Genomic DNA, 72,089 nt, shown 5'->3' on the forward strand with positions numbered 1-72,089 from the left:
TACTTGGACTGAGTTAGTTCATCTGAGCGGCAGCATTTACAGAAATGTATGTTGAAATGCTTCCAGCAGAGATTTTGTCTCTGAAAGAAGGAAACCTCTGTAGAGTTTTCTGGGCTGGCTGCTTGGAAGCTGTGGCCTTTTGGCAGGGGAGTGGTTGTGCCACATCACAGGGTGCTTGTACCAGGGGAGGGAGAGACCATTACACGAGTGCCTTCCTCTCGTGTTTGTGGTGAGGCATGAGCTTAGCATGTGTTCCTGATCTCTTTTTAATCTGAATGTAACTGAATTCACAGCACTGTACTGTTCTACAGCTAACTGCTGTTACTCCTGCTGCATGGCAAGGGAAGGAGTCCAGTCCTGAAGGAGATGGAATTTGTCACTACATTGATTTACAGTCACTATACCAGAAGGTAAACTGTACTTTATTGCAGATGCTCTCTGGCTGCTATTGTTTGCAGAGTACCACAACTCTCATACACAATGTTTATTTTAACTGCTTTTAATTTTATACAGTGGCAATAGAGCATTAAATACAAAACTTGAAACCAAAACTAACTAACTTTAAAAAGGTGTTTTAAAGGCATTTAAAAGAACACAAAGGTTTAATGGCCTGGTGGTAACACCGATAGCAGAGTGTTTTGGAAGGGAAGTACACTGCGTACATAATAAAACCATTTCAAGTTTCATACCATAAAACATCCTCCCCTCAATGGCACAATCTACCTTCCAGTTACAAGCAGCAAAGCTTCAAGTCATCTTCAGGAACCAACCTCGTCAAAGCCATTCAGCTGCCTTTAAGAAGTTGCTGCTTTTTCCTTTTCCCAAAAAACAGATGCTCTATGAGGCACCTGTCCTTGTTCCAGATCAGCATGGAACACCGACATACCCAGACTCATCTTCTTCTCACACTTAGTGTCAGATACCTTGGTTTTGTTCAAGCGTACAGCTTGGCTGTAGCTCTCCAGTTCATGAACAGGTTTTTTTCCAGCCTAACTTCTACTTTTAGCTTGAGCCCTTCCCACATCTGTGGCTGGAGCCACGAGCACCGGTGGTCGGTTAATGAACTAGTGCTGTATGGGTCTGCCAGCAAACTCCTGCTGTAGGAAGTCTCCGAAAGGGTTTCCCCTGGAAAACAGGTTCTGTGCAATGGCTTGCACTGTATCTTCCCTGCAAATCAGATCACGGAGGCTCGTGCAGTCCCCAGGTGCAAGAAACCCATTTAAGGGCCTAAGACAGCTGGGGACAAAAGGGTGTCCATGAACATCTCTTGGCACAGCTGAGATGAGCAATATACTTTTGGCAACTTGCACTTAACTAGTGTGTCAGTAGTGTAAATAATACATACTCTGACATTAGTTTACTCTGCTACTACCTACTGGTTATTTCAAATTCATTTGGTTTCCACAGTGAGATTTACTTGTGCTTGTCAGGCATTGGCCACAGGGTGATACAAGGAGGCTTTTGCTCTCTCACCCTTGCAAGCTCATTTGAAACAAAAAGAAAAAACCTGCACAAAAATGTGCTACTACCTAAAATGTCTCATACCAGGTGACCTCTGCAGCAGATTCAAGTTTTTGTTGTCTTTCAGTAAGCAGCAGAAGGCATTCAGGTTTTCTTTGGGCTAAAACATTTGCTAAAATTAAGTTTAAGAGAAAGACTTTGATACGAAAACTCAGTATCAAACTATACACTGTAGTGCAAGTTACAGCTAGAGCTCAAATAACTGGTATTAATTTAAGGATGTATCACTATCATTATAACATGTACACAAGTGTTTAAGGTGGTCAGTTATGCACAAAGGATGCTGTATATATAACTTAGTGTTAATAACCTAAAACCACCACATAAGTCTGAGTAGAAAGCCAGGTTTGGATACAAAATTAATACCTGAGTATAACAGTCAAATTTATTCACCTTGATAAATTACATACAAACATGTTTAGTGCCTCCATTCTACATTTCACATTAGGTTTTTTCCTGTGTTGTAAGAGACGACTCCGTACTCGTGCTTTCTGCAACATAAAAGATTCCAGACAAAACTGCTTAACAGTCTGTTGTGTAGTGATCTTAATATGTTAAGATTCTTCAATTAAAGTCTTCATTTTTCCTGTAGACTTCAGCATGTGCGGTCCAAACTGAGAAGGAAACCAGAAACACGTTCAGATTGCTTTCAGCAGAAGCCTAGCTGAACTGTTAGCCACCCAAGCTGTATGTGAAACTGGAACTTGGACAGAGGCAATTTCTTTTATCAGCCTGCTTCTCTGCATGTGGATTTCACCCACTTCATAGCCACAGAGTAAAGGGAAATGTGTCAGCAACGAGCTGAAATTGCTCAGATGGGGCAGCCAGAGCACCTCTGGCTAGAGATAGTTCACTTTACCATAGCAAAATACAAAGACAGACACAGTTATGTTTAAAAGTTGACAACCAGTTGCTCTGTCAGCAGTTTAACAGTATTTCTGTTCTTACTCTATCCTGTGTTTTTGTGCAAGTCCGTTTAAAAACTGTATCATACAAGGATACCATATGAGGACTGACCTAGCAAAGAAGTTATGTATTGGTAAGCAACTGCAACTAAGGACAGATGTTTATTAGCTCATTATGGATCAACTTTCATTTAACAAGTTAAAACCTTTGATTTTCTTAGCCTTTGAGGGCTTGATGATATATTCCAAATTGGAAAGTCACAAAACATTGCCAACTGCTGTTCTTTTCCTTAAAGCCCCAGAGATGCTGGGGAAAAGAAATGACTGATTCTCGGGGAATATCCAGACTTTCTGTTATGAAGAACAGCCTGGTTGTTACAGGAAAAATACTTAAAGCCTAACCCAGAAGGCAAGTCAGTCAGCATTAATAAACTGAAGTACTCAGAAGTCAAGATTTGTGGCTTGGGAATCTTATTTTCCTCAGAACTTAATTTAGAATGCAGCCAGCTTTTGGAATTTTTTGTGCCTTTTTTCAAATGCTAAAAGGGAAAAATTACTCTTCCTCTCTGGTTCTATAGCACAAGGCTTCAGGGACTGCTTATTAATGAAACTGACCTACACAAGCCTGGTTAAGTACCTACTGCTAGAAACTTGCATCTTGAACATTCATTGCTTAAAAAGCCCTTTGGTTTTGTGTCAATCTGAAATAAACTAGAAGCCACTAACTTGTATGTGATGTGAATTTTAAATATAATTTCATTTTAAAGTGCTTACACTATAAAGAAACTGCTCTTATTTACTCAGCATTTCCAGTTACTAGAAGAAACTCCCTATACCACCATCCAGCAGGCATTCTGAACAATTTGCTTTCTGCATTTCTAGGAATGGTTGATATGTTTCAGGATCTTGCTTCAAAACTTCACATGTACTGTCTGAATGGTTAAGGTTGGTAGCAACAGGCAAACTCAGTTTAGATTTGATTCTGGTGTGAGCCCTTAGGAATTGAGTTTTCAGACTAGAGCAGGTTTGTGGCAACAGAAAATATTTTTGTTGAAAAAAAGGTAAGAAAACTGCAACAGGGCTTTTTAAACCTAGGGCCAAAAGAGTACACAACCTTATGACTTGATACTGAACCATGTGATTGCCGCAAATCCTGGTGTAGCAGCAGTACTTCATAGGGCTTTGCAGAGAGGGATGCTAACTCACAGGTGTTTGCGTATGGTGGCAGAGACACACATTAGCTTTCACGACAACTAGGATTTAGTCCAAGCATGTGTTCAGAATCCAAATACTCACCAGCACTCCCTCAGTCTTTGTCTCAGTCTTTGGTATCACTTTTTCTGTTTCACTTTGGCTGTCGCTTCGGTATCGATAAGCAAATTTCTTTTTGAGCGCTTCTGCAATCAATGCTGCAGGATCTGTGGGGTCAGCTGCTTTAGATCTTGTATCCTCTGAAGATCTAGGAAAGCAAATGAGAAGCACTAACACAGTCCAAAACAAAGCTTTAAAAGTTGTGAATGCATTTGCATCCTGTTTGTCAGATGTTACAGGTGTTACATCAGCATCTGCCTCACCTTGAAATAGTTCTAAGTCATAAAAACAATTAATGCAAATATTAATACATTGGTATTTATTTGTATTTTTTACCTTTTCACAGCACGTAGCTTCACCCTGTTCATGTCTTTGAGGATTTCTAGCATGTTCGGTACTTTAGAGTTCTTTGGCCCATTTTCTGTCAGATTCTGTCCAGAGTTTGTTTTTTTGTTTTTCCTTTCTTTAATGAGCTCAATTGCAGACATACTCTGTGGTACACCTGGGGGAGGGAGTGGTGGTGGAGGAGGAGGAGGAGGTGGTGGTGGTGCTGGTGGAGGCACAGCAGAGACAGCAGCTGAAGCAACTGGACTTGTCCCAACTACAAATAAGACACACGTTACATGTCAGTTTACTTGTAAATGCCCTTTATCTCTCACAACTGCTCAGTTAAGAATGACTATAATAGCTTCAATGGCCAGCCCTCTGCCTTCTTTAGATCATCACATAACTTCTTCATTCCCAAGCCACCTAAGTAGACTCAGCTGAAAAGCCTGAGTCTACTCAGGCTTTTAAAAAATCCTTCAGGCTACATAAAAGTCCTTCTCAAAGTGAGAAGCATTCCTTGGATTTCCAGTTCAAATTCTAAGTGCATATATTTACTGCAATGGGATGGACACCATAATGCCTTTTTAGTTATGTTCTGCTTCTAATATTACCAGTATTTCACCTTGAGGCAGGTATGGAGCCAGAAGTCACACACCACCTGCCATACGAGCAGTGTTTCTTCCTACTTGTCATCACAAATGAGAAGTTACCACACAAGATTTTTAGATGTAAACTTCAGAGCTCAAATAGTGCTTAAAGAGAAGCTTATTCCAGCTCTCCGATTTTTAGGCCAACTAATCATTTGTCTGAAGGTAAGAGATTCTCATGATAAGCTTAATTTCAAGTTCCCTGTACTCTTTAGATAAAAATTGATGTTAGAAATATCATAGCACTGATTGATAACTTGACAAAGAAATGAAGAAACCTCTACTCAAACGCATCTTTAAAGAAATCAGGAAAACCAATGCAAATCAGAGTTTTGAGGACAGGAGTATTTAGTGTGTAAAGGTATGTATACAGATAAGAGAGAGGAGTCTGTACACGTGTAGGCATTCACACAGAGTCATTACCATATTCCACCAGAAGAGGGAGGTAAAGATGATAAAATCAAATAAAAATTTACTTTTCCTAATAAACGAGGGGAGGACAATGAAAAATAAGTTATTAGTTATTTCACACCCCCCCCCCCAATAATTACAATTCAAGAGTGAAACCATGTGATCCTTAAAACTATTTCATGGGTTTTGAATATGAACAGTTGAGGAAAAATAAAGTAACTGCTATTACTTCACAGACAAAAACTAAACCAAAGCATCTGAAGAATCAGAATATGATTTTATACTTAAGCATAGGCAAAACTGTACTTGCTAAGTGACCTTAGGAGAGAGTGAAAACTAAACGTCTGTCATCTGCACTCAACAAGGGCCATCTCCCACTGCTCTTTGGATTTTGCATCGTTTTTTCTTTTTTTACTCAGTACTGGAAGGCAGTCAGAGGCGAGGGAAAGAGCAGAAAGGAACTCAAGGGAAGAATTACCCTGTTTACTACCAGAAACAGTGCATTACTTTTGGTTCTAACTGGACAATGTGTCTGATCCCAGAAATTATTCCAGTAAACTATCTCCTTTTCTGTTATTTATTTCATCACCTTGAGATGTACATGTTCCAAAAGCATTATTAACATCTTGCACGACTACTTTATAGCATCAGAAAGCCTACTTCATTATTGGATGGGAAGACTTCAGTGTTAGTAATTAAGTTACAATCTTTTAGTTTGGTTTGAGCCATCATGTTTATCATGAACTTTGCTCTGAAAGCTGTTTAATGCTTCTGTAGTCATCCACAGATTCAGAATTCTGGCAGACTTTCATACAAACACGAAGACTTTTGGAATAGTAGAAAATGCAGGAAGTCTGTCAGGTCTCTTGCCTTCAAGCCCTGTACTGTGTCCCTTGGTTAGTATGCTACGTCTGTCTACCAAACAAACAAAAAACAATATGGAGAAGTGTTCAATGTTACAGTATCTCACCAAAATGAATTATTAAAGGGACAAATTCAGTAACTATTTTTTGCTAAGAGTACAGCAACTTTAATACCTGCTGTCAAGTTCTGCTGTTCTTGCAAGATTACAATTTTGGCTATTTGTGCTCTTAAAGTGGCTAGTTCATTTTCTAGAGCACTGATCTTCTGCAGAGCTTCTTCATTTGCAGTCACTATGCTCCTGGACACTGGTTCCTCTTCCAACGGGCTTTGTAAGGACATCTGTCTGCATGGGGACTTTCTAGAATGATGTACTTCACCTGGTAGAGGCTGGGTTGGTTTAGACCAAACTTCTGACCTATAACGAAAATATCACAAGATTCCTTTTTTAAAGTTTTTGTAATAGATATTACATCCAAACCAGCATTTGTATTACATACAAACGGCATTACATAAAAACCAGGAACAGAGGCTGAAGGTCTGACTTCACAACAAATCACTTCCACCAAGACATTATACAGCTTCAAGTAAGAAAGAGCTTCACACCCTTTCTGTTTGCATCACTAGCTGTATTTCTTGCCTTCCCCGTCCCACCTTTTTGTGGAATCCTTGATTTCAGGGGAAGAAGGAATACCACCCCCAATCTATTTCTGTCTCATACCTACTGTATTTTTTGTTGGAATTAATATTTAATTCCCCCCCCCCAATGCTACCATTTTTCCCCCCATGGGCTATAAATAGCCACTCATAGTGGATTCATTTGAAGAAGAAAGAAGTGTTTCTTAGTTTATACTTTTTGGATTTATGAAGGGACAGTCCTCTGTTTTAGCAGTGTTGGGACTATAGAGTATGTGAAACAGATTAGTGATGCAGAGGCTGCTTACCAGTAAATGGGAAAGGGTCTTCTATGTAGTTTTCTAACACAACAAATGCAACAATAGAGGAGAAACTTCACACCGTTTTAAAGAGCTTCCCTCCTCTTTCTCACAAGAGCAAGAAAATTCAACTGTTGCCTTCCATTACTAAGCACCAAAGCTCAAGCTAGGTTAAACACTGAGGCATTACTGAGCATATGTAGTCAAATAAGCACTTAGCAAAGGTTATATTCTCTAAGACACCAACATTTGAGTTGCTGAGAGAAACAAACAGTTTCTCTCAAGTATCTGAGCAACCTGATCTAGTTGAAGATGTCCCTGCTCATTGCAGGGAGTTTGGACTAGATGACTTGTAAAGGCACCTTCCAACCCAAACTATCCTATGATTCTGTTTAGTAGGATTGATAAGGATTAATGACAACAGATTATCATAAACTGCAAACTATGACCACATACTTAACTCCTCAACCCTCTTTAACTTTAGTCCCTAAACTTCTCAGGCACTTCAGGATTTCGCTATTTATTCAGACATGAGAGTAAAACCAGCGGCTAGTGATAGGACTTTTCAGAATGCGCAGAATGGCTCCAGATTAACACAGTTTAAGAGCCACATCACTCTGGATCCATGAGCTAAGATGCTCTGGATGTGCATCATGTTAGATCTGCAGTTGTGCTAATTTTAAAGCAAGAACCAAGATTTATGTCTAGAACAAGCCCTGTGCTCTGACCACTTCAATCTGGGATGAAATACACATTTGAGTCTTCCATGATGCTGACAGAAAACATCAGCACAACTTGCAGAAATTTGATCAAGCAGGATAGAATATTATTGAGGACGTTAAAATTTAGGTGTTATCTAGATAGGAATAGAGACTAACACTGAGAAGGAAATACTTCCTATAGCAGCCAGCTCCCTGCTCTCCCTGAATAAGTAGGGTGGAAGGAGCCAGTGGTCACTTCACTCTTTAAAACCTGCCTTCTAGAAACTCTGTAAACAAGCAGAATAGCTAAACAACAAAGGCTATCTTCCACTCAGAGCATAATAGGGTTTTAAGGACATGTCTTGATTGGAATGTAACACCACGGAAAAATATTATGCCTGAATTGTCACTACTGCTCTGAGTAGGGGTAGGGGAAAAATGATTTGTCATTTAGTTGCTTCCTCTATAAAACTGCATTCGCAGAAAACACCCCTATGTCTGCAAGAGTGTTTACTGAATTATACAGTGAACAAATATTTAACAGTAACACCTATGTGATCTTGACGAAACAGAGAATTTCAGCTGCCTGGAAAACACCTAATGCATATGAGCTCCACTACATAATAGTGTGCACAGACGTAATAAACAGTGCACATTGAAATACTCATATTTGCTAAGTAATTCACTTACCATGCTCCATTATAAGCTGTTTGCCTTAAGGTCACTATATATCTGCAGGATTATTTTAGTCCCATCCCACATCCATCTGTCCCCCTTCCCCCCTTCACATGCAGATGTCTCAGCAAATATGCAAGTCCTACATCTTTCATAATAGGTTCTTTGAAGCACCAAAGAGCTACTCTCCCTGTTGTCTCCATTAAACATAATAGCTTTACAGTTCAATCCCCAAACAAAGTGTTTCTGTGCAAACAAAAGTAGTATTGGCCGGTCAATTTCCTTCACATCAAATAGACTTTACAAACAGCATTTCCCAAACAAACGTTGATTTCTGTGACTCCCCTCTGAGTTTGTGAAATTAATGTGGCAGTGCCAAAACGTTTGTTATGCAAAGCTTCACTGTGGCAAGTCATGTTAGAGGGCATCTAGGTCATTACTAACCTATTTTGTGCTGTTAAATTAAGAAAGTATCCTGCAGTAATCTCTGAAGCCAACAGTGTGATTTTCTCTGGAAGGTTAGTTTGTTTAGAAGAAAAACTTGCTCTGCACTGCAGAACTGGACCTTTGCTTCTGGCTAGTCAGAGCAGCAATTTGGGTAGGCTGGAATAGAGAACTTCATCATTTCAGCCAACCTGTTTCATGCAGTTACAGTGCTATGTAGTACTGCTGGCCCAACACTACAGTACCTAGCCCATGGTTCTGGACACAGGTGCTCAAACGCTTCCCTGCCAGTTTTCCTTATAAAGATTAAAGATGAAACATATACTGTAATTTTGGAATTGTCTTTAGCAGACTGCAGAGCCTTAACCAGAAAGGTGAAAAACAACGTGCCAGTTACTGGATGTCAGAATGACCACTGCTGCTCATTAGGAAGCTGAACAGTACATCACCCCATATTAATGAAAACCTCAGGAGAATTGGAGCAGCAGTGTTAGCAAACGTGCCATACGACAGCAGACATTTTTGTGGGGACAAGGCTGCTTGAAGCTGTCACATGCAATTCTTCACAATAAATAAGTAAATAAAAACCACAGTCTTCCTTGTACAAAACAAATCTCCTCTATAGTCTCAAGCCAGTCTTTCATTCATAATCATGTTAGTCTAACCTCTACTACTTCTTTTCCAGATCCTACCTTTCCTATCACTCTTCCCTCTCTCCCAGCAATCAAGTGCTCTCCATTAATTGCAATGCACAGTAGGTTCTCACTGGAGAGAAGTTAGATGTCCTCCTCTCAGTTCAGAAGTTCCAAGAGAAGATTTAAGGAGCATACCTGAGCCTTGTAGAGAGTTCACCTTCTTCTTGAGCAACCCATCCCACATCTGCAAAGGAGGCCACTGCATCTTCTCTAGGCTGATGAGAATGGTTTCCTTCTATGGCATGAGGAGTAAGCTAAATTTTAAAGAAAAGATTGAAGGTTTTAGAGTCGCTATTCACAGCATAAGTCAGTCATTTTACCTAGTGCTTTTAGTGAGGCTACGTGTAACTATTAACACATACATGCACAAAACACATATGTAGACTCTGCACATTTATTTCTGTCCTGGGCTTGGTCCAGAACCACTGACTTAAAACTACTCAATTTAGTCTGCTGAACACTTCACAGAGGTTCACAGCTAACTACTTATACTATCACATGACAATACTGAAAATCCAGTGCAAATGGTTACCTTAAGCACAAACAAACATCAACATTCTCAAGTAGGTTGCTGTATTAACTCAATTATATTCATGTCCACCAGTTAAAAAAGATATTAGGGCTACTGGTACTTTTGAAGACTTTTGCTCTGATTCAGTATTACTTTGAAAGTGAAATGCTGTTGAAGTGTGTTTCCCTTCCCCTACAACTCCCAGAATTTCTGTACAAGAATAAAGGTGTGTACGTTACATGGGGGAAAATAAGAAGCAAAAAAAAAAGGCAAAAAGCTATTTCTACTAGCTCAGTAATCACAAAGACGTTGAGTGAGAGGTAGGATGCAATCATAACAGAACACACTATTTGCTAGCAATCTTATTTATAGCATGCTGAAGAAATTGACCATTTTCCAGCATAGTTCTGCCACTAGCTTTAGAGCCATGTGAAGCCAAAGGTGAGCAAGGCTCCAGAGACTGGAACCTTTCTTGGATTTACAGTTAAGTGGCCTGAACGGAGATTTGAAAAATTCTTTGCACTATCAATACATGCTCCATAGCTCCAACTATACAAAATAGTTTCAAATCTACTTTGAAATACTAGCTGCTTCCCTGGATCAAACAAGGGCATGTGTACCCGGTCACTGGACACAGTATCTTGGCAGATAAAACTGGTAAGAAGAAGAAACATCTTTCAGTAATTTCTCCTGCCCAGTCTGTCACCTGGAGTTACTTATCTCCGACACAATTATGCCACGTCTTTTGCTTTCCTTACATACAATCCACAGGCCAAACTTGCACACGAGCCATTGCAGCGGTTCAAGTGCTGCCTGCTGCTGGTAGTGGCCAAGAAGCTGCTAATACTGACAAAGATGGTGGGAGTATGTACCAGCCAGTCTGTGAAGACAGCTTGGATCCAACCTGTCGGCACTTAGGTTAATTTTCAAGGCAACTCACCTCTGTAAGAGAAAACTTTTATTTAGCAGCAACTGTAAAATGTTAGCATTAATCTGAATTTCTAGCAGAGCTATCACAGTAGGACTGCAGTCTGGATGAGATGAAACCATTTCTGAAGAACATTCACAGATATTTTGGTTGTAGCCTTTGATACACAAGTCCCAGGAACATACAATTTGTGGGCTTGGGGTTGTTTTTTCCCCAGGAATTGTTACGAACAGCTTTGGAAATTAAGATTACTCATCTTCACCTCACACTCTCACAACTTGTATGTGTGCCTTTATGACAGCTCCCAGGAGTGTGCATTGGCACCACCAGATCATTTGGAAACAACAGGGTTTTTTCCAGGTAGCATCAGCACAGATGGTAATATGTTTATCACATTAACAGTTGTGCCTAATACTATCACAGTCTGCCTCTCTTTAAAACAGTCTAGAGAATACTATACTGCATGTTAGGGTTGTCATTGTTTGAGGTTTCCTTGGCTTTTTTCTTTTTTAAAAGGAAAAGAAATTTTCATGACCACAGCATCTGTACTCATGTTAATGGCAATGGAAAATAGCCACAAGACATTAACCACTTCTTGCAGGTGATACAGATTTTCCTGATGGCAATGGCCACATGAGGAACTATTACCATGGAAAGATTGAAGCCACATTAAAATAAAGGCACTACGCATACTTGCATCAAAAATAATTTATAAATCAACAGTAAGGAATGCATTTATCACTGCCAGGTTTCCTGCACTCTGAGATAAATAACTTCTAATCCAGCATTTAGTAGCAAACCTTCTGTTATATTGTGATGCAAGGTTCTTCTTACTTTTTTATTCATATTTATATGTAAACAGAATCTGCTTGTTACTCCATATACAGATGTTTCTTTTCTCTATGCCTAAAGACAAGGCCTTCCACAGCAGTGGATTTTTAATTTCAAGTTAATGCAAGATTTTTACTTTGATTTAAAGGTTAAAAAGCTAACACCCATCTCTTAAAACCTTCGCCTGTCTGTCGAATGATGCTTAAACAACTCTGACTACCCTATTCCTCCAGCCAATCTCAGCTGAAGAAAACCTGGACAACTGCTTTGCCAGCACCGGAAAAGGAGAATAGAGAATTGAAAACAGTGGCCAAGTCTACTGGATGGCAGGAACTGAATGAAATAGTGAAATTAGCCTCCTTTTCTTTCTCTGGAAACTATGTAGTTGCTTCCCCTGCTTCTTCCTTCATGGGCTTTTTTGCCTACCTTAGTGTGCATGTGTGCTGCACCCACACATGCGGGTTTCAGTTACAAATTTCTGAAGAAAAGACTACACATACTGTACTGTTTTAGCTGATGTTGTACAACATCTCAAGCTGGAAGGGGCACATAAAGAACCATCAAGTCCAACTCCCACTGAAAGAGTCAGCCTCACCAATGTTTCTGCCCAGTTTTGACCCCAGGACCTTTTGTGTGTTAGGTGAATGTGATAACCACTACACTACAGAAACACTACTTAGGAGGCTGCCGAGGCAGGGTGCCTACTTTTTGTTTGCGCTAGGAAGCAGAAAGTAGAACAAACATTTTTATACATTTAAGGATAGAATAAAAGCTCTAATTTCAAATTACTGATACAGTTAGACATTAAACATTTGGAAATACTTCAAGACAAACTTGCTATGATTTTTAAAATTAGCCCAGTAAATTCTGATGTTTGTTACATGCCCACCAATTCCTTAGGAGCTGTAGCCGAAGGATACTATCTTGAGTGACAGTATTGTATGTTTGGTTGAATTTACCTAAGCTGTATTAGTAGGTTTATTTTCTCCTACAGACTACAGATAAACCTAAAAAACACAACATACAAAAACATATGAGCCATTTTCATTTGTTCATGCCATGTAGAATACAGAAGGCAAGCTCTGTCAGTGCTTACTGAATACATAAGCAGCATTTAGCAGTTAATTTAAATGTTGACTGGCAAAATCCATAGAGATAGATACTACAACAGTCAATAGAACTCAAAAAATCAAAATGTTAGGCCACTATCCTTTTTTCTTCTTTTTTTTTCAGACTAGCTGAACAAAAAGCATTCCAGAAGAGAAGAAAGAATGAATGTAACAGAGATATTCTTTCAATATCTCTTATCCATTTATCATGAAGAAAATGAAGATGTGTGAGAAGTTTGTTGCTCTCAGATAAAATTAGAAACACTGACTATAGACATGCACCCTCAGATGAGGCAAGTAAGATTTGCTTTGGTTTTTAAATAAAATGACTTACAGCAATGTTCAGTGCATGGTCCTTTCATAATATAGTTACAGCTGGCAAGAAAGAAAGAAAGAGGAAGAGACAGCTATAGGAAAGCATCAGTTGCAACAGCATAAAAACCATCGAGACCAGTATTAAATTTCACTATAGAATCTTAATGCTGAGATAAAAACACAAAGAACAGATGTTAGCATCACACCTGTACATGTTCAACAGTTTATATATTAAAATAGTTTAAAGCCTGCATAAACCATATGAATTTTAGTGTGTTTCAAGGCTCAAATTTTGAAATTCATATTTCTAATTCAGTCAAGCCTGACAACTGTACTTCTATTTTTGGGATCTTTTAATCTAATAGAAGATTTATGTTTATACTTCGTGTGCATAAAATCTATGCAAAGCTGACCAAATGTCTCTTCAAGAGGAAAAAAGGCAAATATTTTATTTATTCAAACACAGAATTCAGATGAAAACATACACACATTTTTATTTCAACACTAAAGATATGCAGGAACAGATTCCTCAGATGTATCTTACAGCTCTTCGCAAGAAAATTAACCAGAAATGTCTTCTTTTATGTGCCATATTAAAAGAACACAGCGTTTGGCTAACTATCTGCAAATGAGCATCATCTTCCCTTGTATGACCTCTACAATACAGAAAATCAGACACGCTACAGGAGGACTTCACTTCTTTTCAAATCTGAGGCACATGGAGCCTTATTGCAGGCATAACTACTATTAATCATACATCCAAAAGTTTAAATCCAGCATGTCATTTTGTTGTCCTTCTCACCTGCACAAACACTCACCCCCACAATATATATGTTTATGTTCTCAGTTTCACCAAGCCACTAGTAGTGGGAGGTGGTTGCCCTCCTAGTTTCTCAATGTGATTATTTCAGAGAGGCAAAACATTAGCATGGCTCTTACTGTCACACCAAAAAGGCTTCTATGGTAATCTGAACTATCTGATTTTGCTACTATAATTTCAAGTCTAAGTATTGTTCATGTATTTCATATAGGATAAAGAAATTAAACAGTGAAAAATTTGGCTGCAAGAAAACCACCTTGTCTTAGTGTAGGTGATGATTCCCTCCATCCATCTTTATGTTGCCCTCCCTCGTTTGACCCAAGAAACATTCTTCTCTCAGTTCAAGTTTCAAACACTAAATTTCTCCAATTCTATAGCCGCCCCCTGTTCCTAACACACACAGAGTTGAAGAGATATGTGTAACAGCTTCCACTTTCCCATCTGTTCCTGAAAGACTTGTTAAAAAAAGCAAGGGTTTTCTCCTCCTTAAGCTTTTACCCTCACTCTTTACCCTCCCACTAAATGTAGCTGAAGTTAAAAGCAAACAAGTCGGAAAGCTGCACAGAATTGATGTTCCCCTTTCACCTATACAATATGAGCCTTGTATCTGCAACAAAAGCAAACACAGTGCTCTTGTTACTAATTTTTTGCTTTCTGATAAAGTTGTTTATTTTCCTCAAATATTTAAGTAACACTGTTCATCTTTACATGCCTCTTAAGCCTAAGTTATAAGTACTTATAAGTACTTTTGATACAAATGTTTCAAACATTTTTCTCTTTTATTAATATATTTTTCCCAATAATAACTTTTTAATACTGTACTGCCTCATTTTAGAAGTTCCAATTTTCTCAAGGGAAAAAAAATTAGTTTAAAGCTTCATTATGTGTGTTACAGCAACATGGATTCAGGTTTTAGGCAGTACAGAAATTGAAGAATCCATTATTCGGAAAAAATCTGAACTGAAGTGGGAAGAACTGAAGTAAGCTAATTCATCTCTGTACCTGGTTTATTGTAGTGTGCTTTTACAAACCCTCTAGCAATTTACTTCAATGAACTGCATTTGACACAAGAGCAAATCCTTTTATCAGTATACTGAAACATGTATTCTAAACCTCAGAGAACGCTTACCTGAAACTGAACCCTTGGACACTGTATTAGAGAGAGGTTCGTACCGATTTTTCTTACGATACTTCGAGACGAACCATAAGGCTTGCTTGACCAAAGCACCTGGATGGAAAGTCAAAAAAAAGCCAGTTGTTAGGGAACTGATTTTTATGTCATATTGGAACAGTCTTCTCTTATCCTTCCATAGTATGTTTGTGCTAAACATATTTAAAGTTATTCCCTTCATGCTAGTGTAGTATAGAATCATAGAATCACAGAATGGTTTGGGTTGGAAAGGACCTTAAGATCATCTAGTTCCAACCCCCCTCCCATGGGCAGGAACACCTCACTCTAGACCATGTCGCCCAAGGCTCTGTCCAACCTGGCCTTGAACATTGCCAGGGATGGAGCATTCACAACTTCCTTGGGCAACCTATTCCAGTGCCTCACCACCCTCACTGTAAAGAGCTTCTTCCTTATATCTAACCTGAACTTCTCCTGTTTAAGTTTAAACCCATTACCCCTTGTGCTATTGCTACAGTCCCCGTTGAAGAACCCTCTCCAGAATCTTTATGCGGTCTCCACGCAGCCTTCTCTTCTCCAGGCTGAACAGCCCCAACTCTCTCAGCCTGTCTTCATACGGGAGGTGCTCCAGCCCCCTTATCATCCTCATGGCCCTCCTCTGGACTTGCTCCAACAGCTCCATGTCCTTCTTATACAATATATATACGCTGGAATTTGCATCAGTGAACTCCTTACATACTATACCTGAACTGGCACAAAATTTTGTTTTGTCATCACAACATGACTATGGCTGTCCAAGTTCAAGACAGCCTTTGCATTAAGTTTAAATTCAAAGCAATAAATTAGGTAACAGAGAAGGATTCAAGAGTTGGAAGCATTTGTCCATCTTCGAGACAATACAGAATCTGCATTGGGTCAGACACCCCTTTTTAAGGGGTTTCAAGAAAAGCCACTCAATCATGAAAAATCATAAAGTTTACATTTCCCAAATGATCTTTTTTCTTTTTTAATTGAGAGCTCTTCTAACACAAGAATAGTGTCTCCCAGGCTTAATAAAAATGACTACCAGCTAACATAAGCATGAAAATGTAACTGTGAAATTAAAAAACAAAGGAAAGTAAAAGGGGGAAAATAAATATATAAGAATGAAGCTTTGTCCTAAAAACCATACACACCTAGAGAAAATTGCCCACAACACCTCAACACACCTGGCTTCATCAGAACTTTTTTAACTGCAATTCAGATTTCTTCTGTATTATTTCAATAGGGATTGAATTTGCTTTCTTTTGTTGTACTGAATGATGGCAATGTTTGGTCTACTATTTACCATAGTTGTATGAAATAAAAACAGACTTTAATCCTAGGAGAATACTATAAAATGAGCCAGAAAAGAAGCAAAATAAAAGAACCCACAACCAACAAAACCAACCAAACAAACAAAACAAAAAACCAAAACCAAACAACAAACCCAAAACAAAAGAGAGAGAAGTGGGAAAGATTTCAGCACAGGGAAAGGCAACATAAACAATACAAAGAAAAAGAATAGCAGGAAAACTCTAACAGAGGATGTTGTTAGTAAACAATTAGAACATTGTATAGTAATTAAAAAAAATTGGCCAGTGTTTACTTAAGGCTGTAGATATGAACTTACTCCTCAGACCTCAGTTTTTAAAGGCTCATAGCTTTAAGCAAATTCAAGATCTTGTTAGAAGGTTGCCCAACAAAGAAAAATCCAGGTTATTCATGCTGAAACAACCCTCATCTGGCATGGCAATATTGCCTGTGTAGTGCAGTGCAGCTGTGGGAGTTTCACAATACGCAGCAGAATAGCATTTTGAAGATCACTCTTAAATTTTGAAGGTTCTTTTGAAAAGGAAAGATCTATGCTTTATGGTATTTACCCACAGATTATGTTAACTCAGAAACGTCACACAAACTTTTTGCCTATTTCTAAACAAGTATCTTTAATTGGAATGTATAAATTTTGACAAAACATGCACTGCACAATATGCTGTGCTAGGTCTTCATATCAGAGCTGCAACTTTGCCATTAATCCACTCTGACCCATTTTTCCATTCTGTGAAACATACATTCTCTTGCTTAATATGCTGCTTTGAACACAATTTATTTCAATGCAGCGTATTCTACTGATTCTATATTCTGGATGCCTCAAAGACAGACCTCACATTTGTGACTGTGACATGACTGTTTTGTCGGTATGTCTGAGCAAATAGCAGGTAGATCAGTAGCCTTCAAGAAAAAGTCACAGACAAAGAGTACTGCAGTAATGAAGCCTCACTATTTACAACAGATTCTCATGTTAGAAGCAGAACTGTTGGTGATAGCCTCAAAGGGATGTTGCATTGGAAAAAAATAATTCTAGTCAAGGGAAGGCTTAATTAATTACAGAAGTACTTCCACAACAGCAAAAGAGCCTACACTACATGCTTTATTACCAACATAAGTGCAGTGCATTTTAAGAAGTGGCAAAACTTGTTTAGAGATTGCTCAGACCACAGACAAGATGTTACTAGCATACAGGTCCTCAAAAATATTTGGTGGCCAAATGCCCTTGAGGTTGTTCAACAACAGTGGTTTCGTGCACCAAAACTTTTAATGACTCGGTTTTAGTAATTCAAGATATGCTGCGACAATGTTTTCAGAAAACTGCATGCAGGCTGTGCCACAAGGTACACAAATAAAGTCAGCACACTGCTCAGCTGAGCTAGTAAGTCTCAGCACTGCTCTACCCAAGTTCACAAAACCTCTTGTTGACTTGAAGCACTGGCAGAGCAAGTCTGCAAAATACTACTTAGTCATACCCTCTTATTGCATCAGTGTTCTGCTGTTGTCCAGAGCAGCTGACATTTACAAATGCAATTGCATTATCACAAGCTTGATACATATAGAAAATAGGGGGAAACGGATCTAAAGTTGGCCTTTCGGCACCTCATTTGGGCTGAAAGATGTTGCTGACAATGACCACACCACCACTCGTGGTAGTCCAGCATATTCTCATACTTTGAATTTTCAAAGTTCCACTGCATGAAAACTCAGATCGAAGTTTGAACAAAATCCTAAACCACCTATTTTATAATAACCTATAAAATAACCTATTGGTAATTTTAATTTACAATGTATAAACATTTTGCTCTCCATAGATTCCCAAGACTGATAAAAGGTTCTACCACAGTAATCCAGAGTAAGAACTGCCTTTCTAAGTACTGCATATGGATGTTAAGGATTTCCCAACTGTTAAAATATTTCAACAACTTACAGGGATTACTGCACTGAGGTCAATACTTGTACTCAAAATAAAGGTTCCAGTGACAAAGGAGTTGATGTGTAGCAGATCTCTCTCCCTATCTCTCTCTGCTAAGCATTCAAAGAAAACGCAATATATGCTTTCCTCCAAGAGGAGAGTTATGCATGCACATTCCTCTGTCTCACCATTTTCATATCTCCAAGGTAAGAGCAAAGACAGAAGATCATTTCAGAATTAACATCACTGTTAAAAATCAGTTGAAGATTTTCCTTCAGCTTCAAAATACACATAGAAGTCCAGCATGAAAAGCAGTGTTTACAAAGTAAACAGTTTGCTATAAGAGCTGGAAGGAACTGCATGGTATCTTTAACACATATTTTACTCAATACTTCAGTGTCCAAGTAGTAAACTTCATACTTTTTCAGCAATGTAGAATCATACAAGTGTTGAGCATACTGAAAGCGTTCTGTTGGAACAGATACTCATGGACTAAAATACATGAAGTGCTTTTTATACTTGATTTTCTGAAAACATAAAGCAAGTTTGAAACACTTACTGAGTCCATGTTTAATCCAACTTGTTCAAAAGCCATCCTAATTAAGCGCTTAAGCCAGCAAATCATCTGGAATGGAAAAAGCCTTTCCAAACTTGGATTTAAGCCTTCCAAACCTACAGGGCTGCAGAGGTTCCATAGTACTTCTGAAATGAGAAACAGAAGAACTTTAGATGCATGTTGTGGAGCATATACAGAAGTAAATTGCTACATGTGTTCCTAAAAAAGCAAGCTTTAGAAACAGTTGCTAATAACAAGACACCTTAGGTGACTGCAGTTCCTAGTACTGCAAAGCAAAGGCATTCAGAAGGCACTTAATACGGGTGACAAAGATTTTTAGTAGTGTCATTTTTAAGAAATCAAAGCTAATGCAGTGTTAATGATTAAAAAGCTGGGAAAATGATTGCTCACTTGAGCTTGGACAGATGATCGTGTTCAACAACTCTAAGTGAGCACCGAACCCTATGAGCACCAAGATTAAAGGACTGTACTCCTATCTAAAACCACTTCTATGCAGGAACAAGCTACAGAATCTGATCACCTCTCTTCATACATGTCCTCTGACAATTTTGTTGTTCCCTCCTTTTTCCCACTAGTGAGGAGAAAACGAAAACATGGAAAAAATGACTAATGCAAGAAAGTGACAGGAAATAGTGTAGATGTGGGACCTGAAAATATTCAAGCAATTTATAAAGTTGGACAGATTTCAAATTCTATCTATTTATATGTGCTACCATTCACTTAACTCAAGATGTTTTTATTGCTCCTCTAGTGAAAATAGTGTAGGTTTTCTTTAACTGTTCTACACCAGTCATAACTTGGATGCCCCTGAGAAATGTATGCCACCAAAACCTAAAAGGAACCCACAGATTTAGGTTTACATTTGTTTTGTGTATCAGGCTAGAAACAACACTCTGGTAAACCACCCTGAGCAACATATTTGTAGTATGAACAACAGTGTTGCTGAAGCTACTATTTACATATATATATAGACAGTGATGACTAAAGCAAGGTAGCAGCAAGGAACCGGAACTCAGGAAGTTTGAAAGTCAGGAGATGGAAAAGCTATCCTGTTTGAAAGGGCCCACAAGCATTACAGTTAAACCATCACTGTTTCCATTACAAATGTTTTTTTCAACAGTTGACGGTTCCTTAGTAATAACCTGCTTCTTGTGGAAACTTGGCAGGAACAGAGCAACTCTACAGTTATCTTTTTTTAGACAGGCTTAAAAAAAAAAAAAGTTGATATTAGTTTCTCATCACCACATAAAGTGAAAGACATTTCCAAACAGGACTTTCTTTTATTTTTGAATAAAATACAAAGAAACTACTAATCTATCTGCTAAATGAGGACTAGATGGAACTAGTTGGAACTAGATGATCTTAAGGTCCTTTCCAACCCTTACGATTTTATGATTCTATGACTAATGAAAATATAAGATAATAATAATAATTAATAATAATAAAAAAACCTACTAAATTAACCAACCACCATGATTAGAATGGAAACTGCAACTGTTATAAGAACAACAGTAGGGAAGAGTAATGGGCTACCTACCAAACAGGCATGAATGTAAGCTACAGTTGTACACAATAAATAAGTCATGGACTTCTTTATGGAAAGCTGGAAAAGTCTGTTAGGGAAGCATTACCATCTACTTGATCTATTCTTCCTTTAGACATGGGTTTTCTTTTCTTAGACAAACTACTGTATGCAACTTTGACAACGTTACAGCTGCTGTGTTTTTAAAACAGGAAGAATACAAGTCTTTCTACATGCTCCGTATTAGATTTGGCATTATATCTGGCACTGTAAGCATGCAGGGGTATAAGAGAGACAGGAATGCTCCTTTAAAAACAGGGAAACCTGTTACTAAAGGGTGATGCATGTGATGCACTCCGCCTCATTCCAAAGTTCAGACTCGTTGAACGTGTAGTGTGGAAATCAAACAGAAGAAAAACGAAAGCCGTGTCAAGACATTCAAACAAAAGAGGAATAAAGGTAGAGCTGTATTGCTGAGCAATCACAAGGACAGGGCTGGCTGGTAAAGGTGAGTGATAGGACTATAGAGGGATAATTGTATCCTGATACATTGCACTCTTCCAACAAATTGCCAGCTTGTGAGCTTAAAAATCCCCAGACATAGCCAGTCATGTTTTGTTTCAGGAAGTGAAGAAAAGGTATTATTTTGTTTCTGATCAGCTGGGAGGACTGAGTCTTTAATAACAGAGACAATTTGGACAGACTTGAAAAGAGAGTGTTTAGAACTACCTCTGAGGAAATGAAAGCAGCTCTAGAAAGTTTCCATAAGAGGCAAGAGGTAAAGGAATGACACATAAAACTGACAGGATAACCAAGTAAAGGCACAAATGAAGATGCAGGAAACAAAAAAAAAAAAACAAAACAAAAAAGCATAATACTGGGTTGACAGAATCGTATAAATATGAAGTTAAAAAAGGCTATGGTACAAAATGGGTTCCAACTTAGAAGCATGAATGAAAAAATCCTACACATATATTAGGAGTAAGCAGGAGACAAGAGATACAACCACCATGTAACAGCAGAGGAAAGAAAACAATGAGTGATACAATCAGTATGTTCTGTTTTCACTTGAAGATGGTAGAAAAGGCAGACAGAGGTTAGAACAGATTATAGACAACTCTGAAAAGTTATAAGCGTCTGGGACAACAGTGTCTAATGAAATTCACCTTGAAGAGCTCAGAAATTAGCCAAAATGATTTCTGAAATATTACTGATTACTTTTAGAAACTTGTTCAACAAGATCCAAGAGAGCCAGAAAGAAAAGGAGCATGATGACACAAAGCACCGGCAATAGTCCAAAATACTTATCCTGCCCTAAAACATTTAGGTTACTTTTTACAATTCTAGGTTCCAAGGCTTTGATGACTGAACCCAAAAAAGCATTCATCCACAAAACAACTACTTTGATAAAATGATTATTTATAGCTCACATCATAAATCATTGTTTCTTCTCTAGCCTAGAGTACCTAAGACTGGGGTCATCAACTCCCTGCTCTTGTCAGTGACCTGCTCTCTGCTTTTGCAGAAGAAAGGGGCGAAGTCAATGTGTAAGAGTGCAGAGTACCACCCCATTCCTGGATTAGCCTCCTTAGTGACTGGTACTAATGAAAACCACCATGTTTTAACAACCTCCAGCTAATTTGTTACCTAAAAGGAGGCCAAAGAAGAAAATTCTTCCAAGTATATCAATATTTTTATGAATCTATTAGTTTTTCAGAATTATCCCTAGACAAACTTCACACTCATTTCTTCCAGACTATATTTCACTATACTATACCTTTCTTCATAAATCTCAACTTATTTCACAATTATTTTACGTGCCAAGAACAGAAAGGGTTCATTCCAAAAGAAACTCCTGGATGGCAAGAAAGAAAACATTAGCAACTTTTTCTCTCATGTTCTGTATACATGCCAATTTCAGCAGCAGGAGTAATGTGTTTATTGCTTTTAGTAAACTAGAATAATACCTCTTTTAAAATAATGATTGTTTTATTTATCCTATCTTCTTTATGCTACCTAAACTAAAAAATAGTAGTACTTTATTTCCTCTAACGTTTCCACAACTCAATTACTACAGTAGAATGCCCTGAGTGATGGTAATACTACTACAAAACATGGTCCTTCTGCTGTCCTTAAGCAAAACTCTTATAAAGGTAAGCAGTAGTCACAGGCAAGATTACCAAAAGAGGTCAGAAGAGTAATCACACAAAGAATTACATTTTACAACATAAGGCCTGGGGTGGGGGGGGGGGTCGGAATTTGATGGGTTTTTCATTTATAAAACTCTACTTACATAGAAATTAGCAATGCTGAAGAACTTTCTGATACAGAAGCATGTAGGAATTCCTTGGTTCAGAAATGAGGAGGTCTGTATTTCTGAGTGTAGGGATTCCCACTTCAGCCCCCTTGAACTACCTTATGCCCCTACTTTTCCCAATCACTTTTGCAGATTTCATTCAATACTGCCATATCAAATATCAGTCTACAAAGCTGAGAGATAATACTGCTTATAAATTACAAAATGTTCAGTAAATAAATACAAAGGCTTTGGAGACTGTATACACAAGGCTTATCACTCAGATAATATGAAATGGAGCCCTATGCTAGGCTTTCTTGTGAGTCCTACACATGAAAGATGAAAAGAAAGAAAGATCAGATGCAACTGCTTTCAAATGGAAATTCTTGTATGAGTACTTTCCAATGTTGTATTTGTCCCTTTCAAATTACAAGTTCTTGCCCTTAAAAAGAAAAATTATATTCATATTTCTTCTTACTGAAGGAAGTTTCTCTCATTCATGTAAGGTCCACACAAAAATAAAAGAGAATGACTTGATGGGCTTGATGCAGCAATGCATAAACAAATGCAAGAAATCCAAAACCCGAAAGGTCTGGTCTCTAAATTGAAAAGGCAAGTATAACAAAGAAGTACAAAACTTTCAAAGCAGCATGTTTTCAAAAGAATATCGACCACATCAAAAATCACACACACAAAAAAGAGAGCAGGTTCCTCCTTATTTTAGCAGGAAACTAGGGCATGCATATCTTCACAGTCTAAGACTCACATATGACCCAAACTCATCTCATGAAATTATATCCATAATGAAACATATTAAAGAAGTACTAAAGAAAGATAAAACAAACAAAAAGTTATCACAGCAACAGCAAGCCAAACAGGCAGGAAGAATCTTCTGATAAAGGACTAGGCCCTCTCCCAAATCAACACCCACCATTTATAAGTAACTAAGTTTTTGGCAGAGGTCACACAGACACATACAGAGGTCTATTTTCTTGCTTGGAAGCCACAAATAAGGAAGTGCCCTACTACCTTCAGAAACACCTTTTTGGAAAGATGCGCAAAGAGTCAGTGAACACTACAGAGACAACCAAGGGCTTATCTAAACTGCTGTCAGCATGAAATCTAAATCATCTAGTGACCTCTATGAATTCAAAATAATACATACTTGCAATAGCAGTTGCCAAAGCTTTCTTTAATATGTAGCCCAATCATATACACCTCGAAGTGCAAAACCATATTCATCACATCTTACCCATGTACCATATCTTGCCAACTAAGGATAGAGAACAAAAAAATCCATTTTTCAACACTAGTTTAATCAAAAGCTTTTGCTTAGCAGAGATTATACCTATATGGTGCAATGATACCACAAAGAGGTTAAGTGAAATCCTTCAACGTCTCTAAACCATGCGGTATTATACTATACAGGCATAATCATACACCTACACTTTCCTGCCAGACATAAGAGACCTCTCTAGTCATTGCTGTGAATGCAAATCCTTCTGCTACATCTTTGAGAAATAAGAGCATGCAAATTTTATTAACAAAATGGTATATTTGTTGAAAAAGCATTTAAAATGTTTGATTCCACCCCCCCAAAATCTCTCTTTGTAATGTGTTTCTCCACACAATGACTGTGACCTCTCTGAAAAATATTTTGATTCAGCGACAGTTAACTGGAACTGCTATAGCTGATGTGTGGAAAACTCAGTTCTCTTCTTTTTTTCCTTTACCATGTAGAAAGCAGTGAATATCAGAAGACTGAATTACTTATTATTTAGTCTTCGTAAGTCTTGCCTTCACAAGAGCTACAGAGAACTATGGCTGTGTGAGGACAGCACGTAAAAGTCTTGCTGACGCTATTACACAGAGATCAATGCACTACGGTCAATGCCAGCATTCAAACTCTACCCAGACTCAGTGTTTGGAATTTTGACAGCTTCTTAAACAAAATAAAACCAAGCATCTAGCAAGTTACTTATTTATGACAACTGCAGAAGAATCTGAGCACAGCAGCAGCATCACTAAAGGTATACAAAGTAAGCATCATAAGTTTACAGAACAGGAAAATAAGCACCCCCTTAAGACTAGGCTCTTTCCCTCTCTATATTCTACCTCTGTGTTTTAAAGCCTCCTTAAAAAACTCCTCAAACTTCTCCAAATTATCTCTGGATTATCTTTTATTTACATGATTCCCGTGACCTGTCACTCCTATCAAAGCAACGTAAGAGGGTTCTGGTTTCAGTCGGCTTGCCCGCAGAAACGTCAGCTTCGACCCCAACACCTCACGCCGTTTCCACGCTGCTCTGCTCTTCTGGGAAGGCAGCTCCACCCCGGCACCTTCGCCAGGCCGCTGCCCGCTCGGGACCTGCCCTGCCCAGCATGGGCCTTGGGCGCTGCCACGCTCGCAGTGAGTCGGCGGCTCCATCCCGCCGCCCTGCCCCAGGACAGCAGCCACCAACGGGGCCGCCCCAAGCAGCCTGTACCCACCTCCTGCCGAGCAGCACCCTACCTCCCCCCGGCGCCGACTCGGGGGCTCCTGAGGGCAGACCCCACATGAGGACACCCCATCAACACCCCCCTCCACTCCCCCAGGGCTGAGGAGGCCCGGCTGAGCGGGAGGAGCGGAGCGGGCGCTGCTAAACGCTACAGCCTGCGGGCCCAGGTCGCGCTCCTCCTCACGCCACGCCCCGCCCCGCACTCCGGATCGGGCGCCACGACAGGGGGCTGCCCGGGAGGGAGGGGAGGCCCACGGGCCGCCGCGCCGCTACCGCCTCACCTGCCGTCCAGCCGCGGCCGCGCTCTCTCACCCGCTTCTTCCACCGCGGCTCGCGACCCCCCCCTGCCCGCCCCCGGCAGCCAATCCACGGCCGCCTTGGCACCGCCCCGACCAATGATCGCCGCCGCCGCGGGAGGCGGGACCTCGAGCTGCCCTTCGCAAGGCTGCGGCGCGACGACCTACCCGGCAGGCACCGGGCCCGGAGGAGGTGGGAGGGATCGCTCCGCCCCCCGCGCCGCCGGGACACGGGGCGGGCCCCTCCAATAAGATGGCTCCCGGGGGGTTGCTGTTGCTCTCCCGGTGGTGGAGGCTTGGGCCCGCGGTCGCTGGGAAGCGGCCCCGGCTCTCACCTCACCGGCGGCGGTGTGCCTGCCTGTAGTCGGCTCTTCTGAAGCGCGGGAGGTGCGGGTGTCGGGAGCGCTCAGGGACTGGCCGGGAAAGGGGGGAGGTTCCCCAGAGTTGCTCCGGAGCCCCAGCGCTAACTAACGGTGCTGTGGGGCGCGGGTGTCGGCTGCGGCACCGCCGGAGTCTCTGCGGGTCTGGTTACAAGGTGCGAGCGGGGCGACAGTTGGTGTCGGGAAAAGCTTCCCCCGCGCTGCAGTTGGGTTTGTGGGTTGTTGAGGAGGCGTTTCCCGCTTCAGCGGCTTTGCTGGGAACTTCATCGCGGCGTTTCAAACTCAAACGGCTGAGCCGCTATGAGTGGGGTGGAAGAATGGGGAAATGGATAAACCTTTGCAGCTGGGGGGGGGGGGGCGCCAACCCTTCAGTTTGGATCCAGATGTGCTTCTGTTAAATAAACTGAGCTGTTCGGGCCCTGTAATGTGGATGATGCCTGCTTCCGGTGTCAAACGGGGGGTGGATGCTGTGTCCGCATGCAGCATCGGGTTTACTTTACACTGTATGGCTTTACCGTACGCTTTATTTATTACTGTTTTACTTCACACTCGAGCAGTATGAATTTCCGGTGGTGATCGAGAATAAATTACCTGAACTAAAGCGATTTAAGGGGCCGCGATCCCGCCGCCGCCTCGCAGGCGCGCCGCAGCAGCCCGCTCTGAACTACAAGTCCCGGCGTGCACGGCGGCGCCCCTACTGGTGTTCGTCAGTAACAAAGCGCGCCACGAGTGGCGGAGGGGTGCGGGTGGGTCTACCAATCGGGTTGCGGGGTGGTGGGTGGTGCTGGGGTCAGAGCGGGCCTCGGTGGAGGTGTGTGCGCGGCGGGCCCTGCTGCCTCCCGCCGCAGGCCGTGCCGCCCCGCGGGCAATGAGGCCACGGGGCTGAGCTGCTCGGCCGGGAACCTCTTCTGCGGCGGTACGGGGCTGGGGAGGGAGCGCGCCGGCGGGCGAGAGCGGGGGGCGCTGGGGAAGAAGGGCGGGATGGTCCTGAGAGGGGGGGGCGGCGAGGCCGGCGGGGGTGCCTCCTGCTCTCCCTAACCGCGTCCCGGAGCTCTGCTCAGCCAGCTGGGCCTTCGCCGGGCGAGAGGCCCGGCAGCGGAGCCCCGGGGCCTTGTCGCAGCTGGGCTGTCAGCTCTGCCGCTTAGGGAAGGCTCAGCGTGACAGCGGAGGTGCGGGGCTCTGGCGGCTCGTCTCTCGGGCCTCCCCCCGGGCGACGCGGGGCGGAGGGGGAGGATGACAGAGAGGTCTGCGGTGCCTTTGTTGAGCTTTGATTTTAAAGCTGCAAGGAAAGAGCAGAAAAGAGCCAGTACGTGGCTAGTTTCTCTTTTAGGCCCCAAATTCTAGATAACTTCTTAAAACTTTTAAAAAGAGTGTAATTTGAGGTTTTTTGGGGTTGTTTGGTTTTTCCATGAAAAATGCCGGGAGTTCTTTTCATAAAATTAATCGTAGGTGTTGGAGAAGGGAAAGGACATTTTCTCCTCAGTTGTGGCTGAGGAGAGAGGGAGAAGGGTCTGGGGAGGACATGAGTGTGGCCTAACGGGATAGGAGGGGCATAAAATTTGGCTTCAAGCTTTTTCAGGAGTTTAGAAGGAAAAAGGCAAAAGATGGTCAGGGTGAAGAGACTCTGAATGGTCTGGTGCTTGCGTCGCAGAGCTGGAAGTCAGAGACTTTGGTTAGCGTCAGCTCCACAAGTGCCTTGATTTTAAAGTTTTACATAAGTTCCTTTGCTAACTATGGAAAGTAATAATATTTAACAGAGGTTTGGTTTTCATTTTAATTGAGTGTTGTCTGCTTTGGAAATATAAATTATTGGTGGAGCTGCTGTATCTCACATTTGATCTCTTTTGAACTTGTGATAGTCAAGAAAAATGGCCTGGAGACTAATGGTTGGTGTGTACTCCGCATTAGCACTCCCTTTCCTGAAGGAAGGAGATTAACAGCATCTTTTTTGTGTGAAAATGTCAGAAATTATCATAACCAAGATGCATATTTGTGGTTCATTGTTTTTTGACAAGTGTGATTAGTTTGTGTTGCTCGAAGGCCTACCTTCAGTCAGAAAACTTTGTACAATAGTATTTGTTTGGGAAGTGATGCTAAAAGAATGTAACCACTCACATATGTAATTATTTTATTTTTATGCAGGGGAAATATGGGAAAAAACGAATTAATACATATTTACTCATGCGTTTGTGCCTTAAGGAAAGTTAATGGCATGAGTTGGTACTGGCAACACCAGAACCGCAATTAGCATTTAGTAGTTTCAGAGGTACATAATTGGTCTTTTGCAGGAAACTAGGTTTTTGCACCATGATGTAACATTTTCTCTGAGTAAACTTAGGCTTTTGTTGCCTCTGAAGTAGTTTAAATTCCTTAATTTAAATTCCTAGTTTTAATTCCTTACTGAACAACTCTGGAATATGATACTCTCAAGCTAACGCGTCTCCTTTGAAATTGGTCTGGTGACTTGGACTTCGGCTGAAGCAAGGCGTGACTTGCTTGCTTTCTCGTTGTTGAGAGAGTACTAGTGAAAAGGCAAAACCACCCCAAACCCAGCCTCTGAAACCCTTTTGGCTTTTGAATGAATGTGGCGTTTGATATATAAATCCAAATTAAAACTTACTGTTCTTGACACAGTGTTCATCTTTTGCTGGATTTTCTGGTTTATTTTTGTGTGAAATTTGATTATTGCTAAAGGTACTCTGAAAATCCATGTTATGATTTTACACATGCTTATACAGAAGGGTGTTTATAGACTTTTAAGGTGCCTTGTGTGAAAACTATGGATTTATTGGAAATATTTTAAGTAGTGTAAAAATCCCCACACAAACATACTGCAGTAAAAGCTGACTGGTCTGAAATTATACATAGGAAACAAATTAAAGTATTATTAACCAAACCTAGCTGTTCTCTGCATAGGAAGTTTAGATTTCCACTTTACAAATGTCAAGGTCCACATCCTTATCTCATCCATGTTCCATGAATTCTAGTCCTTGGGGTTTTTTTACACTCCTATGCTTATAACAAATCAGTGCCTTTGTGCTTTTGTCTTATCTGTTTGAATTGATGATAAATGTCGTGGTATTAGTAATACAGAGGGTTTTTGTTTTTTTTCCCAGCAGGTATTTTGTATGCATGGTGCAGGAAAAATGAATTCTACTATGAGTGAGGAGCCTGATGCACTCTCTGTAGTTAACCAACTCCGAGATCTAGCAGCTGACCCATTGAACAGACGGGCTATTGTTCAGGATCAAGGATGCCTGCCAGGTCTTATTCTGTTTCTGGACCATCCCAACCCTCCAGTTGTTCATTCAGCTTTGCTGGTAAGTATTCTGGAGATAAGTTTGTATGTCAGTAGGATGTTTTTTAATTTAGTTAATATGTTTTTAAACAAGTAATAATGTAAAAAATAAAACGTCGTTTTACGTTACATTGATGTACGTTATACATGTTTTTTAAAAACCATGCATTTAAAAAATTGTTTAGCAGTGACACATTATTCCAGGGGAATTTATGGGGTTTTTTGGAAGAGATTAATTTACTTTGAATTTTTTCGCTAATACAGCTATTTCACTTTTTCTGTGGAGGGAGGTAAGCACCCTTAGTTCTCCTTCTTAAGATGAAGCCATGGAGCTTTGTAAATACACACCCTAATAAGACTTTCATATTGTAAAAAGATATAGGATAAGTTAGGTTTGAGATGACCTCCAGAGGTGAGGTAGTCCAATCCTGTGCTCAAATTAAGGGTACTCAGACCATGGCTCAGGGCTGTGTTCACTTGGTTCTTGAACACCTTGAAGGATGGAGATTCCATTACCTCTCTGGCACTTGGTTCCAGCATTTGATGACCTTCATGGTATTAAAAACCAAGCAAACAACATCCCTCTCCCTCCTCCTGCCAAAACCAACCCAAAACTTATTAATATCTAATACAGCTTGTTCCAGCTTTTGTCCATTTCTTTTTGTTCTAAATCGTAAATGCTAAAGTCCTGATTTCTCATCCTGAATCTAAATATTAATTTTAAAAACTGTATTTTTTGCTTAGAAACAGGACAAACAAAAGTCAAAATTTTGATAGCAGTCTAATTCAATTCTAGTAAGATTTTAAGTTACTAAAATTTGCAGTGTTCTTTTTTCCATTTTTTTGTCATTACTGAGTTCTAAACAGTGTGAAACTAAAGAATAAAGAGCTCTGGCTTTACATACAAGTATGCATTATTTATACAATTAAGACCAGTCTGGGTCATAATTCTGTATTTTTCATTTGTTTTACTTTCATACTAGATATTAGTGGACTTCTTGGAATGACTTTAGTGTCTCTGATACCTTTCTGGGCTCTTGAAATAAGGACCCATAATCCAGGAGACCTGTGTCCTGCTAACTGCTTTGTAGGTTAGTCTTGCCAAAGCATTTACCAGACTATAATGTTCTTCACTGGAAGAGCTTTCAGTTGACTTTACAGTTGCATTGCTTTTCTTCCCAGTGTGGTTTCCTTAGGTTGTGGTCTTAAAAGAGGATCTTGTTTGGATGTCTCACTTTTTCTTATTTTTCTCCTTCGGGCTGCATTCTCACTGCCTGCACGAGATTCAGTAATCAAGTCTGTGATCATGTTACAAAATAAGCTCTACATGAAAAGGACTGACTTCATCAGATTGCTGAGGGCTAATGCAGTTTGCAGTGTGGTTCCAGAGCCCCAGATGTTACTCAAGTTGTGTTGTAGGGCTATCTTGTTGGGTGGGAATGGGAGACAGCTGTGTTGTTTAGTGGTAACCTGCAGTTAGAGTGGATGAAATTACTTGCGAGCTTAAAGTTAACGTAGAGAAGTGTTTTGCTGAACAGAGGCTGAGTCAAAGTCCATAATAGCAACGTTTCTTATGGCTTCAATGGACATAATACACATAAATAAGTGATCTAATAAGCATAAATGATCTCACTTCTGTGAAGGTGCAGATGTTTTGGCTCCCATGGAGGGCAGGGGAAATGGGTCATCATAGTGCTGAAAAGTCAGGTCGCTTAAGTTGTTCTGATAACTTTGCCTTTGGTCTTATTTTAGTGGAAGTTACATTTGTGTGTAAAGAATTTCTAACAGATGGAAAAGAGACTGCCTAAATTTCGACTCAAATATTTGGCTGTTAAGATAATGTGGTTTTTCTTTGTCTGACAACATTACACCCTTACTAAATTGCTAGAACAGAGACTAATAAAAATGAGAAACTTTTTCCACCAGTAGGGATGCATTTCTTGACATGAAAGTTAGTAGTTAAGAGCTATCATTCAGGTATTTCCCCATAGTTGGAAAGTAAGAAAATAAATGCATATACAACATCTATAAACTGCAGTTGTTGATACTAATCCATGTCAGGAAATAGCAAAAATATCATTTAGAGGTTTTATCATGGCAGACAGCAGCCAGGCTTTCTCAAAATGCAATAAAATGGTCTTGAATTTTACCTAGCATGTGCTGAAGATGATTTGGAAAAAAACCCAGGTAATTAGTTCTCTATCTCTGAAGGGATTAAGGATCACGTTACTTTAGAAGCAGCTATTAAGCAGCATAGCTGTTATATGACTATATTGAAGGAATTGGTGCACTTCTAAACCTTGCTAAAAAAAGCCTATTTTATAAACCATTGTATTTGTGTATTGCAGGATTTTTCAAGTGCAGTTCTTATACCTACATACCTACATCAATAAAACACTGACCAAAGAACAATGCACAGTACATCTTCGGGTGTTCCTTCTAAGAAAGCTTTGTCTGTCAGCACTAACAATAGAGAGATGTCTCATGAAAAGGAGGACTGACATTTTAACCAGAAGAGTATTCATGTTAGGAGCATCATGCAAATAAACAGTTGCTGACTGGGGTCAACAATGTGAAGCTGTTTAAAGAGTCTACCTTGAAAGGCAAAGAAACAAAACTTGTGCAACAAATAAGTATAAATTCCCAGTTTAGGTAACAGTAACCTAAGCAGCTTCCTGCTGCTTGTATTCTTATTTCTGCATGGAGTTATGAGTATTGCAGTTAGTCTTCAGAAGCTTATAAATGCGGTAGACCTCTTTCTGTGGACAGTAGAAACTTGGTGATGGATTTTCTAGTACTGGGGAAGCCTATAGAATGGATGGAAATTATGCTAGAAGCATAATGTATAAAAATTGCTTTAGATCTCTGATCACATAAATGTTTGGTGGAAGGGACTTCTGGAAGTCATTCACTTCAGCTTCCTGCTTGAATTGGGACTGTCACCGACACTCAATCAGGTCAGTTGTAGCTTTGTCTCCTTGATTCTGCAGTGCCACTAGGTCATCTGTTTCAGTGTTGAACAACCTTCAGAGTGAAAAATCTTCTTGTAGTATCTGATTTGAACTTTCCAAGCTGCAGTTTGTAGCTGCTCCCCATTGTTACATTGTCTGCTGCTGTAGAGGAAAGTTTGGCTTAATCGTCTTTGTAAAGGCTTTTTGAGTAGTTGTAGACAGCTGTTACATTGTCCCTTAGATTCTCTTAGTCAGTACAAATAAACCCAGTCTCTCAACCTTTTCTCATAGATTAGATATTCTATGCTTTCTGTGCATTTATAAGAACACCTCCCCCCCTTTTTTTTTTTAATGTTCACAGTAGGTGATACTACTTTTATCTTGTTACTAGAGCTCACATTGTGAATGTTTTGGAGATGTGCACTAATAAAAATGAATTATAATGTACTGGACATCTTTTTGATTTGCTGTGGTTCTTTCTTTTAGGCTCTCCGCTATTTGGCAGAGTGCCGTGCCAACAGAGAAAAGATGAAAAGTGAACTGGGTATGATGCTCAGCTTACAGAATGTAATACAAAAGTAAGTGTACGTTGGGTTGTTGGATCCAAAGACAGTGTGAATGTAACATTCTGATGCAAAGTGAAACTTTGACTATTAATTTGTATAGCAAATTTTTAATACTGCATTCTTCCATGTTGAAGTTATGTGCTACAAGCAATTAATGGTTTCTGTTTTTCAGTATAGCAAAGTAATTAGACCATAGTCTACAAGAAAAATTCATTTGAAAGGAATTTGCCAAACAGATTTCTTGCCCTTGTTACAGAAAACTAATTTTGTCTCTTCCCTTTAGGTCCACTTTTAATCCTCATCATTGTATATGTGTGCCTTGCACTAGTGCATTAATGAAATTGGTTGACATCTGCTACATTTATTCTCTGAATCCCACTTCTGGGAAGAGAAATTGTATATGCAATATATTTGTTTCAGTGTATTTTTGAAAGTATGTATCTGCACTTCTGTGTTGAGGAAGCATCTTGCAGGCAGAGTAGAAGTCAGTGAGGTTTGTAGTGGTTTCTTAATTTCTTGGTAGACTGGGTCAACTGGGTTATGTTTCAAAATTTGCCACTGTTAGATTTTGTCAAGATTGTTAACTGTTGAGTCTTGAACACTGGAAGATGTGTGGGTACATGCACACTGGAGAAGATGCACATGTGCACTTATCAATAGAAATTAATATAATGAACTAAGATGACATTATTAACAAAAAGAACTCCAGCCTCCTTCAAAGATTAGTCTGACATAGCAAGAATTAATTTGCCATCAAGTTACTAAGAGGTACTTATTTTATACACAGTTTGATAGCACTTTAGTTAACTGGACTTTTCAGATATGAGAGACTGTTCCATGAGGGAGGAGAGAAGTCATATTGCTGCACAGAGATAAATGCTTAAAACTATTATTTAGAAAAGGATGGAACACAAGTAAAATTGGGTATTAAAGATTCAAGTGGAAAGCTTTTGAATCTTTTATATGCTAGCTGAATCTCTAACGTATCACTTGTGGTATAAGTTACAAGTTTCTTTTAGAAAAAACCCCAGGCTAGACTTTGCTAGTTCCTTCATCCCATAGCCCCTCTGGTTTTGGCGGTGTATCTTTTGTTATTCTCTCTTTCTAACATTGCTTATCTAAAGGTATGAACCTGAAGAATTGGAGGGGAAATTCTGGTCGGTTCACAAATCCTATGTGATATGTGATCTAAAGGAGATTAAAACTGTTTACCTTTGAGTACTTCATTAATTCTGCTGAAACTAACAATATCACCCATTGGCATGAAATTCAGCATTGTGCCTAAATATCATCTTGTTATTCACCGGTTACCCGAAACACAAGGATTTAAAACATGTCTTAAGTGGGGCAATGAACTAAATTACTAGAATTCAGAAGAGGATAGTTCTTACTTTTTTTGAGTAATGCAATAATAAAACTTTTTTTAATGGTAGGTGTTTTTAATAGGATGTATGGGGGGAAAATGGAGTTAAGTCTTACAGTAGTCACCTTTTCTTAAGGACAAGCATAGTTAAGGTAAAGTATTCCAAAGTCTTTGCTACTTTTTTAATAACAATAAACACTGAAATAATTAGGTAGCAACAGAAGCATATATTTCATAAGAACTTTCTTTTAGTACAGATTATATGTCTGTTTAGAGCACGGAGTTGCTCTAAACAACTCTAAACTTAATCCTTAAGCTGCTGAAAGGGGAATGTTAGTTCATTATCAGTCTCTGCAGCTTACAAATATTACTTAGGGAACAGTCATAATTAAAATTTCTGTTTAAAGAATTTTATAGAAATCTCTTCGACAGCATTTTTTTTCTGTGTTTCAATTTCAAGGACTGAAAGAGTGTGAAGTTCAGAAACGTGCAGAAAAGGAGGGATAAGTCAGTAAAAACTGGAAATGTTGTAGGTGTTCTTTTTTTCTAGAAGGATCGTTGGCAACAGTAAGAACATACATTTGATTTGTATGCTTGTAACATTTGGAAAGTGTGATATCATGAAAATTTAAATACATAGCATCTTCAAATACAAGACTTTGTCATGTGCTTGTCAGGATTTTAGGCTTTCACGTTGACAGGAAATGCTGAAGCTAAGTTTTGTGTTGCCTGCAGAAATACGGAGAAAGATGGTAGAAAAGTGCTGAGAAGATAAATGTAGAATTATTTTTGTCACAAGAAACCAATGTTTTGGGATGGTGGTCTTTTGTTAGAAGGTCTGTAGAGGAGAAAACAAGGTATTTACCTTCTTGTGATTTGCTTCACAAAATGCGGATACTAGCTTTTAATGTGATTTCAGTTTACCAGAAGATGTTGTAGTCCTTTGAACTGAAATGAAACATTAATAAATGCAGTAATAAATATTTTGGTCTTAATGACTTCATTGTCTACTTTTCAGAATTTGTGTGTGTATCTAGCTCATCGCTCTGTCTAGTCTAAAATCTTCTTATTGTTTCCACAATTTGGGGGTTAGATTTTATTTTTTTTTTTTGGTGATATGTTATAAAATTGTGAACGAACCATATGAAGAGATACGAACTTCTGTCAGTATTCTGCTTTTCCAATTATTCTACAGTTCTTTGAAGCGAGACAGAACCCACCATGTTCTGGATCAGAAGTCGTAGTCACTGGCGTTTTGCTCTTGACAGGTTAAGCACATCCTGTGGTCTGAATCTTTTCCTTTCATCAAGGATTTTGTAACTGTCACTGTTCACTTTCTTTGACTTCTCACTTAACTGAATAATATTCAGTGGCTTTCCCTGTTCTGTATTGAATCGTGACAAACTGTATTCTGCCACTGATAAAGCTGTCTTATGTCTTTTCGAGCAATGAAATGAAGCTTGTGTGCATAGAGGCAAGTTGCAAACAGAATATTTGTCATATTTCATACTAAAGTTGATGTTTAGCAGTGCTGAACTGACACTGTGCTTAGAAAGTCAAGAGTTTTAGAATTCCAGTTCTTTTTTGCTTTCAGTTATGTAAATCCTGAAATTTAGGGCTTTTCTTGTCATGTGAGTGTCTCTTTATAAGCCTTGGAGGTCTCTGTATTGCAGACCTCAAGTTCAGGTGTGGAATTTCTTGCCATAATCTGCCTACAGATAGCCAGTCTTAACAGATCTTCAAATGGTTGATGCCATTAACTGGAAAGTAGTTGGACTTGGTTTGCTACTTATGACTTCTTGTAATAGTACATGGGAACCTCAGGCATGGGCCAAAACCCTTTTGTTGCAAGTAACACACAAATAGTGGAAGAAGAATATAGCACTTATTTAAACTCATTATCTTGAAGGTAAAGTACTAGTTCCTTCGTAAGACTATTGAGCTTGAGAGTTTAAATTGAGTGCCACCTGTTTATCTAATGATAAGCAGTAAATTATATTCCGTACTGTACCATGGAAAATGGGTAGGAAATATTTGAGAGACATTCAAGTTTAATTGTAGTTCTTTGAGGTACGTTCATGTTTGATTTCATGACTTATCAGTTGCCTAGAATTATCTGATCAGCTTTTTGGTATTTTCTTATAATAAGCATTATAGCTCATTTGTGAAAATCATTTTGCTGCTAAAAGGAATGTTCATCTGACTCCTTAGTTGATACTACATTTCACTTAAGGAACAAAGGATAAGTTTGAGGTTCACTGTGACAGTGATTCTCAAGACGTATGAGCACTAGGTTTTGGTGACAGAAGAGTAACAGATTTTAGATGTAGAGACTGAAGCCTATAGACTCTAGAACAGAAATACGAAATGTCAGCTCTGAGGAGTACAGAATAAAAATCTGAAGGCAGTGAGATGCTTACATATTTAGGATTTTTTTTTTCAGGCTGAACTTGATTTGGAACATGTATATGACTTTCTGAGATACTTCATAGGAAAAGCTTTATACAGTTCCACGTTTTCTAGGACATGTGAGGAGCTGTTCAAGTTTCATGGAATACTTGAAAACATTTTTCAAATATAAAAAATTCTTTTGCCCTATTCTGCATTTGCTGGGGTTTTTTTCTTCTTAACGGGACATTTTTCTGTTCATTTACGTCTGCTTATTTTTAAGTGAAGCTTGATCCATCTTTCCATGTTATAAGCTAGGAATGGTAACAATGTTGGAGAGAAATCAGACCTTTAAAATTCCGACCTGCAGGTTTCCAAATTTTTCTTTTTCTTTTGTTTTTTGCTTTGTATGGTTCATACTGCTTTATTACAGTCACAAAAATGTTTCACTCCCTTGCCAGGTGACTGAGTACTTGGAAATGTATGTGTAGAAGTGTATGAGCAAATAGGTAAAAAGGAGAAATTGAGGCTCATTGGAGAATGATGTTGCATTGTATTCCAGCAGTCAACAGTTATTTAATACTGAAAACTGGTTTAGTTGCTGGCTTTATGAATTGTATGGAGGACTTAATGTGTCCGTATGGACTTTATAAAATGTTATTAGCAGCTTCTAGAATTAAAATTAATTAGGATTTATAGCCTACAAGGAAATATACTAATTTGTGTTCAGAGTGAAAGTGACTTTTGATGGACAGTAAAGGTCAAAGTTCATAATTTTTCATAATCTTTATGAGCAGCATAATGGTACTGTTTAAATATAAATAACATGTATTTAAAAAAAAAAACCTGATGAAGAGTCAATATACTAAATAGCTCTTATTATGGAACAGCAAATTACTGAGAGTGAAATTCCAATTACTTAGCTAAAAGAGCTTTTCAAGATAGTCTTCCTTTGCCGGGGTGTCAGATTTAACAAGCTGAACTAAATCCAGTGCATTAATCAGCTCTTCCAATTTATTACTTGCCTAAGAAGATTAGGGCAATTAATATGTGTTTAATTAGAGTCCCTTGCAGATCTAGTAGAATACATGCAGCCTATAATTGCTGACTTCTTACTCAATTTTAATTTTTGGTAGCCTTAATTACCTGTACTTTTTGAAAATTTAATTATTCGTTGAAACCAGCAAAGTTTAAATTTATTATGTCTCACCAAACAAATGAAAAATAAAGCCAAATATTTCAGGTAGTGTTAGCTGAAATGCAAATGTTAGGGATGCAACATCACAGTAGTTTTATATTGTGTGACATACTACTTTTTCTCTCTTTTTTTTTTCCTATTTTTTTGTGAGAAAAGAGGGTTGGTTGGAGAAAGATGGGGCAAAGGCCATATATTAATTAGCAAGAAAGTGAACTACATCATTAAAGGGATATCTGATGATGAAAGGGATATTGCTGTATCAGAACTGTCTTCAAGATAATACTTCATGAGAAATCATAGCTAAAAAATTTTGTAGACTTTTCACATTTACTGAACTTGTACATTTATGCTATCGATTGGAGTACTTAAACTCTGGTCTTCAGAGGAGAAGGAAATAGCTTTTTACAGACTAGAGATTTTGTTTTTCTATATCTGAATCACTTAGTAATGTTATTTGAGATGTTAGATACTCCTTGGTATGTGGGGCTTTTTTACACATCAAAATTGAGAAATAGTTGAGATTGGGTAATGGGATTCTGTTGCAAGATTATTTTTGGAAACTACCACGCTTGTGATTCTGTACTGAGAAGTTGTGTTTTTGGAGAAATCATGGTTATCCTATGTCTTAAATATTCCTGTGAGCAGGAGCTTCTCAAAACTTTGGTTTTAGAAATTGTTTACAAATTGCAGTGTATCACCTGAAACAAAGAGTAATACACACTTCCCTCTGTTCCATGTTAACTTTCCTGGCCTTCCCTTTCCTATTATTTTCCCAAGCTGCCTTGTTTTACCCACTTTGTCTGTTAGAAGCAAAGTGCTTCTAGAAAATTACACTTCGGTTGCTGGTGCATCTCTTCCGGCTGTGGGGCTCAGTCTATTCAGTGCTCTACCAATGTGCTTGTTAATAATAGATGGTCGCAGCAGGAGGACATCTGTGGGCTGTTTTATTCAGCATTGTTAAGCAAAGTGGCTTAATATCCTCCTCCCCCACCCCTAGTTTCTCTAAGGAATGTTTTTGTTGTACATTTTGTTAATCTTAAAGTTTTGGAAATAGTTTGGGGTTTGAGGTTATTTTTGAAAAAGCATCCTCTTCCAAAAAAAAAAAAAAACCAACAACCAGCAAACCCCAATAAAATATTAGGAAATGTAGGAAACGTCAGTATGTTCTCTTTAAATAGACAGTGTTATTTGTTCTAAGCAGCTGAATGCTCCTTTTCTCTGTCAAACAGGTTCCTGGGATTTGGAGGAGATTATCTATAGGAAGGAGTGGAGGGGCAGGAGAGAGGATGGGGGCAATGCTGTGGGCTCCGTAGGTCAGTAGGGCACGTACTCAGTAAAAGTTCTTGCTCTTTTTGCTTGTGAGTCATGATAAACTAATAAAGAGTTCAGACTTTCTCACAGTTCATGAATAGTGTTAAAAATATTTCGAGACCTTTTGTTTTATTTCTGTAATATATTTAGCATTATGAAGGATATAGGAATTCATCTCAACAGAGATGCTGGCACAGGAACAAATAGTAACAAGAAGTAAACCACCAAAAGCATTAATAGAATCATAGAATAGTTAGGGTTGGAAAGGACCTTAAGATCATCTAGTTCCAACCCCCCCACCATGAGCAGGTAATGAAATGGTATAAAATCCTAATTTTACAGTATTGGTGTAAACCTGGACTTTAGTCATGATGTAATAGGCTTTGTAGGAGAATCTTATGGGGTTTGTGAGATAAGAAAATAAAGTTTAAAGGCTTGGAAAGACAGACATTGTTTGTAGGAATAGTCCAAGACTTGACTGCCGACAATTCAAATGTAGCTAATAATTTACATGTTCAAGTATTACTGTGAATTGGTATTTTGCAGGGATTAATAGAAAGTGGCAGTCCTATAAATAACAGTTCTAAAGGTTTATTATGAGAGATGTGATTTAGGTTGAGCTGATTGGATTTTTTTTGTCTGTGTGTGTAGAACAAGATGTGCTCAAATGTTCTCTCAATGTACTTCTGATGTTCAGTGTCAATTTTTTTTACCTCAGGACCTCTCTGTAGTCAAAGAGGTATTAAAAACTCATTGCTGCTTCTTGCACACAACTTCCTTGCTTAGTGAGCTCTATGCAATCAGTATTGTTTCTGTACTTAAAACTTTAGGTGGTTGTCAACCTCTAGATTGGCTTTTATGTGTTTGTATTACTGGTTTTTGTTTGTTTATTTGTTTCATTCTGTCATGTGTCTGTAATTCTTTTTATAATGTTTCTGACTGCAGTCAGGAATCCATTTTGGTTTCATGTCTTACTTTCAAAGCTACTACTTTCACCTTATAATATTCCACTAGATACCTGGCATCTGTATCACGACTGTTGGTTGTGTGGCTTTTTGTCATTTGATGCCTGTCTCAATTCAGGTACTATATATATCCATAGACTTTTTAATATACCAGTTCAATACAATACTAATTCAGTAGCCTAGCTTTTAGTATACTAGTTCAGTATATTTGCACACTCAGTGAAGCAGTGGACCAGCAGCTTCTGTAACTGATTTCCATGCAGTGCTTGCAGTTACTGCACAGCTTTCTTGGTATGTCTCTGACACTATAGTGCTTGCATTTCAACGCCTTCATCCCCTTTTTTTGATATAAATATTTAATTTTCTTGGTATTTAGTGAATTTCAATTAAACTAATTGACAAATAATGAGGTAATTGTTAATGCAGTGTTTTTAATTGGTCATTTATGTAATGTCAGATTTAGAGACTGCCTGTAAGGTCTTCAAAATCATGGCCTTCAGCTGGTTTACAATGACTGCCTTAAAAATGTGATAACATTTAATACAGGGCATGAAACTTGCTACTTAACCATTGAAGTACCTAATTTCTACAGTGGTGATTTATGTACAGTATCTGAAAAAGTACGTTAGCAAATTGTAGGTTCCTAAATCTGGAAAACACAGTACCTGTTACTGAGTAAATAGGCATTATTTTGGTGTTGCTTTTCTGGCAGAGAGAGGGCCAAGATTATAATTGCTTTGAGTGCTTTGTATTTAAATGTGAGGAAATGAGTTGGGAAGTTAGAAAATAAACTAGTAGGCAAGAAATGTTGTGACGAGTATTGTAGAATGGAGGGAAAAGAAAGAGAACTTTGAAACACTGAAAAAAAGGTGTGTGAAGTATAAAATAACTTTTATAAAAATACATGTATATCAAAGCCTTTGGTCAGTGTCCTAGTCAATTTCTTCTTTATTTAGAAAATAGCTGGAGCAGGGAGTTAAGTATTTTAGAAAGCAGTGTAAGCTTAAGGTGCTTTTATTCCTATTTTCCTGCAGACTTGTATTAAACAAATATGGAACTCTGAGAAATTTTGATTATAAAAAATTAAGTGGTTCACAGAGAGGTTCACATGTTCTGATATGTTAAAAAAATAGAAGCTGAATTGGCATTTTAGCTAATTACTGAGTGTATGGTAGGAAAAAAAATACCACCATGCTGAACTCAGTGCCTCAAGACCCCTGTGACATGGTGTGCCTAAAGGGAACTGTCTTCTCTTTTAGTGGCAGAGTTCAGTACTGAGGTTGAAGGGAAGAGATTTAAATGGATTGGCAGGAGAGTCAGGAATGGTGATAGCAACACAGGGTGCCTTTAATACTCAATAAAACTTGTCATCAGCTGGTGTCAAAAGCATTTTAAGAACACAGTGACCTTCACTGATTGCTATTGAATTTACAAGAAAAAATGCCAAGGTAGCATTCTGATATGCTGACTTTTGCTAACAGCTTACTAAAATTAAGAGCAAAGAAGGCATAGGATGCTTTGAAACACAAGTAGCAAGTTGTGTTGCAAAGTATTTAATACTTACCGCAGGTGCAGATTGACAGTGTTGTAGGCTGGAGCCTACATTTATCTGTGGAAAGGGAGTTGATAGATACAGAGCACTTGTGAGGTTTCTCATCTTTCCTTGTCAGTATCATGTGTCTGCTTTTGGGTTACAGTGAGCTTGTCCACAGGTGATTCTTGTCCCTAGTATTGACCTTCATGCTAAGTGTCTCAAAAAAATTGCAGATTTGTTTTCTATTAATCCATAACTGTCTGGATTACCCCCGAACCCCCTTTTATTTTTTTTTTTTTTTTTTTTCTTTCTCTCCTGAATGCTGCTCAAGTAAGAAACATAGTAAGGTGCTGGTGTGTGATTAGAACTTGCATAGCTTCACATGGATATTACAGGCAGTAAGTGCCACAAAGGGAAGTGCCTCAAAAAATATTAGTGGTGAAACAGTCTGCATTAGTGGTTTCTGAATGGAGCTGTTATTTCAGAAGAAAGTGAATTTCACTCTGGAAAAACTAATGCAAAGTAGATACGTTATTCTGAATTAGATGTATTTCTATTCAGGAATGTGGTTTTTTTTATACTTTGTTGTTTTGCAGTACATACTACAATACCTTTTTCTGCAAGATTTCCATTGGATTTTGCAGCTAGGAAGTCCTGCGCACTAACTTGGAACGAATTAAAATTGTTAGTGCATTCTGTAATTACACAGTGCATCATCAAGTTCACACAGAATTTTTTCCTAAACCTTGGTGCATGCTTCAACCTGTATTTTGCGTGACTGCTGTCCCTTTGGCTAGCAGTGAAGCTGCTCATACTGGCTTGCTTTAAACAAAAGAAAAAATCCATTGGCAACAAATAAGTAGTTCAAGAGTATGAAAACAAGGTGTTTAAATAATTGTTGCTTTCAACATTACCTACTTCAAATCTCTGCTGAATAAATGAATATCAACTATATTAGCAAATTAGTCAAATAGAAAGCTTACACACGGATATGCCTACGTAGACTAAACCTGCATTTTTTTCCTCTGGTACAGGTTGCTGTAGTTTAATTCTTACTATTCACATGGGTTTTGTTTAGGAAAACCTTTATCTGTAAGTTTGTAAACCTTTCTTTTTGCTTTCTCCAGTAGATTTCAGGGAAATGATCAGATGAAGCTTACTTCTTAAAATTAAACTGTGGAGTTAAGACATAAAAGGGTTTTCCAGATAATTATATACTGTCTTCATATATTGTTATATGATATGCTTAATGCTATTAGCATGCTGATAATACAAGAAGTGGTATTTGGTTTCCTTCCAAGATGCTCCCAAAATGTGAACATCATTCCAGCACTACTAGTACTTCTACCTGGTCGCTACAGCAGGGTTACCAGGAAGGACTGGCTTTTTAATGCTATTATTTGGTAACTTCCACCAGAAAGGACTAGGAACAGTTGTTGCCCTTAAGATTTATTTTGTTTTTAACCCCAGTGCAATTTGTTGAAGCCATATAATAAACATGATTTCTGCCATGTAAATCCATGAAATGATTACTGTTCATTAGCAGGCAAGATGTTGGAACTAGCTACTGTGAAATTCAACATGGAGTTTGTGTGTCTGTTATGCAGACTCTTGTCTAGCAAATGCTACTCTGAAGCCTTTTGAGTTTAGTTGAGTAACAGGCCTGGATTTTTATTTTTTTTTAGATGGAGAATATGTCCATATGGTAGGTACCAAGCTGTGGAAGATCAGAAGTTGATCTTCCATTTAGCATATAAATAGCAAGAGTTAAAATTGGATTAATAGCTAAGTTAAACATATGGCATATGTTCGAATCTGTTATCCCATTCGTGAAAGTTTGTTCTCTTCTTGTGATCAGAGGACAATAGAATGAATCAGGGAAATGTTCTAAGCACGGGTAATTGTGTGCTAAATGTCACAGTCGCCTATCTTACATCAGTCAATGGGATTGTATTGTGACTTTCCTCAGATTTAAATTTATATTGAAGTTTTTCAGCAGTCTTCAGAACATCCCAGCATTTACATGGGATTTATCTAACTTTTCAGGGTCAGTAGGCATATGACTTAACACTGAGCTGGAAGTGGCGCTGGGAAATCCAATCCTCGCTCCTAATTTCAGTGAGGTATCTTTTGTTTAGTACAAAATCAACTTCAAGACATCATTTCCTCATTCCGTTCTAAACTTTTAGTTTAGTGTCTCCTAGGTCAAATTGTCACAGCTAGTAGTGGCAGTAGAGTCTGGAATACTTGCCAGGTGGCAGGAATCTTGCAGGTCTAGAAAGCATTCCAGGGAAGTCTGTCTGACCTTGCCTCGTTTCCATGGTGCAAGCCTTGGAGTAAATAAAGGTGACATGTAGCTAGCACATGGTTGATACCGTTGGAGTGCAGTCACATAATACAACTGCACTCACGCAGTACATAGATTCATCAAACAGACCAGCTGCTTGGTTTTTGGATTTGGAAATTGATAGTGCTACAGCTCATGGTGTCACTTCAAGCCCAGTCCTACAGGTTCTATTGGTTTTCCTGTTCTACGCTTATGAATTAGTTTTCCTATTATTAACCCACTGTTATGCTTGATCTGTTATTGTTGGCTAAAATAAGAATCCTGCTGTCTATATTCTTGAGGATTTGACTTCTTTTAAGAAAGCAGGTGGTAATTGTTTTTGTCGGCTGCTGCATAATGTTACCTGGTCCTTACTGGGCGTTTTGGGGCTAAGGAGAGCTGAGGTGTACTGCAGTGGGTAGCATGGTATTAGCACCGCAATGGAGCTGTGAGAAAAAGTGCGCTGAAGTAGTGCTCTTTTCCAAGTTGTTTTCAGATTACTTGCCTGCTGCCTGGAATGAGTCAGGAGAGCAGCTTGTGAGCCCACCGTATCATGGGATGCACTAAAGGCTCACAAGAAAGAGCAGCATTCTTGGAGATAAGAGAGAATCTTGTCCTGGCACTGGAGCAGAACAGCCAGTAAAACAGCCAGATCAGATAACTGTCTTGAAACAGATTGCTTTTTCTCTAATACCATGCTCTTTCTTTAGGCTTGTCATTCATGCTCAAAGTTTTCATCAAAACCATGTCAATCACTGTGTCTCACTTCTAGAATCACGGATTAGTGATTTCCCACCCTCCCTTGCAGCATGTAGCAATTCTTTGCAGCTTACTGCTCCCTTTAGTTGTCGCTAGAGACAATTTCTGTCTTTAAATACAGTAAGAATGGGCTCTAAAAGAAATTGGTTACCTGGAAACGCATACATCAATGGTCTTAAGGCATAGTTGATAGGAATATCAATTTGTTAGCCATTTTTAAACCATAATTAGATCAAATGATAATTAAAGCAAAGTACATGCTTTAAGGTTTCTAATACAGGAGCATTTACCCCACAATGTACTTAGAATTCATGCCAATCCATTAAATTCTCACTTGCCCTTTTTTTGTCATAGAAGGATACTACATTTGTTGCAGCAAATGAGGTTCATTATGGAAATAAAATGATGGTTGAGAATAGAACTACTTGGGATCTTAGGGGAAAAATATTATTTCTGCCTTATAGGGGCAGTACTTGCATGTATTAAAAGGGATCGAGTGAAAATATCTACTTCTGTGTGATCATAAGTTTTCTCAGACTTTTTGGAAAGATGCTGCTTGGGTCATTCTAGAAATGGAGTCTCTCAAAGTCGTATTTCAAATTTGAAGATCTGTACTTTAAGGTACTATTTTTTCCACTAGAATGTAAACCTCTTGAGATGCCGATACAGAAAATTTTACCTGAACTGACTTTACAAAGTTAAGATCTATTTCCTTAGTTTTGAGGGTTGGGTTAATCTTTCCTTCACCACTGCTAGCTTTCTTCACTTTTACAGGCCTGCTCTTACTATTAATTTTTCTGTGTGTTGGTTTGCTAAGTACTTACGAAAGAGAGTATAATGATGAGCCATACAGTGCATGTCCACCTTGTCTGATTGGCTATACAATAGCATTTCCTTATGAGTTGTAAGGCTGTATGCCATACCACCTCCTTCAGGGGGCCATGTGTACTGAAAATATGTATAGTGCAGACACTCCATATGTAAAAGTGTCTATTGCATGCGAATAGGTGGTGTACCGTAAATATACTGTTCTTGTATATCATTTTCCTTGCTTGGACCTTATCAGAGTTTGGGGCTGTTCTGTGATAGAAAGAGTCTACCTCTGGTTGCCCTCTTCTCATAGAGGTTTCTCAGTCTTGTGTAGGCAATGAGCTGTAGCTCTTCTATCCCGAGGTGTAAGTGATGGCTCTTTCTAAAGCTAGAAGTTGAGAATGATCCATCTGTCTTTGGATCCCTTACTCCTGAATAACCTTGGGGAAAATGGTCTGTTGGTAAAAGGCTGAAATTGGTCACTAGGTTACAAGTGGAGTACTCTCTTTATGCTCTTTCCTTGTAGTTCAAATGTAAACTCGTGAGTGAGCTTAGGTACATTGACATTTTCATCTATGTTGTGAAATGACTTGAGGTTAAAATACTTCTTTGGTGTTCCTCTGTGCTCTTATTTTTGGTTCTATACTAAATTTACTGAACGCAATTATTGTGCTATGTAGAATTATGAAAAAATGCTATAGATTGAGGGAGAAAACTTGGAGCAGCATTTTCCTAAAATCAGTGTCATATCTGAACCAGTAAACTACTGGATTTTTAAGCTTTGTATCAAAAGTTTCTGAATTGATATTATAAGGTATAATAAGCTTAATAACTTTTCCTCAATGACTGTAGCTGGTAAGATCATGCCATAAGCTAAGGTGAAAACATTTGCAATAATTTATCAATAAGCAATTGATAAATTGCTTAATAAGTTTCGAGAACAAAGCCCCCCCTTTTCCATCTAGCTTTGTCTTTAGTTCACGATGTCTTAAGATAAAACAATTTAGGACTGAGCAGTGAACTGTAAGTCTAGATATGGGAGCAGGAAAATTCTGAAATCAAAATAAAATTACACAGCTGCTTATATGTCAAATCTTTCTAATTATTAGGCACATTAGAGTTATGTAAGCCATCTTAGAATGGTTTGGGTTGGAAGGGACCCTAGAGATCATCTAGTTCCACCCCCCCGCGATGGGTGGGGATACCTTCCACCAGACCAGGTTGCCAAGCTTCATCCAACCTGCTTTGTTTGTTTGTTTTGGAAAACAGTATGTAAGGAAAATAGCTGGCAGGAAAATTAAATTCATGTTGGCTTTACTTACATAAAAGCCTAAAAATAAAATACACACACATCACATACACCTTTGGAGTTGTAGCCAGTAATTTTCGTGTCCTTCAAGTTTAGCTCAAAATTTGAAAAATGTCCTGTTTTACTATTGAAACCTCTGCAGCACTTAGACCATGTTTACAAAGTTATTTTTAATCGAAGAAAATGGGAACTATTTATTGTATCTTCTTTTGACAGATACAGCACATGTCACTTGGATTCTGTGTTCATATTACTTATACAGCCAGTCTTGGGTGAACATAATGGAAGGACAGGCAGCAATCTAGGATGACAGGAATTCAAGAAGACAGTGAAAATTAAAGGTTTGGGTTTCTGACAGGCATCTTCTGAATCTTGCTGAAGTAATGTAATATGTTACAGCCTCTGAAAGAGATGGTAACCAACTCTTAACCAACTGTTACTCTGCTATAACTAGAGACTACCATTTCCTTAGCAGGATAGCAGAACACTAGTCGTAGAATCATAGGACAGCCCAGCTTGGAAGGGACCTTGAAAAATCATCTGATCCAGCCTTTCCTGGGAAAGGGAACCTAAATGATACTGACTAGTGGCCTGTCCAGTCACATCTTGAAAACCTCCAGTGATGGGCAGTCTGCCATGTCCCTGGCGAAGTTGTTCCAGTGATTGATCGTTCTCGGTCTCTGACTACATAGCGACTTTATAGTGTGTACCTGTACCTTCAGTGATGAATAAAGTGCTATACTGGAGTGTGGATGAGGGTGGCAGAAAGATGAGCAAGAGTTCCCTAGTGTTGCTCTGATGGTGGCAGGAGGCTGGGTTGGACAGCTGTGAGCAGTGGTATCTGAAACTGCTGACATACAGGTGCTGGGGGGACCTGTGTCAGTGCCCTCAGAACCCTCTTCTCTTACGGTTGCAATTTTGTCTCATTTCAGGCAACAAAACCATAGCCCATGTCTTACTTTTGTTAAAACAAACAAAAAATTGGCACTATTTTACTATGTTTTAATTTTACATGTAGTTTCATTGTATTTATCTTTTTGTTACCAATGAAGTGTATAAAGAAACGGAGTCAGCGTTGAATGGGGAGGGTTTATTACACTTACTTTTAGGTAGGTGGCTTTTTTCCTTAAAGATCACAGTTTGGGTTGGAAGGGACCTTTAAAGGTCATCTAGTCCAACCCCCCTGCAATGAGCAGGGACATCTTCCACTAGATCAGGTTGTTCAGAGCCCTGTCTAATCTGGCATTGAATGTTTCCAGGGATGGGGCATCCACCACCTCTCTGGGCAACCTGTGTGGGTGTTTCACCACCCTTATTGTAAAAAATTTCTTCTTATATCTAGTCTGATACTAAGGATTCTAGTCTTTTTATAGCTGTTGTATAAATTAATGAAAGAATAACAGATTGATGCAAAACTTGTGTTCACCCATTTTACCAGTACACTAAAAACTGTAGAAGGCTTTGTGTGGGATTTTGCACATCTTTGTTTTAACTGAGGTGCTGAAAGGGTAGTATTGCATTTCTACAGACTAAAAGTGGCTTATACCTTTATTGGGGGTTATTTTGCAATCTGATACTCCTATGTGACATCTGTTGTTCATGCCCTTGTAGTGTAGTGTCTGGGTTTCACACTTCTTATTATTACAGTCAGTTGCTTATTTTGCAACAGATTCTCTTTATATAAGGTTAAAATCTTGTCATCTTCTGTTTGGTATTTTTTTTACTTTCTTATGTAAGAGGCGTAACTAGAGTTATCACCTGTAACTTAGTGGCAGATACTAGCAATCCTCTATTTGGGAAAATACAGGAGATTATCTGAGTAGCTTGTTCAAGTGTATGTGTGTGCACATGCATGACTTTTACCTGTATAGAATATCTTAGAATACTTGGATTGAATGAGAGCAGATTTACATTTCTGTTTTCAAATCAACGGGTTGTTTCAATAGTACAGTTAATTTTAGGTCATTAGTTTTCCAAGAACTATGGCAGCTATAATGTGTGGAGCATAAAACATGTATGAAAATCACTGTTGGTTTTTTTACTTTTAGACACTTGCATATTTTGTATTTGCTGACGTATTGATAACTTTAAATTCTTGTACTTTTGTGTATGTATATATTATGGCTAATATTAAGTATATTTTTTCTCATTTGTCTTTCTGATTTTTTTTCTTTAACTCTGGGATGCGATAGCACAATTGTATTCAAACAAAAACTCTTACCAGCAGCAAAGTGAGTGCTGTAGGTGGGATAGTGACATTTTCAATAGTGTGCTTAGTTAACTGTATTTAAACTTACCAAAGCTTTAGAGTCCTCTATTGTAAATCACTTGATACAGACAGGATATTTGTTGTTGAAAGAATTTGCCAAAGCTAACAGTGGGTAAATTTCTCAGTATCTTGATAAAATGTCACTTTTGCAGAAGCTAATTTATTACTACCTCAGGACACCAGCTTGCACAGCTTTATCATCTATTTTATTACTTTATCTAATAAATTATGGAAGGTTGAAGTCACATGAGTTCCCAGCACTTGTTTCTGTGAATTAGCATAGGCGTTTTCTTCACTGTAGGAAAGCAGAACATAAGCATGTATTGAAAATGGAACATATGCTGAAATGCTTTGCTATTTTAGGTCTTGGTTGTTTGCTTATTACTTCTTTTTTTCCTTTTTCTTTTTTTCTTTGAATGCTATCAATGTACTGCATGATGACAAGAGCTCACGTTTTCTTCTCCAAATGGGTGCTGTTCAAAACAAGGTGCAGAGAAGAAAGGTTAGCTGGGACCTCCACAAGTTGAGGATTCCTAACATGCTTGCTTCAGTGTTCTTTCTTGTCCATATGGTAGGATGGAAAATGTGTTTAATGTCTGGTAATTAAGGAAGTAAAATGGGGGAAAAAAATAAATCTAAAGGTACTTGTTACTTTCTTAGTGTTTGCTAAACAAAGCAGCAAAGCTGTCATTCATCATTTTAAGATTAATTGCAACTTGATGCCATAATAATTTTGCTTCTGCACATAGCTTTAAATCACTGGCATAATTAAAACAGGGCTGAATATGGACAACAGATTTATATTAGTACCTTACTAAAGTTAGTTTTAATCAATCATAAGAACTTAATATATGTTTGGTCTATTACCTACTTTTTTTCCTATCTAAAAAAAATGCTTATCATATAGTTCATACCATAAATTTTTGTCTAATCAGAAATAACCTTTGGATTCTATAAGAAAATCTGTGTTTCTGTTTTGCTGTTGAAGCCTTGTATCTTTGGAGAAGAAAACATTTGGAAACATTACAGTTCTACAGAGAAATTATTTTTATTATGTAACAAGGAAGGTGGGAAATGAAACATATCACAAGGCAGTTGGAGATCTTTTGTTTAAAAAGAAAAAAAGCTCGATGCAAAGTGTTTGGTTTGTAGTTGTCAAACTGATACAAACTGTATTTATGTTGTTAGAGAACACAGACTTGTTTATAGTGATATTAGAATTAACAGTGACATAAAAATTGGAGTATGGGAATAGAAATAGTTTTACCTCGTTTCTCCTCTTCCCTTTTAAAGCTTTCTCTGGGTGTTGACTGTGTAATTGTATTTCTGTAGCATGTGGAGTATTCCAGTTGCAAGGAGATAACCAGCAGCTGTTTGGAGCACTAATGTAAACCCAAATATTTAGAAATCTTAATCCCCTTTTTCTTTAAGGACCACTACACCAGGAGAGACTAAACTTTTAGCTTCTGAAGTCTATGATATCCTTCAGTCTTCCAACATGTCAGACATGGACAATGTGAATGAGATGAATTATCGTCGACGGAAAGCACAGTTTTTCCTCGGCAGCACAAATAAGCGTGCCAAGACAGTGGTTTTGCATATAGATGGCCTTGATGATTCGGTAAGGAAACCTTCAGTGTTTATGTAAATAAGGCATGCTGTACTGAGATGTATTTTGCCCACAAAAATAATGTATTCAGGCTACTTTTGTAGCATCATCAGTTGTCAGCAATTTCTGTGGATCGTATTTTGAATCACAAGATAGATGCAAAATCTTGCATAAATTGAGCTTACTCAGAATATCTAAAGAAGATGTTTTAAGGCAGTTTCCTGGATATTTTTTTTAAGTACTCTAAAACAATATTCTGTTTCCACCTCCCCTAATTTTCCTTCCTTTTTCAAGAAAGATTGGAATAAACAAGGTATCTTCAGCAGTTTTACTTAAAAATAGTAGCTCGTGGTTCTATCAGTGTGTTAAACTAAAAAAGTTTCCTTTTAGTTATGAGAGATTTCAGACACTTCTTATTACTGTTAATTTAGAAATGCTGTATTTTCTTTGAGCTGGTTTTGCTACATCTTTTCATTGTCTGTGAGATCTCTTCTACTGTAGTGACCAGAATGGCATTTGAGTTAATGAGGTCTCGCTGAGTCTTTATGTAATGTCAGAATAACTTCTACGGATTTATCTACCATACCCCTGTAGATAACACCCCAGGGCCATGTTTGCCTTTTTACGGCTGCCAAACAGCATGTAGACTGTTTAAGCATGTTATCCACAAGTGCCCTCCGGACTCTGTATCTTCAGTTTTGTACCCATTTTAAATGATCAAACCTGATCCTTTGCTTTGTTGCTTTACATTTTGCCAAGTAAGCGTGTCCACAGGCCCAGTTCATCAACACCATACGCATCGTACTGTTTTCATAAGACCATAGTTAATTCCTTTAGAAATAACATGCTGCTCTAGCTCACTTTATACAAAGTAAATATTTTTTACAGTTTTGTCCTTCCAGCACTTGCTCTGTCTAGAACGGCAGTGCTTTGTCAACACCATTGGCTTTTGTACTCTGAAGTGGTGTTTGTTTTGTTTTGTTTTTTTTAATTCAGTCCAGTGGGTTGTCTCCTGTTAAGTTTGTTTTGTTTTGTTTTTAAGCTGGTAGTTGATTTGTTTGTTCACAGGTATCTCCAAGCAAGGAATTTAATCCACTTCTACTTTGTGAGTTTAGATATTCTGTCTGTAGTCTGATTCTATCTTAAAAGTGTTTCTTTGTACTCTTCGACAAATGGAACTCGTTGAGATTTGTGGAGTTTCTCTCTTAAATGCTGAGGCAAAGGTATTCTGAAAAAGCATCAGATATTTAGCTCCCAAGAGCAAAAGTGCAGGCTTCTGTAGTTGCCTAGAGCGCAGCAGCATGTTTTCTTAGCTTACTGTTGAAGAAAAATCTGACTGTGCGCTGGCTGGAGATGGCTAGTGTATGTAGCTCTGTATTTCATCAGATGATTAAAGAAATGTTAGTGATACTCCAGGTGCTCACGCAGCAGTTAAACAACCCTATAATGCTGTTTTAAATGTCACGGTAAGTTGGGACTGTGAGGGTAGTGAAGAATGTGAACAATAAAAGCAGTTTAGTTTCATTCCACAATTTATTTCAGGCCTAGCAAGCAATGAATATCAGGTGGCACATACAAGAGTTAAAAGGCATAGTAAGTAAACACAGGGCTGTAAAGACTGTGTTCTCAGTTTACCTGTGTTTTGTTATTTAGATTTGAAATGGAGTTGCTGTCAGGAATGATTGCAAATCCTACAAAAGCTTGTGGATTTTGAAACCTCAAATAGCAGATATTGATTATTTCAGGAAGGGAGGGGAAAGGTTGTTTGTTGTTAGAGATTAAATTATCAACTTGATGATAAGCTTTTAAAAAAAAAATAAAAAATTAAGCAGTACTTCAGGATTCTGTGGCATCCCCCTCAGTAAGTTTTCTAGTCTGTATGTTTTACTAATATTTGTTAGGGTATGATAATTGGGGTTTGGTGTGCAAGAAAATAACCTAAGTTTCACCTGTCCTGCTCTATACCTGCCCTACCCTGTGCCCATGCTTCAGGACTACCATGTACAAAGATGTCTAGCTGTGTACTGTGGGGGTTTGTGCCTAACTGCCACAGTTAGATATACTTTGCCAAAGATGTTTGTGCAGCAAGGCCGGTGGCTGCCACGCTTCCAGCTTTCTGAGGAGTCTATATGGACCTTGCTAAGTTTTGTCTTTAAGAAGCTGTTCACCAGTTACCTGATCACTGAAAACCTCATTCCAAATTAAACTGAGGGATCTCAGGGTAAAAAAGCCAAATTCTGTTACAGAGTTGCTACGTGCCCATATAAGCATAAATTATTTTAGGCTAATAAGCTATGAATGTGTTGCTTCTTTTGTCCAAAAGTAGTTTCAAATTTAACTCATGAAAGGCAGCCTGTCATCTTTGCATCAAGTATTTCCTGTGTATAGCACAGGTAGCCTATCTATCAAAGTTATTTTTTTGTAATTCTCAAAAATGTTAATTATTTCAATATATAAACTTACACAAATGAATTGTTTCAATATGTATGCTAAACTGCTAAAAACTGCTTTGGTTAGTTCTTAGATTAAAAGAATTTAATTTACTTTTCATGAAATTATCCCAACTACTGACCAGCTATTATATGATAACTAATATAAATATGCTTTGAAATAACTTGCTATTTAAAACCTTACAGAAATTTGCAGTGAAAGTTAAATACATCATTACTTTGAACCTGTGTAAGGCCATCACAGGTAGTATTTATTTCTGGTACAGTGCATCTTTTCTTTTTTTTTCCCCTTCAGTCCTACTAGTCTCTTCAAGTTTATTTTAATCCTTTTTGTTACAACCGTCTTGTGCAAATATTAAAAGGAAAAAAAAATCAGAACATTCTAAGATAATATAGAACAGATGCAACTAGTACAGGTCAATGTAGTGTTACAGCACAGTAGGTGATATCACTTGCTTTAAACATAACATTCTATGGGTTATCAACCAAATATTTTCCCTCTGAAGTAAGAATTAAGCTTATGCTGCACAGTGATGTCTGTGAGCTGCCACAGATGAAGCAGCTGAAAGGTACAACAGCTGCTTTGATGCATTCAGTCAGTATGGAGGCAAGGTGTCTGATAAATAGCAACTTAAACACTAACTACTCATCAATGAGCACTTCAGTCAATCAGAACTTAACCAGAGGGGACTGTTTAGCTGATCATACGGAGAAAAACATTCTTTGCTTTTCAGCACTTTCCTCTAATTATTTACAGTTGATTCCATCCTTCATTGACTTCTAAAGAGTAAGCAATTTTTTTTTTATTCTTTTTTTTTTTTTTTTTGTGGCAAGAGGGTCTAATATTTGTGCACTAAAATGTAAGTCTTAGTTTTTATTTTCCAAAAATGCAGTTGACGAGCCACCTGCCCTCAGACATACCTCATTCCTTAACAATCAGTTGCGAGGCATTTTTGTATGGTGGAAGTACTTTAGTTGTGGGGGTTCTGTTTGTTTTTCAGTCTCGAAGGAATCTTTGTGAAGAAGCCTTGCTGAAAATTAAAGGTGTTATTAGTTTTACCTTTCAAATGGCGGTTCAAAGGTGCGTGGTCCGAATTCGCTCAGACTTGAAAGCAGAGGTAAGCGCTCAATAACGCTCCAGATCCTCCCAGTATTGTGTTCTGTCACACTGAGCTCTTTTTTTTTTCCTGTAGGCATTGGCAACAGCAATAGCATCAACCAAAGTTATGAAGGCACAGCAAGTTGTGAAAAGTGAAAGTGGTGAGGAGGTAGGATACATCTCTTTCTAAATACCAATCATTTTAGTTTGGCTACATCTTTAATACCAGCACCTTTGTGCTGCAACATCTGATGCCAGGCAACATTTTGTAAGTGGGAGTGCTACACATACAGTACAAGGAGAATAAAGGGTATCCTGTGTGAGGACATGTATCCGTTGAACAGTTTTGCAGAATTTACTGCTTAGGAGAAGGACAAAAATACTGTAATTGCTTCTCTCCTTAATGATATGGAAAGGATCACAGTGAACCGAGTTGCTGAAATGTTTTTATTTCACATCTATAGTAAGGGCTATGCCTTTATTTATTTGATATTTTTTCTACCATGTTGAGCCAAAGCTTTTTTTGTGTATCTTCTAAGCATAGTAGATTCCAGATATATAGTAGGTTCCATTTATATTCTCTCTGTATAGGAGGATGGGGAGTCGTCTCACAACATGCATGCCTGTCATCCTGAATGCTTATTTCTGTGTAACTTCCATTCTTTTAAGTTACAACATTTGACATAATTTTAATCTGTTGTGGTGTTATCAGATGCTAGTTCCATTCCAAGATACTCCAGTGGAAGTAGAGCAGAATACAGATCTACCTGAATATTTACCAGAAGACGAAAGCCCGACTAAGGAACAGGACAAAGCAGTGTCTCGTGTCGGGTCACACCCAGAAGGCGCAGCAAGCTGGCTCAGCACAGCAGCAAACTTTCTATCAAGATCTTTCTACTGGTGACTTGTATTTGGTGTTAAAAGACTTTGTGAATGAACCAACAGGGGGGCCAGTTTTCCATTGGTGTGGTGAACTGCCAAGTGCAATTTGCAATAAATCATTACAAAAATTTTAGATTAAGCAAACGTATGCTGCATTTTACATTTTATTGGATGTTTAGCCTGATAGGGCAGGGGTCAAAGGACAGAGGCCTCCAATCAAATTGTTCTTTTTTTCTTTTCCCCTGTTGATTTTATTGCTTCACTTTTTAAATATGGGTCCACTGTTATATACCAAATGTTTATCCATATAGAGCTTTAAGTTTGACTTCACATGAAACACATGGTAGGGAGAATCAGTTTAACTCAAGTCTCAGGGCCTCTGTGAAAGAAAATTCTTAATAGCTCTAGTTGTGCATTAAATAAAATGCCCTTTTTATTTCTGCATCCCTTTGGACTAATGTTTTGTTAAATTTTCTAGATTTTGACTCCAGAGAAGAATATAGTCTGCCTCTTTTTTTGCCTTTATTTTTGCCAACCGCATTCACAGTGTGAGCACAATGTTCCCCTTTTGCTGTTAAACTAGACTCACTACAGACTTGAAACTTATAACCCTTTTATGTATGTTGAATTTTTTTCCAGCCTGCCCTTAACCATTGGAGTGCTTGAGATTAAGAAATAAGGGATTGAATAAACACAAATATGTATACATACATTGTACAGTAAATAAACTAGAACATATTTGTAATGATGGCTGTGACTGACTGATATATATATATAACTAATAAATACCACTGACTGCTGTTTAGGCTAGCTGGGAAGACTGTAGCAAAAAGAGCTGTGGTCTAATGTAATGATGACCCATTGTGGCTCTGTCTGAAGAGAACTGAGGGATGTAGACTGTATTTGGTTAAGAAATGATGTCCACTGTTAGGAAATATTTAATGGTAACTGAAACTTTAAACTTGAAGAATAAAGCAGGAGTGAATGCCTCTTTTGCCACAGTGCCACACTTACAAATTTTGACTTTAACCCTTTTTATTTTTTTACCTAACAAATACGATACGTAATTATTCTTCCCTCCTAATGTCTTTCATGACACTCCCATCAGCTTGGATAGGCTTAAAATCATACGCAAACAATTGGCTTTGCTCTGTTACTTACAGACAGTATAGGTTTAAAGATGTCTTGGTAACTTCTGTGACCAGAAGTGATAATAAAAGCAGAACTTCTGTAGGCAGAGAATAACATATATCCGAGCTGTTAGTAAACACTGTGTGCCTGAGAGGATTCAATACACAGTGCTGGAGAACTGCAGTGCCACTGCTTTGTTGCACCAGAGAAATACAGCTGAGAACTCTAAATAATGTTATAAAATAACCTCATTATACAACGCTTTGTTGTGGTAATGTATTTGCTATAATATTAATTATATTTACCACTTGGAGACTCACAAAAAAAATTTAATACATCAAAGTTACTCCCCTGTGCCTATGCACAAGGAATAAAAAAAAAAATCACAGGCTGTCATAATACTACAGAAATGCTGAGGAAATGATAATGTAAAGTAATAATGCAGGTCAGAGTTCACCCACCCAAGTTAGTTGTCATTCTAGGATTAAAAAAAGAGAAAAGCTTGTTGGCAGACTAGATGTCTCATGTTTTTTAATATATCTAGTTTATTTTTGATTCAGGTTTACACGCACAGATTGAAAATACAGGCTTTTCAGGGCATGTATTGCTTTAAATATGTAATACTACTCATATGGCTGTCTAGAATGTTACAGTACCAAACGTGTTTGAAAAGTCCTCTGTTCTATAGCCATGAATGCAGAGTTTTATTTTTCTGCATTAACATCTGTTTGCATTTGCATTACTGCACATCTCTACTAAAAGACTGCACCCTTTGGATATTAATGGTTCAATACCAGTAGGTATTACAGTTTGTTTGTGCATTCGGTCTGTAGGTGTGCTTTTATGACAGTATTGCAGCTCTTGTAGAACAGTATAAGGCATCTGTAAAAGTTTTTGAAATATATTGTAAAATAATAAAGGATAATATAACTAAACAAAATATGACTTGTGCCTTTTTAAATGTTGAAAAGGCTGGTGCCTTTTTAAATATTCTGACATTCTTTTAAGCTGTTTGTGGTATTAGAAGTACATCTTCATCTTTAATTTAAGAGAGGAATGCAAATGTCTGGTCATAGTGAGACCTTTGCATATCACAGTAGGGCTTTTGTGTATGTTTAGAACATACTTGCATTTTTAAACTGAGTTTTTGTAAAAAGTATGTAAGTAGAAGCTACTTAAGGATATTGTCTCAAATTCATTCTTAGGAGGATTTCTGGAGATTAGGGTTTTTTTTTTTAGTAACTGATGCTGTGTGGATGCATATTTCATCAGGCAAATTAAGAACCACCAACATTCCTGGAGAAACCTCTTATTTTCAAAAAGTAAAAAAAAAAAGACCCAGCACACAGTTGTTAATTTTATGCTTGTTCTTTCTCAGAGGTCAAATCGACCTAGAGAGATGGCCAAAAAAAAAAAAAAGACTACAAAATTAGAAGCTTCTAAGAAGAAGCTGAACTGGGAGACAGAGCACTGGTATCATGTTGCACTAGTTGCAAAGTACTCAACTGCCAAGGACGCCACTGCATGCATCATGGTTTAAGCTCCTGAATTGTCCTAGGGTTACAGCCATGTACAGCATAATAGAATAATCACTACCATGTTTCTTCCTAAAAAGAGTAAATGCTGATGGGATAGGTAGAGGCAAAATTGAGGCTTATAACTGTGCCCCTGCAAACAGCTGTCAAAGCACTGCAAGCATTCTGCAGTATTGTGAAATACAGTATACTCCAGCTTTCCCACTCCACAATCATCTATGGCTTATTCCGTACTAAAATAGCTGGTGGGGCTGAGTTTTGCCATAGGCCGTGTAAGCTGATGGGGAGAGCGGTGTGTGGGGCTAATTTGGAAGAAAACATTGAACACCTAGGCAGATGCAAACTGGCAGGTGTGAAGTAGTACTGGAACTGCCTCAATGAAAAATAAAACGTAGGTGCTCCTTTTTGCCTGTGAACAACACTCCAGCTGTCAGCTACCGGAGTTTAGAAACATACCTAGTAAAATGCTGAGCAGCAGCATTCCTTGCTGTATTCACTTTGCAGAAGGTTGGATGATAGAGTCTTTCCTCTTTCTTCATCTGTACCTAATTATTCTGAGTTCCTAAAATGTGAACAAATCTATTTGTTAAGATGAGAATAACTTCTCAACCCATCTCGGGCTCTGAACGTAATTCTTCAGAAAAAGTTGAGAGCGCATTATTTGGTAAAAGGAGGTGGGTGGTGGGGTCACTGGAGACTTCTTCAGTGAGGTTCAGCATCTAATTAGCTTCAGGGGTGAGACTGACTGTTAAGATTCCTCCTCTAAAGCTTAATATAAAGCTGCTACAAAAAGAAATTGTCCTATTTCTTCTAGTTTGCACAGAGCAGGCACTGCTCTACTTGTTCAGCCTGCTTTACATGCAGGTTTTGAATAGGGTTGAAAAAAACGTGATTTACATTTGCAGTACTTTGCATATATATTGGTTGAAACACGGAGAGCAAGGTCTACTTCTGTAAGCTGCTGCATGTGCCACATCAGAATTTACATTATTTGAAGATTTCTCCATGTCATTGTTCATTGATGTGCATATGGCACTACGCTTGTTAAGTAACTGGGATAGTTAGAGCTTCCCCTGTGGAATAAATTAAGATCAATTAAAGCAGTTAAAGTTGTCTGGAGATACAAAATCATCTCAGAGGAGATGCACGCTCTTACCATGTTTTTGTGCCAGTTGTGGTGGTAGAAGTTGTTTATTATGTCAGAATCTGAAGGCTGCTACATGGAGCAAGTTCCCAGCAGCTTGGTCTCTTCATGCCATGAAGACTGCACAGAATTTGGTAGCTAAATAATTTCCAGCAGTGTTTAATACTTGCCCAGTGCCTACAGTTCAGGTTAGTTATGTGGCAGTGCTTGCCCTAATCTGAACAGCATTTCTAAGGAGGTGAATAAAATCACAACTGGAACCAAACTTCTTACACAGGAAGCACTGCTATGCCAGCAGTGTATGGCAACATGTCTGATTGGCATGAAATGGGTTTTTAAGTAGCGGATATAAAAAACTGATTACCGCAAAACCACCATATGGCAGCATCATTGCTCCCATTTCCTACTGGAGCACCAAGTGTAAATACCGAGATAAAGGGAGTACTGCTGGTTTGAAGTAATGCCTTGCTGTTTCATACCTCTTCTGATTGAGGTCCTTCAGGGATATGAGTGTGCTAACCCACCAGGGCAGGGAATTGCCGTGTCGGCTTCTCCATGGGAACTGCTCCTCTGGATGTTTGCTGGTGGAAGGGGAGGGTGAGCTACTGGGGAGCAGCTGGGACGCTGTTCATGCCAAACATCCCACAGAAATGCAATCACCCATAACACGAGGTCTTTACAAAGGTGTTTTTCTATTAGCCTCGTTTTCCAGACTGCACAACTGAGTCTGTTTATCCAAATCGCTCCGGAATCCTGGGAAGTGCAAAATTCTGTGAACTGTCTCTGATTCTTAGTTCATGCCTCATTACAAAAATAAGCTGAAATGCCTTCCATTTCAAGAGAGGCCTTTGCAGTGTCTGAGCTCCTCTGGCCTGGATTAGAAAAGTCAGACCTCTCATAAGCAGCTTTCCTTATTGAGTTCTATATAGGATTGCATCACGAGCATGGTTGGAAGCCAGTTTTGCTCTCAAAATAGACCTTACTGATTTGTTGAAGTTCTGTACTGATTTGTTTTCAGCTGGACAGCCTGCTGGGACGTCTAGTCTAGGTCATGCTTTGCCTAGAAAGCTTGGACCAGATGATTCTTGAGGTCCCTTCCAACCTGGTATTCTATGAGTCTATGAACTTTTGGTAATAAATACCCTTTCTAGTTGGTTTCCAAAAAAATATTTAGCTATCTTTACCTATGTTATGGTGTATTTCAAAAGCTCTGTGCAGATCTATTTCAGCAGTACTACTTGCATGAGGTGCCCAAGGCATCTGCTGTCTTCAGATAAATTAAAGCATCACCCTGACAGTGGTGTTTACAGCCTTTCCAGCAATTAATGTTGTTTGTGGTATTTGATCCTTTTAATTTCTTTAAGGAGGTGTGATCTCCTTTATAGTATCCCCATATATACACCATCATATAGCTGATAGGAACATCATTACTTTTCAAGAGCATATATATAGCACAGGTTGAAAGAGAGAGCACAAGATGTCCCATTTGTTATGTGACCTTTTGGCCATGCTTCTTTCATTGGCAAGAATCCATGGTGCATTGGTTTGTACTAAACTTTGAAGGACAGGTAGACAATCCAGCACAGGAACTCCTTTTTTGGGAAGGGTGGGAGGGAGGAGAGGGAAGCTGGAAGCCAGTTCCAGAGAAACAGGCTTTCCACTTGTAAAAGGCAGCTCCTCGTAGCCAGAGGAACAGTACTAATTTAAGGTTATACAAGGCTGTTTAAAGGTGATGGTTTAATTTCTATTATTGCAATATTAATTTTTTTCTGAATGAAAACTTGAACTGCCATAATAGATTTTTGATTATAAAACCCTATATTGCTAATGTGGAAGTCCCACATTTAATATTGACAAAGCCATTCATGTTCATTATCTTGGTACGAAAAAAAAGAGCTTATATGTTGTCCTTGGTTTTCATGGCTTTACCTCCTTTGCTACAACAAATATGTGCTGTAATGTTTTAGCAAATAACCAGTATTGTTTATACACTGTAATTCAGTGGGATGGAGTAAATGGCATATTTTAAGGAGTCTATTTCTTTGCATATAAAATACCTGTAAAGCTTATTGAAGGTGAAGAGTGGCTACTACTTAGCTCTCAATTGTTGGCTACATTACTGAAACAATGAAGATATATCACCCACTATAATAGGGCAATAGCAGCCATTTAACATAGTTGAGCATTAACTCTGTCATTTAGGCTGCTGAAGCAATCTTATTATTATAGTCAATGTAGCTGGTTTTGTTTCTCCATATGTGTAGATGTTCTGGTGTATAAAATGCATTGCTGTTTGTAACAGTAAATTACATACGCTCGAACACTACCCTTGCTATTTAAATGAAGTTATATCTGGACCTTTCAACAGAATAAGCAAAGATAAAGTGAATAACGTCTGGTTTTGAAATCTTTTTCATGGTAGTAGCTTCAAAAGTGAAAATGCCCTGTGTCACCCTGCAAAATTTTGTTCTAGGAAAAAAAAAATAGTGCTTTTCTATGTAAGTCTTCACTATGAAAACAGCTTTTTGAAACATAACTTTGCAGTGCTTATTATCGAAGAGGTGCATGTTACCCATTTCAAAGCTCAGACCCTGTAAAAGAAAACTGGTGATGGCTAGTCCTTCACCTGGGATGTCTCAGAAGTCATGGCCTCTTTAATATTATGTTTGCAGTTTATACCTATGTGTTTGGCTAGAGAAGTTGAGAATGTCATATTTTGCTCTGTTTTCTTTTTTCTTCAGCCTTCCATGTACATGCACAAATATATATATACACCACCCTCAGTACAGTGAACCTTGACACAAGTATCACTAGTGCTATAGCTAAATAGGTACAACTCAATCAAGGGTCTACAGATTATGAAAAGAAAATGGTAGCTAATAGGGGAAAACACCAAAGATAGCTTTAGAACTTTTAAAAATTGTAATGTATCTAAATGTAAAAAAAGCTTTATTGAGTCACTGTTCATAATATACAAGATAATACATAATGAAGCAGACCTCTCTGTAGAGTGAATTGACATCTGGTAAAGTCCAGTAAGAGCTAGACCTGATTATTTCTTGTGAAGACCCTTAATGTGTAAAAGTTCCTTGCATTGTTTAGATTAATTGGAGTAGGAAGAAGAGAAGAAAAAAACCCTAATGCCACAAAATGAAGTGGAAGCTCCAAGATAGCTCAGCCTTCCCTGGTCCTTTTCTGCCCCTTGTCCCAGCACCATCACCACCAGACTGCAGCAGGGTCTGTAAACAGAGATGTGGGGAGGAGTGGGCTCTTTGCTCATGTGGGAGTAGCTTTAAGTGAAAAAAGGTGGGTTCCATGGGTGTCATTCCCATTAGCTCTACAGTACTTTAATGTTGAACTGCCTCTAAAAAGATGTGTGCTTAAATGCCACTAGTGAACATTTTGTTTCCTTCCTTCAGGATGGGAACACCCAAACCCAGAGGGCCGCACTGAATCCTGAGCCCTAAGCTGGCTCCCAGCTGCTGAGTGATGGTTTTGGGATCACCTAAATAGATGATAATGGGTACCCACCAAAGTTTCAATGTCTGGTCCCAGCGACTATAGCCCATCTCGAGTACCCACCTACTCCTAGACTGAAACGGCAGCTGGCATCAGCTACTCAACCAATCCAATTTACTTTCAATCACACCATTACTACAACCTCCCTCCTCCATCTGTGTAAACATATGTCTTTGTTAAACACCACCATTTGTACAGGATAAAAATTGTCAATGCTGACAAAAATGCCCCCACATAATGCTGTCGTGATTGCAATGTTGTCCTTAAGCTGATTTTAAAGAAGTCTGTGAGCTGATCAACATCTTCCACTGCCCTTAGTGGGAAACTGATAGAAATAAATCTTGTAAAAATGGTTTTATTTTGTCCATGGGTAATGTGCTTTTCTAGGACTCAACTCTTAGAAGCCATATATTTATTGTTAGTGGCAGTTTGCAGTTCCACAGTAATACCCCAAAGCAATCGCTGTTTCCTGAGTAGTCACTTTTAATATTACTGTGTGATCTTGGCAAGAGCATATTTCCCTTATACCTTAAATCTGGCATGGGAAAAAGTCACAACTCTGAAAAAACATTTGGTTATTAATGACTGCTCCTTGCACCAGCTTTTATTCAGAAATGACCACTTCTGGTCTCTGTACAGGAGTTTTCCCTTTTCTTTTTCTTGTAGTAGACTGCAGCTAGGACTGTCCTACAACATAATTTAATCACAGCATGACTGGGGGCCTCCACTCTCTAAACCTGAGCATTATAAAAGAATCTCTCTTCAGCAAACTGGACACTCATAAAAATTGTGCTGTGCTTTTTGCTGGGCCATCCTGTAAAACACTGGCTTCATCAGCATTAAGGCAGGGAAAGAAACTGGTTTTGCTTTCTGGACCTAAGCTGCTCATTCTTTGGGACCTTAACACCAGACACTTTAATTTAACAGTCCCTATCACAGAACAAAATAAATCCAACACTGTATGTCTGCACTTCTCACCTTGCTCTAGCATCTATCAGCCCAGGGTGAGATCCTAAGCGAGTAAGTAGTCATTTTCTTTTGTGCAAACCTGCTTCTTCTGGTGCACACTTTGCTCCTTTCTTTTGTTCTTATTACAATACTTGTGTTGTCATCATCATTGCACTCTTCCATTCGTTCACCCCTAGTAATACTAAAAATGAAACTGTAGTTAACGAAGTCCCACCATGAACTGGACTTCGATTCCCTGAGGATTTAAAATGAATCATTTTGTGTCTTGCTAATTTTCTTCAGCCGTTTGGGTATGGTAGGGTGCATTTCCAAGCCTCTTTCCCCATCATCTCTGCAGCTGTGGGGATTAGGATGTTTGGTTTTTTTAATGAAAATTCAGGCTTTTTAGAACTGCTTCCCTTACAAAGCAGGGCATTGTGAAAGCAAGCATCAGAAAAACAAAACAAAACCCCTCAAACCCTGTAAACAGATTAAAACAGATTTCTGCCTTTCTTCTTACTTAGCTAATTCACTTGTTTCCTCACTGGCCTCTGTTTTATTCTGGTGATCATTCTGCTGTTTCATGCTACCTTTTCCTGTTTCCCTGGCTTGGTGGTTTTGTAAAAAGCATTCAGGGACTTCCACATTTTGGGGGTTTTGGTTTTGTTTGTTTTGTTGGGGGTTTTTTTTGGCCTGCTGTGCTAACCATAACCATGATTCTTGTATAAACTAAAATGTGGATATCAGGAACCTCCTTTATTCAGTGTTTGGAAGCGTTGGTATCTCCCCCTGCTAGGGTCCTGGTGGCTGCTTGTGCAACCCACCAGTGCCAATAGAAAGGACTCCTGCCTCGTGCTGCTCCTAGTCCAGATATCTTTGTAGTTACTGATCTGGCCTTATTCCCCAAGTTGCTGTCTAGTGGTTTATGACTGTTTAAATGTTATGAAGTTTCTAAGGAGGCACTTTTTTGTGGTCTAATCTTGCAGTTCTGATGAAAAGGGGAAACTCCCGCCCTGGTTGTCTGATGGATAAAGGGTGCTTTCCTCTTCTGCTGGGCCTCTGAACCCCCGAACTCTGGCTTGACTTGAGGCTCGGCCTCCATTTCACTGGTGGTGCCTCCATCACCTGCGCGAAGGACCAAAAGGAAGGTGGCACTGGCTGATTTCCCACATAGGCAGACGCTTGCAGCAACACCTTCCCCTGGTGTGCTTTCACTTTGGGTTTCCAATTCAGCCTTTGGAGGCCTAATGTGTCTTTTGCCTTTTATTTTACCAGGCCCTTTAATTGGCTGCCTGGCTATGCAGATCTGCTGTATGAGAAGAAACTCCACTTTTACTGCACCTCAGGTCTTAGCACTTCTTTTGGCTGCTGTGGTCCACACTCACTCCTGTTACAATTTACGTGGTCCTGTCTCAAGCACAGAATGTGTAGGCCCAGCCCTTGGCAATGCTGTTAAGCGTGGTTATATGGCTGTTCCCTCCCAGCCAGCAGCTGATACTGTCCACTTAAAGAAGGTATTTCATAATTCTTTTTTTCTTTCTTTTTTTTTTTCCATAGCATACCAGGTTGGAAGGGAAATCTAGGATCATCTGGTCCAATGTTTCTAGGCAATCATGACTTAGAGGGACACCCTGTCCCAGCACCCTGTCCAGCCAAAGCTTAAAAGTGTTAAAAGTGTCCACAGTTGGGGAGTCCATCACTTCCCTGGGAGATGATTCCAGTGGCTGTTCTCATTGTTAAAAATTTTCCTCTTGTGTCCAGTCAGACTCTTCCCAGGATTAACTTGTACCCATTACCCCTTGTCTTTTCCATGGGACTCCTTGTAAAAAGGAAGTCTCTGTCTTGTTTGTAGCCACCCTTTAAATACTGGAACATGGTGATAAGGTGTCCCCTGACCCTTCTCTTCTCCAGGCCAAACAAGCCCAGCTGTCTCAGCCTTTCACATGGCAGGCTTCCTGGACCTCTGATCATCCTCGTGGCCCTTTTCTGGACCCTTTCCAGCATGTCCACATCTATTTTATATAGTGGGGACCAAAACTGAACACAGTATTCCAGGTGTGGCTGACAAGTGCTGAGTAGAGTGGGATAATGACATCTTTGCCTTTGCTGATGATACCCTTGTTGATGTAACCCCACATCCTGTTGGCTTTCTTTGCCACAGCAGCACACTGTTCACTCGTATTGAGCTTGTGGTGCACCAGGACCCCCAGGGCCCTTTCCATAGAGCTGCGCCCCAGCTGCATAGATCCCAGCCTGTGCTGCAGTCCTGGATTGTGTTTTCCCAGACGCAAGACCTTACACTTGTCCTTGTTGAACTGTCCTTGCTGAAAACCCATTTGCAAACAAAGCACGGAGGGACGCTAATTCCTACCAGATTTGCTCCTATTGCCATTATTGCCCAGGTTGGGGCTGGCAGCGCCCGTTGCCGGCCAGAGGCGCCGCTGCGGCGGGAGCGGCGCGGTGCGGGTGCGCGGCGGGGCGGTCGCGCTAGATGGCAGCATGGACGTGCCGTTGGGAGGGCGGGAGGCGGGCGGGAGGCGGGGGTGGGACGTGGGACCCGTCGGGAAGCTGCCGCCGTCACGGCCATGGGACGTGTTCCCGGGTGGGGAGCAGCGCAGTGGTGAATCCCCGAATCCAGCGCCTAGGGTTAGTTTTCCTCCTTATTTATTTATTTATTTATTTATTTATATTTTTAATGCATTCTTTCACTTTTCTGCTGAATTTTGTGTGGTTGCCAAAAACAAGCAAAAAAAAAGACTATTATACTTTCTTTGTTGTCACACGGATCTCACTGTTTGGTTTCTTTAACTTTTATCCTTCCTTCTTTTTTTAAATAAAAACTTCCCTGGAAGCAAGTTTCTGTCACTAACTAAAGATCACTGCTTATTTTTTACAATTAATTGATTCATAACTGCATATACACAGCTATGGACAGTCCTAATGACCCTGAAATGGAATTGATAGTGGAGATTGTATATCCATGTGTAAATATCTGCATATCTATGCTCAAAGTACCACCTGCTTGAGTGACAGAAGTCCTAATCTACCTGACAGCAATGCAAGTACAAGTTAGCTTAATGTTAGTTTTAGCATAGAACCATAGAATGGTTTGGGTTGGAAGGGACCTTAAAAATCAACTGGTTCCAAACCCCCTGTCATGGGCAGGGACACCTTCCACTAGGTTGTTCCAAACACCATCCAACCTGGCCTTGAACACTGCCAGGCAGGGGGCATCCACAGCTTCTCTGGGCAACCTGTTCCAGTGTCTCTCTACCCTCATAGTAAATTGTTGCTGCGTTGCTTCAGCCAAGACTTGCAGAACTAAGCCAACCCCTGGCTTAGGGCTAGAAGATCACAGACACCAATATGGAGGATGACCAAATAGCGTTTTATTAAACAACAGCAGGCATTATATGCCTTTCGGCCACACGGAAGTACCTGTGCTGACCCAATCAGAAGGCAGGTTAACAATTTTTACCTTTTATGGTATTGCCGAGCCTCGCCCCGCAATTCCCTTCTCCATGCTATGGGGCTTGTGAGAGTATCCAGGGAGGGGCTCTCTCTTTCCGTACATCGCGATATCTTCCGGCCGCCAGACCTTAACTACCTACATAAATAATTTCTTCCTAATATCTAATCTAAATCTACCCTTTTATAGTTTAAAGCCATTCCCCCTTCTCCTGTCACTATACGCCCTTGTAAAAAGTCCATCTCCAGATTTCTTGTAGGCCCCCTTCGGGTACTGGAAGGCCACAATGATGACTCCGTGGAGCCTTCTCTTCTCCAGGGTGAACAAGCCCAGCTCTCCCAGCCTGTCTTCGTAGGAGAGGTGCTCCAGCCCTCTGAGCATCTTTGTGGCCCTCGTTTGGACTTACTCAAGCATGTCCACATCCCTCTTGTGCTGGGGGCCCCCGAGCTGGATGCAATACTCCAGGTGAGGTCTCACAAGAGTAGAGTAGAGGGGAAGAACCACCTCCTTCAACCTGCTGGACATGATCCTTTTGATACAGCCCAGGATACGTTTGGCTTCCTGGGCTGTAAGCACATATTGCTGGCTCATGTTGAGTTTCTTGTCAATCAACGCCTTCAAGTCCTTCTCCTCAGAGCAGCTCTCAATCCATTTTATCTTGAATGCAGAGGATCCTGGTGTAATTGAACCCAAAATTTAGCCCAGGGTCTTTGCAAGTAAGTACCCCCTTTTAAGTGGCTAAGGATTGGTCTGCGTGTGCTCATTCTGATTTTGGGCTGCATTGTGCCTCACCCAGTGCTGGGAGCAGGGAAAGCAGCCTGACTCCTGGTCCTTCCCAGGGAGAGCTGCTTTCCATGCCAGGATGGAGCTGGCACTACAGGTGCCTCCCTGCTGCGGCTGTGGGGCTGGTCCAGGGGTGGGTGGAAGGGCTAGTGGGGTGAAAGCGACGTAAGGGCCTGCACCCTTTAACCATGCTAGTATAAGTAAAATTAGGTCCCAGGTTAATGTAGCCAGAATTTGAGATCCAAGTTGCTTATTTAGAAGGTGCTGCCCTTTCACTCCCTTGGGCTTAGCCTCTGAAAAACAGAGGAATTAGTTGTGAAATTGGAGGAGACTAACGCCACTGTTACTGACACAATCAGTGTAGAAGAGGTCAAAAACCGTATTTTAATTTAGAACCCAAAATAGATGCACTGATCTTTTTCTCATTGTCATGTATGCATTTTATTCCATAAGACGGCAAGTGGATATTTGGAAACAAATATTTCTTCCTGTTCTAGGCCCTGTTTGAAAGGGTTTACTGGAAGATCAGTTGACATGGTGGATGTGGATGCATGCATGTGTAGGAGAGATAAATGCTGTGGGTATTAGTTCAAAGACCTCTTGTTAGCTGGACTTTCCTGAATAGTTAACAGTCTGTTTGTAGACTTCCGCCCACCCACACCAGTGCATATTCAACAACCATATCCTATGCAATATATATAAAAGTTAAATTTCATCAAACTGCTACAGCAGTAAATGCTTCAGTATTCTAGCAGCATGTAGCACACAGGACACATGATTATGATTAGTGTTATTTCCCTCATGGGGCTTTTCCAACAGACGTCAGCTTGGTGTATGGGCAGAGCGAGAAGACCAACCTACAGTAATTTTAGGAATTCCTTTGTCTTATGCTGCTGTCTGGCCTGGTGTCAGACATGCTGACTCCGGTTGCGAGAGCAACTGGAGAAGTTGGTGTAAAGTCTGCTGATGCTTGTAATGGGGTTAAATTCCCTTCTCAGGTCTCTAGGCACTTCCCTGGAAAGCGTCTGACATGCATTACGAGAATGGACTGCTTGAAACTAGGAACCTCATCACTGAAATAAAAAATAGGGATAGAATAATGCCATGTAAAAGTGGATGATGATAGCAATATTCCATAGAGAGAGAAGCGATAAATGGAACTTGTGGGTGTTACTGACTATGCTACCAAATATTTTGATACCAATTAAAGTGTAGTGCCACTAGAGATGTTTTCATCACAATATGAGACAGAAGTACAAATACTGACTCAGAGAATGACAGTGGGGATATGAGCTTGTGCCACAACAGATGTATAACAGCAGAGAGGCATGTATAGCAGAGTGATTCAGAAAAAGCAGGCACAGGATTGCATCTTATGGAGATGACAGAAGTTGAGGTTTCTTCTGTGGGGACAGAAAAGAGATCTTCTCCCAGCAGTCAGGCAGAAAAGAGAATTAAATCTAAGCCTTTAGAAGTGTCCCAAGTGGCAAGGACTGTCGGCAAGTCTAGATGCTTGCGATCCAGTGACTTAGGTTGAGTTTCACAGTGCGATGCTTGTTTTATTTGTATTTTTTTTCATAGTAAGTCAAACATAGTCATTATATGAAAACCTCCAAGATGTCTTACCCAAAGAAATACACTCTTGGGTATTTTGTTCAAAATGAGATTTGCAGGCTCAAGACTTGGAAAGTCTCCTGTGTCTTATGTTCATATTGTACAGACATCACCAAAAGGAAATTTAAGGTGTCTGAATTAAATTTGTCTTCAATGGATAGGTAAAGGAAGAAATAGTTCACATTAGCCTTTATGCTGTCCTCTTCACAGTGTACCTCTAACAGTTCAATGCATAAAGACTTTTAGTTCTTCATTTATGCCTATTGCTGTCTTACTAATAAGATGGAAAAGCAACAGTGGGAACTGAAAACAGGAACAAACTATTAAACACAAGCATTCAGTGAATCCTGAAGCAAAACGAGCATTTCTTTATTAATATTTTAGCAAAACTGGATTCTTTCCCCAAATAAAACAATGCTATAAAATATCACAGATTCAACATCTGCTGGATCTTCATTAGTTTAAGTGTTATGGTTCAATTTAATGAAATTTTAGCAGCAACACTTAAAACTGAAGTGCAGAGAATGCTTTTTCTACAGGTAACAACATGTTTGGGCAACAGAAACTTGGGCCTGTTTGCTGATGGTCTTTGTAGTACTACTTTAGGAATAACTCTTACTGCTGCTTCTCTCTCTAGGCAGAAAAGTGCGTTGTTGTGAGCAGTAATTTTTGGTTGGTGAGCCCAGGGCTCTGTTCCCTTCTGTACTTGTGTGACTTGGGGAAGTCATAGATTCGTAAGATCATAGAATGGTTTGGGTTGGAAGGGACCCTAAAGCTCATCTAGTTCCAGCCCCACTGCCATGGGCAGGGACACCTTCCACTAGACAAGGTTGCTCGAAGCCCCATCCAGCCTGGCCTTGAACGCTGCCAGGGATGGGACAGCCACAGCTTCTCTGGGCAGCCTGTGCCAGTGTCTCACCACCCTCACAGTAAAGAATTTCTTCCTAATGTCTAATCTAAATCTGTCCTGCTGGCTATTACTTCAGCCCTATCACTACATGTCCTTGTAAAAAGTCCCTTATCAAACCTTTCATGCTTCAGCTCCCTCTCTGGGCAAGCAAAGGCATCATATTTTCCTCTTGGATGTGGAGGTTAATGTCACTGTCCGAGACTGGGTGTAGCTGCAGTGGGAATTGGGTGGCTTGGTGGATCCTAATGTATGCACACCAAAGAGGGAAACGTTAGTAGGCAGGCAGAACCCTTGCAGCGGTATGCCCACTGAGACCACACATGATAAAATGCACACATACTTGTACAGCTACACAGAATCTGTATAAATTCCTCAGACTTGGGTCTCAGAACTCATTAAAAGTTAATCTACAACTTTTTTGTTTGTTTGTTTGTTTCCTGCTCAAATTCCCTGTAACTGGATCAGACCAGCCTTAATCTTCTTGCCAATTGACCCTAGAGATGATTAGAGACTCTAGAGACTTTTAGAGAGCAGTCTCTTCAAGAGACTGAAACACTAGAGAATGCTTTTATAGGAAATATCCCTTCATTTATTACCCTAAATAGCTACCTAGTGTCTAACAGCGTCAAGCAAGTGTTGTTCTTTGCACTGAGGAACACAAATTCCACTGGGATGACTGTGTACCATTATGAGGAGACAAAAAGGAGGATGATCATATAGCTCTTCAGGTCAGTCAAACATGTAAAAGCTTCTCCCTCCTTTTTTACCACTGGTTTCTTCCTAGCACCAGAAGTTCCAGAAATAGCGGTTTTAAGGAAGTTTTGTGAATTGAGGTAAAACAGATGGGCTGGGATGTGTAAAAGTCTAACCAAACAAAGGTGTCAGGGGAGGGCAGGGAGAGAGGAGGACAAGTAGCACCACTGGCTTGTTGAAGATGGCAAAGTCAGTGGATTGGGATACCTCAAACAATTCCAAAAATGCCAGGATGAGGCAAATCCCAGTGTTATTAAGTTCAGGAAGATTTTGCTAACCTAATATACAGGCAGTTTCAACGGGGAGAAATGGGGGTCATAGTTGTAGACAGTTCTGTCCACGACTTAATTGCACTGGCAACTATTTTGCCATGTTTTCCTCTTACTTAGAGTACCCTGTGAAGTTCAAGGGTGCTACCTATGGAGCATCAAAGTAAATACAGGGGAAAGAACATCAAACATTGCTGAAAATAGGTACAGGAAGTTCAACCTTATTGAGCTGTGCAGCTCAATAAAGAAACATAAAGAAAAGTCAAAAAGCAAAAAAAGGATGTTGCTTTAGTGAATTTCTATTCTGTGCACCCCAGTCTGCTTGCAAATCTTCAACCACTAAAACACACAAACAATAACATGTAAAATAATGCAGAATTGAAAGAAACTTGAACCGACCTTGGCAGCTAGAGGCAAGAAGGTGGCTGAAATACAATTATTACTCCTTTTGCTAATTTTGGGCCTGGATGAAATAAATTATCAGAATATCACAGTTTCATTAACCATTTACTGATAAGCTGTCTGACTGCTTGCTTCTCGTTCAGCTGGGAGACAATTTGTTTTTCACTGCCTGACTTGAAGAAATGCTGAAGAGGTGAGTTTACTATTTTACATCAATATACCACCAGGAGCCTGAAGACCTTTTTTCTCAATTCCTTCTCTTTTTAGAGTCCTGACAAGTGCTGCTGTGCTGGCTGTGCATGGCCAGACATCTCAGCATAAAAGCTCATGGGCTCACATAGGGACAGGACTGTAAGAAATGCTTGATACAGAAAGCGACGCTGGGCTGTCAGTAGGTGGTGTGCCAGCATGAAGTTGAGTACGGCATGACACACAGGAGTGAAGCCTTTAGGTAAAGTACAGAGTAAAAGTGATCCTGCCTATGAGACTGTAGAAACTCTTTGGTACTCCTTGCAAAAGCAGAAATGGAGTTAATGTCCTGGTTGACAAGGTAGCCCATGAAGGTACGCTGTGCGCACATGCACGTGTGGTTTCCTAGTGCAGTAATCCAGACCTGCT

At 39.3% G+C, this 72,089-nt stretch overlaps 2 protein-coding genes across 6 annotated transcripts; one reads left to right on the forward strand and one right to left on the reverse strand.

Moving 5' to 3' along the window:
• Positions 1-483: 483 nt before the first annotated feature.
• On the reverse strand, positions 484-25,695 carry MTFR1 (mitochondrial fission regulator 1). The gene is made up of 8 exons (XM_030494254.1): positions 25,513-25,695; positions 18,898-19,040; positions 15,077-15,175; positions 9,569-9,687; positions 6,160-6,401; positions 4,074-4,338; positions 3,723-3,885; positions 484-2,135 (listed from the first exon to the last, which is right to left on the reverse strand). Exons 2-8 carry the CDS (start codon positions 18,961-18,963, stop codon positions 2,076-2,078), a joined length of 1,014 nt encoding a protein of 337 aa, XP_030350114.1. The 5' UTR covers positions 18,964-19,040; positions 25,513-25,695; the 3' UTR covers positions 484-2,075.
• An 815-nt stretch (positions 25,696-26,510) lies between these two features.
• On the forward strand, positions 26,511-57,065 carry ARMC1 (armadillo repeat containing 1). Of its 5 annotated transcripts, none has more exons than XM_030486228.1 (7): positions 26,511-26,647; positions 29,024-29,227; positions 32,643-32,734; positions 50,386-50,575; positions 54,015-54,131; positions 54,207-54,281; positions 54,825-57,060. In XM_030486228.1, exons 2-7 carry the CDS (start codon positions 29,036-29,038, stop codon positions 55,014-55,016), a joined length of 858 nt encoding a protein of 285 aa, XP_030342088.1. In that variant the 5' UTR covers positions 26,511-26,647; positions 29,024-29,035; the 3' UTR covers positions 55,017-57,060. The 5 variants fall into 5 exon arrangements, with proteins under 5 accessions (XP_030342088.1, XP_030342097.1, XP_030342066.1 ...); XM_030486237.1 differs by having other exon boundaries at positions 29,027-29,227; XM_030486206.1 differs by lacking the exon at positions 26,511-26,647 and adding an exon at positions 26,672-26,823 and having other exon boundaries at positions 29,027-29,227; positions 54,825-57,065.
• Positions 57,066-72,089: the final 15,024 nt, after the last annotated feature.

This window comes from Strigops habroptila, chromosome 1 (genome assembly GCF_004027225.2).
Source record: "Strigops habroptila isolate Jane chromosome 1, bStrHab1.2.pri, whole genome shotgun sequence".
Lineage (NCBI taxonomy): Eukaryota > Metazoa > Chordata > Aves > Psittaciformes > Psittacidae > Strigops > Strigops habroptila.

Bases quoted from the DNA above. Each gene is read 5' to 3' on its own strand.
- MTFR1 (XM_030494254.1), bottom strand. From the start codon at position 18,963: ATGATTTGCTGGCTTAAGCGCTTAATTAGGATGGCTTTTGAACAAGTT. The intron at 4,339-6,159 runs GTATTAAAGTTG...TCTTATTTGTAG, and splicing joins ACAGCAGAACTTGACAGCAG to TTGGGACAAGTCCAGTTGCT. The intron at 3,886-4,073 runs GTAAAAAATACA...TTGCTTTCCTAG, and splicing joins AAGCTACGTGCTGTGAAAAG to ATCTTCAGAGGATACAAGAT.
- ARMC1 (XM_030486228.1), top strand. From the start codon at position 29,036: ATGCATGGTGCAGGAAAAATGAATTCTACTATGAGTGAGGAGCCTGAT. The intron at 29,228-32,642 runs GTAAGTATTCTG...TCTTTCTTTTAG, and splicing joins TTGTTCATTCAGCTTTGCTG to GCTCTCCGCTATTTGGCAGA. The intron at 54,282-54,824 runs GTAGGATACATC...TGGTGTTATCAG, and splicing joins AAAGTGAAAGTGGTGAGGAG to ATGCTAGTTCCATTCCAAGA.